The sequence below is a fragment of the Coffea arabica genome, chromosome 4c, assembly GCF_036785885.1.
Source record: "Coffea arabica cultivar ET-39 chromosome 4c, Coffea Arabica ET-39 HiFi, whole genome shotgun sequence".
Taxonomy (NCBI): domain Eukaryota; kingdom Viridiplantae; phylum Streptophyta; class Magnoliopsida; order Gentianales; family Rubiaceae; genus Coffea; species Coffea arabica.
Window position 1 is genome coordinate 49,972,254 of NC_092316.1, and position 72,089 is coordinate 50,044,342.

Below are 72,089 nucleotides of genomic sequence, written 5' to 3' on the forward strand. Positions count from 1 at the left end.
GCCATTTGCAGCTGCCAACATTTGGAATCCAAACACTGTGATTGAGCCACTCCTCCGCCAAGCAAAGCCAATACAGTCACTACGTACTCTGTCTTCTTGTCATTCATTTTTTAATTTAATTTAATCGAAATCACACGAAATTATAATAATAGAAATTTATAGATTTTCAAATCAAGAAGAATTAAATTAAATAAATCACGATTTTTTTTTTTTTATATTTTACCCTTTGTCCGGTTACAATTTTTCTGACATTTTAATTTTTGGGCAATATTCCAAATAATTTTCCAATGGAAAGCAACAAACTCGAATGCAACCTAAAAAATCAGTCAGGAAAAGTGTGGAATCTTATTCCTGGTTGCACATGAAGATTGATTGTTGAACCTACTAAATTGCATTGCAAGATAATTGGATTATCCCACGGCACTAAGGGGAACTGATGTGGTGAGACGCTACTGCTCTCTGACGGGCAAACATTGGGTAAAACTTCTTTCCCCAGAGGAGGAGCAAACATTAGTAAAAGTTTGTCAATATGAAGTCATAGAACTCATGACTTGTAGCGACTAAAGAGTAAAGACGACAACTGACAGGAATCAGAAAGAAAGACTACAAATTAAACAACCGCTCTGGCACCGCCACCAGCTTGTGCCATATATGTTAGGAGCCTCAGGGACTCGATCGAGAGTGATAATGGGACGAAGTATTCAAGGGCACTTTGGTCCTCCTTTCTTTGTCTTCCAGTTGTTGTAGCAAGCACAAACCTGCTTGTTTCCAGAGTATCCAGGAGGAACGCAGAGGCACTTTGCACAGCATTTGTTACAGAAGAGTTGACAGGGCTGATTCAAAGAAGCCCGTGTCTTCTGACACCTCCTCTTGCATTGCGAGCCGCACTCTGGTGTGACAACATATAAAGCAGCAGTTTTGATTTAGAAATTCGCAGTAGCTTTGAATACTTAGAGCAAGTATCAGATATGAGAAGGGGTGGCGATGCAAAATTTTAGAATACACCAGGCTGCATTTTTAAACTTGGATTCTCCATTACCAAAAAAAAAAAAAAGGGTTAATGATGAAAGCTGATGTTGTCTTTCTTGATCATAATAATTAACTTAAAGCAAATTCTGCAATTTTCTTGGGACTAGGGGCGTACAATTGTGTGAAAAGATGTGTGTACATTTGAATTGCATTTGTTTATTCCTCCCTGTGGTCAAACTTCAAATAGGAACTAACAACACCAACCTACATTAATCTTGGAATATTAATTAATTAGCTCCAACTACAACGATTAACACTAAATTCAGGTTTTAGCTCTTTTCAAGAAAATCAAACGAAGTTAAAGCAAGCAACAAGGAGGAAAAAAAAATAATAGCCAATCAAAAAAGAAGGAACAAATGTGAAGGAGGAGTACTTACCGTAACCCTTTAGGCTCCCTTCACCATATCGTGCCTGCAAATAGAGTAAAAGATTTTCGTGAGGAAAAAAAAAAAAAAAACTCTTTGTGAGAAAACAGTGCTAATCAAAGAAGCAATAATTTGTTCTTGAATAAAATGTACGGTTCAGACAATCCATGAATGCTCAATCAAGGGTTAGAGAGAGCTGAGTAAACTTACCCTATCAATGTGGGCATTGGCCATAGCCGTGGTTGCAACCATGGAGATGGCAATGAGGGCCAAAATAACAAGGCAGAGGATCTTAGCCATTGCCACTCACCAAAGTGCCAGAAGAAGAACAAGAAAGAGAAGCTTTAATGAGTTTAGTACTGCTGCCTGCTTGCCGGTGGTGTAAAGCCTAGTGTGGGGTTGGAGACTATATATAGAGACAAATTATTGCAACAGAGGAAGGAAAAGGCTCAAAAGAAGGATTAATTTGCATTGTTGTTATCCTCATACTTTATGATAACTCTATGGGCATGCCTCAAAACTTCTTGAAATTGTATGGACCTCCCCATTTCATGTTTCTGTAAATTCTGTTGATGAAGGTGAAAAATGGTCTTCATATCCTTCTAGTCATTGCAGGGTTTCTTCCGAATTTGAATCCAGACACTTTTCAATGATGAAAAGTTGTAAAAAGGTTAGCAGTACAATTTTAGGAATCAAAGTCTATATGGGATCTGCTTGTAAGTATCATGACATCCACAAGGGGTTTACTGCAATTTATCCAACCTTTTTCTGAAAATTCATTATTATAAGGTTCTTTGGGGAATAATAAAAAAAAAAAAAGAAACTGCCGGTGATTGATTATGTGTTACAAGTGGGGTAGTTAGTTGGAAAGTGGGGGCGGACCCCAAGAAAACAGAGAAATGCATCAGCACATTGGATCAGTTTCCCTGCACCAAATGGATATTGACGTTAGATGACAACTAATGAAGAAATAAATTAGTACCAAGTTAGAGCTTTTCGTTCTCTGTGTCCCGGAGGGCACATGTTGGCAGTCCATCAGCCCCAAGATGAGAACGTTGGTAGGGAATGATTAAACAAGAACCATACGATGGTTGGGGACGCGGGACCGGAGACAATCGCTCCGAAAGGTGTAACACCATTTATACATGGTGTAATATCATCTGTACAAATTATAATAATAGAATAACAGCGAGTAATATTAGAATAACATTTTTGTGGGTCTCACACGACGTGAAAATCGAGTTACAAGACGTGATCTAAACCCCACAAATTTTTGAGGCCTCATCCAGACCGTGAAATGCCTGGAATATTGTCTCTGACAACCGTCCACGCCCCTCGTCCGATGGTATAATCAAGAATCAGAATATGAATCTGAGCGTATGGCAGCAGGATCGTGCGTGAGCAGTGTTTCTGGATTTTTTTTTTAATATGAGAAGTAGCGGATATTTCTTTTGTCCCACTTTAATAGTTTTATGTTTTTAGTACATCCGTCTCAAATTATAGTTCATTTTTAATTAAAAAATATAGTTAACTTTTAAATTTTCTAAAATATTCTTATTTATTGTACTTTGTTATCATTGAGTATAACTTACCTTATTTAATAGTACAATTAACATTTTCATTAATAATTATTTTGATTCATCTCTTGAATGATGCAACTTTTTATCAGTATTGTTGTTTGTTATAATTGATGTAAAGGTATAATGATTAATTATATTCCCAACCTTAACATAAGGGTGTTTTTAAAAAAAAACAGTAAGTTAGATTTACTTTTTTTTATAATAAAATTAACTAATTTTTCTTAGATTGCACGAAAAAGAAAGTCAAAACTATTAAATTGGAACGGAGGGAGTATAAAATTTGATTGCAATTAAAATAGAATTTTTCTAACGAGTGTTCTTAGGGTACTCCTCGTTAGCACAAATAACATTCACCTAACTTACTATATATATACATATTAAAAATAGTTATTATTATCCCTTATATTTATTTATTTATTTATTTAATTAATCTTATATTTTTAAAAACATAACGTATGAAATATATAATTGGGCATGAAATATACCTTAACGAGTAGAGCACTCTTCAGACACACCGATTAAAATAAGAGGTGAATAATTGGGTAAAGGGAGAAAAGTTGGCATGTGAGGCCATCTGAGGGAAGCACATGAACCGAAGATGCGCCCAGAGACCAATCCACCGCACCGTCCGCTGTAACCATCCCTTGTTTTCTGCCTCGCCATATGCTTCTTCTGAAAAAGTCATATGTTTGGCTCGCAACTGCCATTCCTTAATTAATTGCCTGCGTTGCTTTAGTACTCTTTTTCCTCTTCTTCTATATATTCTGTTTGTTTTTCAACGCCTGATGATAATGTTCGTTGGATAATTGCATGACAACTATACATACATGCATGTTTGTATGAAGAACATGAGTTACACAGCTTTTGCACGTCCCCTTTCGATGGTTGGTTTTTAGGGCATTTTCATTAGTTGAATTTATTTTTTTTAACAAAAAGGGACCAATTTTCGACTATAGTTGTCGAAAAGAAAAATTTTTGCTTTTTATTCATTTATTTGTAGTTAACCCTTTTTTTTTTTTTTTTTTTCTCTCAAGCTGAGAGCAATCTACATACAATTGGGTCTGATTTTAAACATTTGACTTAATTCGAGCTGAAAGCAAAGAAAGGCTTGATTCGACTTATATGAATTAGAAGACATCAAAAACGTTTGATTTTAGCTTGTGAAAGACCAAATTGCTTCATTTTATATGTGAGGGGTCATAATATAATATCGTTACAATGTGAGAGATGATTGGTGTGGTTTTTCGTATGTATATTGCCAATTTTGTCCTATAAATTTTGCACATGTAATGTGTCTGTAACTTTAATGGGCAAAAAAATATGACTTAAAAAATGTTCAAAAACCAAAAAGATGCAATATTGGTTTGTGAAATAACTAAAAAGGATTAATCCTTCCTATACTGATACTGTTGGTTTTGAAAGAATGACAATTATGTAAAATTTGAATTTGAAATCCAATTTTTATACATGCGTCATGAATTTTACGGTGATAGTGCATACACCGTTAGTATATATAAAATTTACCCTCACTAAAATACTATCCATAAAATACGAGGGTCGAGTGATGCCATTTTTCTTTAAAAAATAAATTAAAATTCATTTTACTGACGTAAGAAGGTATAATAAATATTCAAATATATTACAATAACACAATATTTTCTAAGTTTCTATTGCCCTTTTTCTCTTATGCAAAATCGATTGTTTTAGACTCGAAAAGGAATACACGTAAACAAAAGTCAGTCTCTCATAACCGCAAAAACACTTGGTTGAAAAAAATAAAAAAAGAAAAACACAAAAATGTGGATAAATAATCGCATCCATAGGAAAAAAGTTTTGCTTTTGAAAGGCAACGTTAATAGTACTAACTTCAATAAATGACTTGCAGTGCAGAACATTCAATACTGTAAAAATTTATCTTGTTTGGATTGTAGTTTTTTTGGCGAAAAAATTTTATATTTTTCATAAACATGTTTTCAAATCATTTTTTTTTTATCTTACAAACATCACATCCTTAAAAATTGCTACAATATTTTTTTTCCACAAGAACTCCTAAAAACTTTTCTGAAAAAAATGAAATAAAAATCACATTCAATTATGTGTAAAGTTAAAAAACATATATCTTTGAAGCCTTCAGATATGGTTGCGCTTCCCCAATAGTTTCCAATCAGCTTGGTTGAGTTTTCATGTAAAATGCTAGGGATCCTGCCTAGTAGCTTAGGATTTTTTCCAAGCCAATTCGGCTCTTACAAGCTATTATTGCTGGATATATCATATTCATTTAACAACTCATCAATGAATATATCTATTGAAACATCAGAAAACCACATCAAATATCTAGGCAGCAGAAAAGCTGACAATTAGTCTAACTATGGTCCAGGCTTCAAAGTTCAAACCGTCAAAACTAACAAAATATTACTACCAAACTGAACTGTAATTAATGTATCTTCAGATTAAATTTTGTTGATACCGAAATATGCAACCATAACATACTCTCTCCCTTTTTTTATAACTGACGTTTAAGAAATTTGCTCCAGTGTACTTTTATCTGTCGTTTTATAATCTCCATACAGTATTAATTATTTTTTCACAATTTTGCCCTTTTATCTCTCTTTTCCAATACAGGGTTCTTAATTACTACTCCTAGTAATTATTGCTTCTCTCTTTGTAACAACCCTAGTAATTATCTGCCCCTCCGTATTATCTGCCCCTCATTGGACAATTAATGAGGGTACAAAAGGAAAATAGTGTACAGATTTAAGCAATGAAAAAAATTTTTTAATTAGTGTGTAAAACCTTGAACGTCAGTTATAAAAAAAGGGAGTGAGTAATATATATTGGAGGTCAAAGTGCTCATCAACTTCTAAAGCAAGACATTTAATGAGTGCACAAAACAAGTAGTCAAAGATAATCGGCACGAAAAAACTAACCGTACGGCCGTCAAAGCACGGATCAATACTACCCAAGTTGGATCATGGGTGAACATTTTAAACAGTAGGAGTATATGTCCATGGTTGCGTCTATGGTGGAAAGCTGAGTCAGCTTTGTACCGTAGGCAGAACAAATGGAATCAGGACAGCACATGAGCATGGGCCAGGCAAAGGACAGCGACCGTGAAATAGCTACCGAAACCGGGCAGAAGGAGTTGTAAAGATGCGACCCACTTTAGTATATGAACTGTATTATTGTAAATAAACATGCACCCGCACAAGTTGTGGGCATGTTTTATGAATCCCAAAACAAACTATGGTTACCTGATGATGATTAACATCAGGTAAGCATTTATAGTTTAAGATTGGAGTACACATGGCTTAATTAGATGATTTATTAGAAACATAATTAGCACAGTACTTCAAGAAATTAGAATCGTGACATAATTGACCCAGTAGATTTTAATTTAAATTTAGAAATTAGATAAATAATCTTATATGTAACATGGTGACTTTTAAATTAATATCGAATTTGTAGATGGTAATCATAAACTTAATTAACATAGCACTTCAAGAAACTAGAATTGAGATTGTAGATAAAATAATCATAAATTTTAGAAGAAAATACTCTCCTCTTTGAATAATAAAAAATTTAGAGTGGCAAGTATTAATCTCTTTTTCTTGGTAATCTTATTAATATTGAAAAATATATATAAGAGAGAGAGAGAGAGAGAGAGAGAGAGAGAGAGAGAGAGAGAGAGAGAGAGTGAGAGAGAGAGAGAGAGAGACCTAGAATTTGTCTTATGCACTAATATAATATTAAGTACCAATCATTCATTGACTTTTCTTTCTCTTTACTTACAATTGATCATTAATTCATTTTGCATACTCTCAAAACATTAAGTTTAAAAAAATTACTCATGGTTTGGGGATTGCATCACATATTTCATGAATTTTCACAACAAAATGATCTACACAAATTATGGCATGCATCTAGGTAGTTAGTTATACACTATCAATTTATTTTAGATTAATCTTTTTTTATACCATCCATCCAATATTTGGAATTTCCGATTTCAATTTCGTTTTATAATATATATATTAATATTTATTTATTTATTTATAGATATAATAATATTTTTTATTTCAATTTCATTTTATAATATGTATATTTATGTATATTTATATATATAATAATATTTTTATAATATTTTTATATATAATAATATTTTTATAATATATTTATATATAATAATATTTTTTATAATATATGCAATATAAAATTTATATTATATAACAACACATCTAACAAAAAAGAAAAAAAAGGTTTCCGAATTCGGTGAATTAAAAATTTACCAAATTCCGAATCGAATTTGGAATCGAAATCGAAATCGGAATTGGTGAATTCGAAATTGAAATCGATCGGTAATTCCTATGCCAAAATTCCAAAAAATTTCGAATTCAAACTTCTGAATTATCGAATTCGAATTCGATGCACACCCCTACCAAGAAACTATAATTGAGATTATAGATAAAAAGTTCATAAACATAAATCACATAATACAAAAGTTTCAAAGATTGAACGTTTGAACTATTGAAATAACTAGATAGTTACCAACTTAAGTTCTAACTCTGCAACTAGTTGTACTGGACATGACAAACTATAAATCACAAAATTGACTAGTAAAATAGTGTCAAAATTTGAGAATTTTTAAATATTAACATTATCTAATGATAAGGATAACCAATTATAGCAAAAATCAAAATTTACTCTTAAAAGTAAGTACTGAATTAAAAGATTTTGTTGTGATAAGGATTATCTAATGAGAGCAAATCCATTGAAACAAACAAACAATGACATCTATATAAATGTCAATTACAATCTCGTATTCAAATTAATATACATATCCAAACAATGCACTTGACGATAAAATAAAGAGGTGAGATCCAACACATTATTTAAAACACCAACATTGTTTAGAGTAGTTACAGTAGTTATATTGGCAAAATGTGATTAAGTAGTCAGAGTAAAAATTAGTTTTTCTTTAAGGATAAAATAGAAAGTTTGAAAAATGACATAAAAATGTTTACACTAACTACGATCTCTCTAACTTTATATGTTGAATAGATAGTAGCTTTTTAATTAGAATCAAAATTATAGATGATTTATTAGAAACATAATTAACACAATACTTCAAGTAACTATAATCGTGACATAATTAACCTAGAAGATTTTAATTTAAATTTAGAAATTAGATAAGTAATCTTATATGTAACATGGTGACTTTTAAATTAATATCGAATTTGTAGATGAGTAATCATAAACTTAATTAACATAGTACTTCAAGAAACTAGAATTGAGCTTGTAGATAAAATAATCATAAATTTTAGAAGAAAATACTCTTCTCTTTGAATAATAAAAAATTTAGAGTAGCAAGTATTAATCTCTTTTCCTTGGTAATCTTATTAATATTGAAAAAATATATATATATATATATAAAGATTAGAATGGAGAGAGAGAGACACACAGAGAGAGAGAGAGACCTAGAATGTGTCTTTTGCGCTAATATAATATTAAGTATCAATCATTCATTGACTTTTCTTTTTCTTTACTTACAATTGATCATTAATTCATTTTGCATACTCTCAAAACATTAAACTCGTGGTTTGGGATTGCATCGTATATTTCATGAATTTTCACAAAAAAAATGATCTACACAAATTATGGCATGCATCTAGGTATTTAGTGTATACACTATCAATTTAATTTAGATTAATATTTTTTTATACCATCCATCCAATATTTGGGAGCATCACTAAGTGTTGTTAATACACATTTTTCATCTATTAAATTCCTTTTGTGTCTTACTATTAAGAGTATTTAATATTTCCTCACATATATAAAAGTTACGGTTTCTTGAGTAGTTTTGTTAATTAATTATTTACCAATTACTCACCCTCCTTTCTGTGCCTTTCTTTTGTTTTTAAGCACTTCATTTGTAAATTTTCAGTTAATGTTAGTAATTACCAAATAAGTAAATACCGTACAAAAATCACCATATCATAAAAATTCTTTTACAAATTAAATTTCAAATTGAAAAACCAATTTTCATGAAAAAATACATTTTTAAATGACCATAAAATTAATTATTTCTACATACATAGGGAAACTTAATGCAACAGTGGTAGAATTTAAGTGATTCTTTGACTTTGTTCTTTTATTTATTTATTTATTTATTGCTTAAGTTTATCAATTATTGATCCATTTTTCACTCTCTTATAATATTAAGTTTAAAAAAATTAGCATCTACACCAACCAATTTATATCAATGTTGCTGTCCACTGCTTCAGGTAATATAAACTTTGCCGGTTACCTTTGGGACCCAAACAAATAGACAAAGATGCCTATGCTGAGTTGTCATCTTAGCAATAGTTCTGCCTACGGTGCATAGTTGATCCGACTTTCCACCGTAGAAGCAACCATATGTCCATTCCATAATTGCCTTTGTAGGTTTATACACTTTAAAGATGTAGTATAAAAGTAGGCTTTCTTTCTTTAACTATAGGGACAATTTAAAAAACCTCTATAGAGGTTTCTGATAATTTCATTTAGTAACTTTGAGGTTTTCAATATTATATTTACCTTTCTTGATTCTATAAAATGATTATAGTAACCTTAACATATTAATATTTTTCATACAATTAAACAATCCGCTCCTAATCTTGTGCATATGAATTCATCACATAATTAGACATTTAATGAAAATAGAAACAAGATTTACTTGTCGAATAGCCAATTATGTCCTAAACACAATTTGAACATATTACAAATTAATTTTAGCTTTGCTTGGAGGATCTAAATATAAATAGAAGAAGATGTAAGTTGAAAGTTTTAAAAAAGAAAGGGGTGGGGCCGATGTTGGCAACATTTGAAGGATGGGATATTCTATTAATACAGTTGGTGAAGTTTTTTGAGTTTAACAGTACTGTTGATTTATCTTTTTTTTCTTTTTTAACTTACATTGAGGTTTTAGAATTTAGGAAATAATGATGGTGGTGGTCATGGTGATAATGCTACTTAATATGAGATGTGGGAATATAAAATAGTAAAGCTGAGCGTTGAAAGTGAGTTTGAGATTTTATACATATTTCATTTTAAGAATTTTATTGAAAGGTAATATGAACTTTATAATATTATGAGGGCATTTTGGATTATTCATTCAAAATTTTGACCATTGAATAGTTTTTGTTACCAAAACGGTAAACTTAAGGGATATATGTGTAATTTTTGAAATCTTGATGGAGCTAGGTAAAATTGTTAAAAAACTCGAGGGAGGTTTCTGAAATTATCCCTTAACTATATTAACTAATACTTCTTCCATTCAAAAAAAAAAAAAAACACTTCTTAATTTGTGTAAAAATAGAAATAAGTCTATTTTTTATGGGAAGCCGAAATCCTTGGTCTATGGGAAAAAAATGTATACCAAGATCACTAAAATGAGCAAATGCTTGTACCCATTAGATAGCACAAGCAAGAATCCTTTGGTCCACGAGTCTTGCGAAATGGTTTATGACGACACAAGTAATTGATCAAAGTAAGACCTTGCTTTTATTCACTTTTTCCTAATGACTTTTTAAGACCTCCAAAAGAATTCACTCGCATTGCAAATGAATTAGGGTACATCGACTCACTATTCCTGTGCATCTCAAAGTGCGCATATTTTACTTCTAGTTGATCACTTGAAGATGGGCTTGTAGGGTTGGACCGAAGAAGCAGTTGGAATTGTTTCCACCTTGTGATTTCCACATCTGTAGTCATGAGAAGAAGTCCTTTCAGTATTCAATCTTAAACTAGCCTTGGGAAATCAATATGACTTGAAGAGTCTCAAATTCTCATTCGGTTGTTGTTCATGAAGATGGCAGGCCAAATCCCACTAGGGCTCCAACTAGGTGATCTTTAATTGAGCTTTGGGCCTTTGGTCATCCATTCAAAGGTAGCCTCCACTGTTCTCTCAAACGATCTGCATAGTACTATGTTAAGTACAGAAATATACAACTGTGCCTCCTTAGGTCCGGTGATGGTTCAGTCCCCTCCGAGTTATTTCTGGACCTCCTTAGATCCGCTCCCTCCCCCTTAATATAAAATAGATTAGGTTATACAACTGTTGTCGTCTTAAAAAAAAAAAAAAAGAAAAAAAAAGTACAGAAATATACACTCTTGAATAGCATAACTTCCCAACCAAAATTTTGTGTAAATTAGGTAATTGTTTAAGATTTTCGATGATGAATGTGTTCAACGTATGATTCTTTATTATTATTTTTAAACTTTTGAGAATTGTGTTAACTCTAATTATAATCAGAATTTGCGATTCGCGCTGCGAATTATTTCCTTGTTGTGTTTGAATAAGGGATGCGGAGAGTGAATTTTAATTAACACGTTACACATTCATAGAGCTTTTATGAAATATATGTATCGACCAATTTTTGGTATCACAGAGGATGCAACAAGGGTTTCCTTTGAAAGAGCACGTCAATTTGAAAAGTTGCTTCTATATAATCACATACAATCTTTCTTTTTTTTAAAAAAATTTTTTTTTGGCTCTATCATGATTGAATGTATCGATGGAGTGTAAGACCTGTTTTGTAACCAAAACACCTTCTTAATGCATCCTATCAAATCAAACGTGAATAAATCCATAGGAGAAAACCCATGAAAACCATAACGTGCCACCTACTTAATATTGTATCAGCGGTCATAATATGGGTCCTTAATGCTGGACTCCTTTTCCTTTTTTTCTCGAGGATGATCATTTTGATGGGGTACTCAAGCTGCAATTCACGTTATCAAGCAATCCTAGAAACTTGACTGAAGAACCATAAGGAAAACATTTCAGTGGATAGACCTCTGCTGAATATTGAACTGAAGCTTCATTTGAGGATATCCAATGAAAGACATAAAATTGCAGTGGAATGGCAATTCCGACTCAGGCAAAGCTCGATCAAACTAAACTAGGCTAATTCAATTAGCTCTTTCGAAATATTACTCTAAACGTACTGTTAGAAAACCAACTCTAAAATTTCAACCTGAATTTCAAGTTCAGCAGGAAATGAATCTGAGAAAATTAAAGGGCCTTTTGATTAACTGGTTGGAATTGATCGACTCAACCAATATTATACCTCTACCATGATCGAACACCCTAACTATCTTCACATGGACAAGGAAAGGCCACTGTCAAGCATCAATCATTAAGGTGAGGCAAAAACCAAAAGAAACACTATCAATTGGCTAATATTTGAGCAAGCAGAATAAAGTTCCCATCATGCATTATTATTTCGTTTACTCAAATACACACCACAACTAAAATGTTCTAAATTCAGGTAGCTTTGGCTTTTCTTTTTTTTTTTTTATTAGGTTTTCATCTATGATTGATCATTCCAAAGAGTACCACGTTGTAGACCACCTTAATTTATTTGTAGTTTGAACTTTAGTCAGCTTTAGCTTTAAGAAATCACAAAACAAGGTTTGAATTATGGAGATAAAACCAAAAGCAAAATATGTATGTGGGCCTGTGGAGGGGCTGATAAACATCCAAATTCTCCTATCTAATAAAAAAGATGAATGAATCCTAATTAAAAAAAGTTGCTTCTTCAGAAATGTATCAATAGAAAATATGCAAAGCAGTTGCATTCTTGCTTATCCTGTCTTTTGGTTCCTCAGAATGCCGAAAGCTCCAAAGAAGTCAGCCTATAATATTAGCTGTTGCATCGATTCGCATAATCAGAACAGCCTCAAAAGGGGACAGAATGCCTGTTTTGCAGCTTCAGAAAGTGATAAAGATGAAGTTGTAAAGGTGTAGTACCAGCTACTACTGCGCCTCATGTACTAGCTAGTGTTGCTACTCCATGAAAAAATTTAATGCTATAACGGCCTATCAGTATTATTACCAAAGCTTTCATAATTGTTGTTTCTCGAATGAAAGACAAGAAAAGGCTCACAAGTACATTTGACATTGAAAGATCGTAGAACGGAGATCACGTTTTATGTCCATTTGGCTATTGCCAATACGAAACTCAGATAATTACTTAACCTGTGCATACTCCTCTATGCGTAACCTCCTAAAATGAACAAAAAGGAAATCCTATAATGGAGTCTTAAAGCCAGTTTGCATCATAAAATTTGACATCAGTACTAAGGTTTTCTACTATCTAATTGAAGAGTAGGCAATGAATTGATAAGGATTTTGTCAGTATGTCCTCTAACTTAATGTACATTAAACCCTCTTCATCAAATAGATTTTGGCAAATTAGACGCAGAATAAAAGTGTTTTTGTCTGTTATTGAGTCTTAACCCTCTATTGTCCAGTCCAAAATCAAACCAATTTGCAGTTTATTGATGAGCAGAAACAACTGACGAAGAAGGCGAAAAAACCAGCATATTAATTCCATAACAAGTATAACTCCAATAGTTGATATTTTTCACTCGATTAAATCTGTTTTTAAGATGATCATCATCAATCAATTGAGCAACAATTATACTCAGTTCAATCACATACCAAGGCTGCGAGAGCCACTGGCATACAAGATAGAGGGACCTTAATCTGACCTTTCTGTCCATGTTTCCCTGCCTTTTGAGCTAGACATGATGATCATTTGAACAAGAAAAGTCACGAAGAAGACTCAGAAACAGCCTCAGCAACACTACTTTCCACTTCTTTCCTATGGAAGTTCCTGTGGCAGCCACAAGCAGCACATGTTAGCGCCCCACTGGTTCCCTCTTCACCGCTTGCCATGAACTCCCTGCATCCATCCACAGCATATCCTCCCAAGCTTGCTGCATGGTTCTTCTGGCACTCTGCATACCTCACAGTCCTCACCGCTGAGCCACTCGAGCATCTTCGAGATCCCTCTTTCCTCACTACTATTTGCCTCTTCTTCATGCTTCTTCTCGATAACCCTAGTTGATCCTCCTTTGTCTTAGTTTCTTCTGCTGTGGATGAGGAGGAAATTAAGTTAGGAGAGTGAGCTTATATTATTGGTAAGTTTTTGAAAAGGAAAAAACTGAGCCTAGCTAGTTTAGTAGCACCCAAATGGTAGTAGTGGTGGTAGTATTAGAATAAAGGAAGAAGTTTTGAGTAGGTTGGCACCTTAACCTAACCCTAAGTTTGTATATTTATATAGTCAGTTTCCACACTTTAGAAGTAGAGGGTAGAAGGTCCACAATGGGGCTAATTGGCTTACTCAATCATTGTTAATTTGTTGTAGATTTCCTTCATTTTTTTTTGTTGTTTAGGCGCAGATCCTCTTCAATGCATCTTGGACCACTTCCTTAGGCCACTAGTTTCATAATGCCACGTTACTGTGGAAAGGTACATTCATTAAATATTTGGTCCAAAATTTTGAAGGGACTAAGATCTAAGAGTTTGACAATTATCTCCGTTAAAGAGAGTGATGCCCTCAAAAGGATCGACTAGGGTGTTGAGCAGGATTCATGTTTCCATGCCATTTTGTTACCTCATGAGCATAACAAGTTGGCCAGTTTGGACCGAATGTTACACTCAGAACTATTCGATTCGAAAGCATCAATGTAAGTTACGATAAGTTTTTGAATAAATCTTATATACACTGACAATGTATAGACTATCACAGTTGCATGCATGACACATGTATAAAATTTGGGTTTCAAATTTAAATTCGAATTATATGTCATACATTCAATAATGAAAGTATATATACTGTCAGTGTATAGAAGATTAATTCTAAGTTTTTTAAGTCAAATAGCAACTTAAACTTAAAAAAAAAAAAAAAATTTGATGGATCCTAGTCTTAGGCCAATTTCCAAGTCAAAAAATTCTCTTATTCGATCGTATGAATTGCAATTTGTCTAGCGAAGTTCTTTGCAAGTGAAGCCATTTTCTTTTATCTAGTTCTGTATACATTCTTTTCGTTGAATGCACTGTTTGTTTAGAACCAATGAATGTAGTTCTCTTTCAAATGGTAAAATATACGTACACGTATAGACATGAGAAGACCCTTATCCTCAACTTAAACCATTGCAAACCCTAGAATGACCATCCGGAAATGATGGTTCACCTGCCTAACACATTTCGTGGAAAAACAAAAGACAGCCAACTCCGTGTCAATAAAATCCAACTCAACCTGATGGGAAAGTTTTACTTTAGTAATAGCAAAAAGTGATTGATTTACCTCTAATTCTTCAATTTGTGGGTCCTAAATTGTGTTTAAAAGACAGGTTTACCATGGCCCTTAAGACTGTGGCAACAACTCTTGTCTAATTTCTCATTTCCTTGTGACTGAGTAGACTGCCCGCCCAACGTGCGGAGGAATCAACACGTACCCTTTCACTCAAAAAGTCTAATGATCATCAAATCAAATGATCCCATATTTCAAGAACAATGTAACAACTTTCAAGTCCTGCATTTGATGATACAGCTAACTGATCAGCCAGCAATTCTTACTATAATCCCTCTGCCTTAGACCTAATGGAATTACAATCATTATTGTAAAAGGCCCTCTTTGTAAGTCCAAATGCATCCTCAAGAAAAATACTACACTCAAAAACTCAAAAACATTTATGTTAACAATTTTCAAACGCCTAGCTAGGAAGGATAGAACCATGTTTCAAAGACTGGAAAGTGAAGAATTATTCAAATGGTCAGTCAGTGATGGTGGAGGACTCGTGATGGGAATCCTATCTTCTACCAAGTTCAAACGAGCAGACATTGACAAACGCACGAACTAACTGTTTATCAGTAGCATGTGCATATTTGGTGGCTCATTGTTATCTGCCAAAGATTGGAGGGAAGACCTTAATACAGAGAGGAGCTGGAAGCTAGGCACAACAACAACACGTCTGGGGGCTAAATCAACAAAATTTTTACAATATCGTGATTTGACCGCAGGCATGCATGTATCCAAACCAAAGATTGGAAAGCATGGACTTCCTCAGATGGCAAACAGAATGAGTATTATCCAATGAGATTGTAAATAATTTACTCTAATAATTTTTTTTTTCAATAAGCCTCTAGAACTTTAGTTAGAGACAATGCATCAGTAAAGTGTATAATTTTCTCTATAAAGTGCTGAAGCACGTAATCCAAACTGGACATAGTATGTCCTGAGCAGAAGGAAGAATCGATCCTTCATGAGCTTTAGAGAATTGGATTACCCCACTATTATGTTCTCTCGTTTCTTTATCGTCGTTATGTCTATTTTAATCAGGTTATGGGTGTAGCCATCTGATAGGATGAAGCCAGGGACAACAATACGTATTTGTGGGGCTAAATCAAGATCATTTTTGTTATTGTCACTTCAATCGCAGGAGGAGATCAATTTAGAATAAAAGATTTGAAATTAACAAAAGACGTTTATTAAGTAAAGAATTAACTTTTTCTATAATGACAACATATACATTAGAGGTTCGGATGCATGATAATTAATTATAAACTGAACTTCAAATTTTCTGCGCATAATATGAATCTGTTTATGCTATGTGCATGAAAATATAACCCGTAAGTATATACCATACAACCATGGTAAAAAAAGAATTATTGAAAACTCCATCATTTGATTGTTTCCTCCTCCTCAGCCCCCCCCCCCCCCCCCCCCGGAGAGTTATTTCAAAAGTAGCCAATCGGTGTTAGTCTCGGGCACTTAACCATTCAAAAGGTTATTGAGTTGAGTATAAGTTATCCTTATTAGCAATAGAACTGTACAAAAACAACACGACCAATTTCAGTCCACACATAATGGCTTCTTCCCCACTCTTGTTTCCTCTCCTTTCATTTTCATCTGTTTCAGATTTTGTTAGCTTTTGAAGAATGTTATCATCAAATCTAAAACTAACTGAAACAGTTCAAGCTTGTGACCCTGCTCACTCAATGCCTTTCTACATACATCATTTTTTCTTTTTCCAAAATTGTCTAGTCTTGTAGTTTTATTTATAACCAATCAAAGCCTCATCTCTCTTGTTCATATGCCATAGATGGAATGTCATACAATTAGTAGTTGAAAGGGGCTCTTAGAATACACAAATGCTGATTGGGAGCCTGACTTTTTTAAGTGCTCATGATCTCCGCTTATATTCTATAAACAGGTCCAACAGGCCGAGTAAAATCCGGAAGAAATCACCAAAAAGCTAGTACAAAAAGGACCTTCATCATTGATGCTTCCCTATTCCTAATTGACGTTTTCATAGTGTAAAAAGAGGGGGGGAGTAAATGGTTATGGTGCATGTCTTATGTCTCTGAACTAGAGCGCACCAATGAATAGGGAAAAATCAACCATTGTCAGGACATTCACAACTCACCAGAATCCTGACTGCTTTTACTACAATAAAAAACGATAACTCATAATTGACATTTTAATATAGTGTGAAAAGATCAAGAAATTAATTCTTTTGATTCCATGGATCCCTTTTCGGAACACAAATCATGATTTATGCCTGACTTTGACTTCAACTTCAAAGTTAGGATACAGAACTATTCACTTACAAGAAGAGATTAGTTATCTTTAAAATTGGATAACTAAGTTGGAATGAACAGCATTTTCCATCAATTTTCATAGCTCGTAACAATCTTGTGACTTATGATTCAAGAGAAGGCAAAAACTGTTTACAATTACAATGGGGAGTTTTATCTTTTCATTATTTTTAGAATGTATTTACTGTTCTGAACTGACATTTTGTGGAGAATTGTCATCCTTGCAGATATTACTTAATGTTCTTGCAGATAACAAAGAAGACTCAAAATAGAATACGAAGAATCACGACATAAAAATCCAAAATTGAATAAGAAAATTAACGGTGTATTAATCTTTCCTCATTCTTCTGAGGAGAGCTCCGGAGATTTTTTTGTAGCCTTGAAGGGAAATACATCATTCTTAGTTGTTTCTTGGATTGAAGGCAATCGTCTTTAATTAGGAAGGTGGTATAATGCCTTGTCTAAATAATCTTTTTTTTTTTCCAAATTTTTCTAACAATTTTTCTGTGCACATTCAAAAGGAAACAAGGATAAAGGAAAAGGAATACCAAAGTTGATGCTTAAGAGCTTTTTGCTAACTATAGTAGTTGTTGTGCTTTAGCTCCATAAAGAACAATTTATGCAGAATAACAATTTCACCATGATGAGTACTCTAATGCTTTACAAGTTTTTGGAGCACTAAACACTTTAAGAAATATGGCATTTAAAAAAAAAAAAGGGGGTAAATGTCAAATCTGAATTCTGTGGACTTGCAATTAATCCCTTGTAGCCAAGGTGATGAATCATAACTCATCCAGCATTAAGGATTTAGATTTGTTTAGTAATGAATGCTAACTAGTGCTCTACTTTTGATTAAGTTAAAGGCTGATGGAGACTCAAAAGACATGAATGAGTGATACTTAGCGTATGATTGTAGAAGATAATGAATGACATTTTGCTTCTCACCAACCGTGCTCCAACTTATGAGGTCTAAAAGTCCCAAGGTTCTGCAATCAATCTGATTCATGCCTGATTTACTAGTTGAGTGCAGATTCGATTTACAAAATTTTCTTGATTGAAAATATTCAATTGCGCATCTAAGATTGCTTAAACATGACTATCCCCACACTTTAACGTAATTAGGAAATAGATAAGGAGGGTGATAAAAAAAAAAAATGAAAAAAGTTCAAGGGACATGAAACAAAACATCGAGAAAGGAATTATAAGCGCTGATTGCACACACAAAGTACACAAGGGAATGATCTTATGTTGTTTTTATGGTTTAATCCTTTATCTATTTGATCAGATAATTTGTGCAATATTTTCTTTTGTTGAAGTTTCTATGAAGTAAAAGGAGTAAATTGAGACATGGTCGTAATTAAGGCAGTTAGCTCCAAACATACTTCTTTTTTAAGTCTTATCCCATTCTTTCTTTCAAAAAGATGCATGATTATACGTGTATCATTTTGTTGATACCAAATCTAATGTGAATTATTATTTAAAGGGTCGATGGAACTTTGGAAACGTCAACAAGCTACAAAAATTCCACTTCCTACTTATTCTATAATGACTACAAACAACAAATTGCTAATGACATCTAGCCATGTCTTTGTCTAAATCATCGTTGTCATTTTCGTTGTCATTTTCGAAAATAAAATAAAATAAAATACATCGTCGTCTAGTACATTGTTTGACATGTTACCATGTGTCTTAGAGAAAATCATTGAGTGTGTTTTGATTGAGATAATTTGGAACAAAATAATTTACTTCACAAATTCCAATCATCTTTTTATCTCTTCAATTATTTTTTTATCTCACATACATCACATCACAAAAAATGCTACAGTAATTATCTCAAATAAGTCATCCAAATAAACTCTTATCCAAACGAACTCATTGTTTTGGTCCCTTTTCAATGCATTTTATTTGATTTCATCATCTTAAGGGTATTCTCTCAATTTCAAGCTTCAGTTCTTGTAATATGTCCTCAAAAAGACTACGGGGGTAAAAAGTGTTAAAATTTAAATGCGCTGATTGACTTGAGAAGCATCCAATCCGCATTGTGTTTGTAATTATGACAAATCTCAGGGAGGTAGTCTGTCATTTCTTATGCTATAATTGGGGAATCCAAAACAAAGGGAATTCTAAAGCAAATCCGTTTAATATCGAAGTCAAATCTTATGCGTTTAAAAAGCATACAAGACTTTAAGTTATCACCAAACGACATTGTCAATCTGAGAAGATTTGGTTTGACATGTCTTCCACCAAATTCAAGTAAAAACGTGGAATATGTGTGTGTGTGTGTGTGTTTTTGTTTTTGTTTTTTTTTTGTTTTTGGTTATGAACAAATTTGTGCATCAAGGTGTAAATCTTGATCTATGAAAAAGTGAAGGTGTCAATTTCAATTTAGCCCTCCAAAGTATCAATACAATTCTAAAAGTGAACAAATTCTTGGAGTTTCATTCAAATAAGCCTTTCTATCAATCTTGTTTGGTCATCAATGTTTAACCAAACTTTAGTAGTATACTGAAATCTTATCAATTTTTTTTAAGAAATTTAAAACGATTAACCACCCACCTAAATGAGCTTAATGGGATACAATATATAGTACTGCTATTCTATCACATTTTAAAAATTGAACACAGTAGCAAAACCCTTTTTTTTTTTTACTTACAAATGCGAAGAGTAGTATTTAATCCTTTTTAGCTGCTAAAAGATAATTGTTTAAAGTCCCTAAAAAAATGGTAGACTTCACTTTTACCACTAAAATTAAGTCAAACATTATTGATCACGTATGAATTGGTGAAAGAGCTCCTTCGAACAAAAATTCCAATTGAGAGAGTTCAATTTGGAGTAATTATTCAACTTTTGAAGATTAAATGGATACATCCATCTACTTTGGAAAGCCAACTGAATCTCACTTAAAAGTGAATGACTCAGAACTCGTAGCTTACAAAAAATGCTTTAATGAGTCGAACTTTTAATCAAAGTACTTATTAAGTGCTTAATCATATTGTTTATCTGCATACTTGCACGAGTATTTTTTCTATTTGATAATGTACAATTCCGAATTTTAGAAATGTATTCATCTCTTCATTTAGTTCAAATTTATAATAAAATTGTTAAAGTTATTGTTTTATTTTTTTTTAAAACACAAAGGTTATATATCTTAGAAGCATCGATTTTGAATTTGTCCTAGAAGTGCTTTTACGTCAAATACTTTACTTCCAAATTCAATGTATGATACTAACCAAATACATATAAAGTCCTTTTATCCTCCACAAGCACTTTAGCACTACAGCCTTAAACGGACTCTAAATAGTTAGCTTCTGTGCAAAACCAATTTGAATTCTTTAGACAGTAAACCCACTAAGATTTTTACGCCCACTATTTTCTACAATGACCCAAAGAGCAACTTGCTCATGATATATTAGACTTTTTTTCCATTTATGCTTTTTTAACATTTTTCATTTTGCAGTCCTCCTTTTTTTTGTAAGGAAGTTTTTTGTTCCTTATAAATTAGCTTGTTTCAATTAAGAAATTTCAACTTTTATGTCTAATACCTTTGGTGTGTTAATTTAAGGTTCTTCAATTTTCATAAATGCATTAGCATAAAACCAGAAATTAATCTTCTGTACATCAACGATATAAACATTAGCAGGTTGGATGTATGTACAAGTCTAAAAATTTGAATTTTAAATTCAAATTAAGATCAGTTGTCATGATCCAATTAACTCGACATTTTATACACTGAAAGTGTATAAAAATGTGAAAAAAAAATTTTGATACCTATATAAAAAAAAATATATATATATATATGTGTGAAGGGAGGAATTTATTCCTAATCAGACAAATACAGAGCACATTTGGCTTTCATATTGAAACCAATATAAAATTTTATGTATAATTGCCTTTTAAACAACCAAGATTTTCTCGAGAAAATTTCCTCTCGCCCTTCTCGAACAACAAAGGACCTTGTATATAACCCATAAGATTTTGTAAATTAAAAATCTAAACAAGTAAATTACCAAAACTTTATCAATATAAGAATTTCTAAATATATAATAGGAAACTTTAACTTAAAGAGTTACGTTGAATTATGCCAATAATACCTTCCTTAAGCCAAACTTTTCATGTACAAGCCCCTGACCATAATGCCATTGAAATATTTACACTTCCAAATCTTTGCTATGCTATAATGTAACTAAATATTTCAATTTTGGGTAAATTTTTTATATATACTAATAGTATATACACTAGCAAGTTAAATACATGTTACAACTGTGAAATTTGATATTGAAATTGAAATTGAAATTGAAATGATGTAGCACACATCCAAACAATATTCATAAGCAATAGTATTAGAAGACTCTCTTTTTTATCTCTACCATATAAGTAAAAAACAACATTCACGAAGAATATGTTTCTTTGATCATTGTCCAACACAAATGGGGTAAAAAACAAAAAAGTCCCCTGTGATAAACCTAATACACAGAAAAACCCCCCATGATTTTAAAATATACAACATGACCCCTCATGCTTTGAATTAAATTGTAAAGGTGACGGAATCCGTTAAACTTAACGGAAATGAACAAAATGACCAAAATGCCCTGATATAATAAAGCAAAAGGCAACTCAAAAAAATCATTTGTTTTATTCTCTAAATAGAGAGAATTGAGCGTTAAGGGGTAGAATAGGTATATTTGATAAAAATTAGGTATAAAATTTTTTTTTAAGTTCCAATAAGTCATTTCCATTAAAATTTAACGGATTCCGTCACCTTTACAATTTAGTTCAAAGCATGAGGTGCCGTGTTCTATATTTTGAAACTATAAGGGGTTTTTCTGTGTATTAGGCTTATTACAGGGGGCTTTTTTGTTTTTTACCCAACACAAATGCAATAATCTCGAGATGATCCCTTTGTACTAAAGCTAAATTCCATGCCCAAATTCCCAACAATCTAGCACCCGAAGTCCAAGGTTAAAGAAAATTCTCATGCAAATTCAGGGTTAAAGAAAATTCTCATGTAAATTCGGTTTATAGAGCATATAACCTCGTCAAGCTTGGATTTGTAGGCTTATAGCATCACAATAAAAACTTTCATATTAATCTTTTGATAGTAACAACATGAAATCTTTTGATTTTTTATACTAACTGGTTTGAATGTACGAGAATTTAAGCCCTATCTGATAATCCAATTCAACATTTAAAATTAATAGATTCAAATCTTAACATGTTCGAATGCGTTTGATAATCAAAAAATAAAACATCTGAATTAATTAACTGACACCAAATTTTCTATGCAAAACTTATTCTAAAAGATAAGTGATAAACTATTCACTTATCATTTAGGTCTGGAATGGGGTTGCAGTGCTTTTGATAAAAAAGTATTTTTGGGTGCTAAAAACACTTTTGATGTGTTTGGTGAATTTCACTCATAAAATTAGGAGTGGAGTTTTTAGTGTTAAAAGCATTTTTAGCAAAAGTTAAAATTTGATGCTTTTAGAATAACTTTTGTTTAAAAAAAATAAAATATTAAATTTAATCACTTTATCCTATATTATAAACTAAATAAAAAGAAAAATGTATTTAAAAAAATTAAAAATCACAGATTATGCAAAACAATAAGTACTTATTGAATTATATATCCAAACAATATATTTAAAAGTACTTAAATACTTAATAAGTGCTTTTATTAAAACTACATTAGATGAAGTACATTTCAATAAACTACCGCAATCCCAAACGGGTCTCAATGTGATATATACTCAAATAATTTAATGAATTTAGACTTTAAATTTTTAATTTTATCAAATGCATCGCACCCTCAGTCTACCTTAAAAGTTAGGCTGTTAAAAAAGCCTTTGTAATCGTCCCACAGATTTTTCCAAGGTTGAAAGAGGTTTTACTTCGAGAGCAAATTAGGGCCCTCATATCTCCACAAAGTGCTTTTCAGAGTCATACGGGAGAAGACAAATAGAATCTTACCTTATCACTCTCTTAGTGGTGTTACTGAAGGCCCAAATGCATGTCAATCAATACCATGACTACCCGTCTTTTAGCTTAGGCGACATAGGTTCCTTTTGTTGGTTTTGCTTATGGGCTCAGGGCCCAGGTTAAAGGCGTCCCGTTCTAACGTTACGCGCCTTTGAGAGGACCCGACACCCACCCGACATTGACACAACCTTTTTATAAGTAGTTTCTCTGAAGGAACCAAAATACAGCCTATACAAGGTTACTGTTTACTCAAAAATAGATTAGAAAATCATTCTTCATAATTTTGACACGTGTATGAGGCCTTATCAATATCCTCGCTTTTGCCCCTATTATAGGTGTAATTCAATACTGATGTCATAAAATATAAGTGGAAAAAAAAGTTTTCTAAAAGTTCTTTAGGATGATGTTGAATTATTGCAGTCAAATTTGAAAATCTATGGGCCAAAGCTGAGGCTCTTGGTCTGTCCACTGAAATTACAATTGCATACCGCAGTTTACGTCAGATCCGCCTTGTAGTCTTAGATTGTATTTGATAATTTAATTGAACAATTAATTTAATGGGTTTAGACATTAATATGTTCAGATGCGTTTGATAAAAAAAATAATATATTTTAAATAATTAAGTAGTTCTGAATTACTTAGGCAAAATTTATTTAAAATAATAAGTGATAAACTGTTCACTGATCATTCAACATATGCTATGACCAAATGTTAAAGTTTCAGTACTTAACAATTCAACAATTTAACAGATTCATATTTCAGTTTTGAAACTTCAGTTTTATCAAAATCAGATGCACCCATATAGAAGTAAAAAGTGCCCCACTCAAAAAAATTTCTATCTATATAGGAACTTTGTTTTCAATTGTTTTTAAGAAATATCATTGGCTTGGACATAAGTCTATTAAGGGTATACATAGAGGTCAATGAAACATTTAATTGGTCATTGCTCTATTACCCGTTGGAATTCTAGCTTGTAACTTACTTTCTCTTAGTTCTAGCCAAAACATGATAAAGTAAGCGAAATTTGGACGTACGATTTAGTTTAACTCGAAAGAAATAAGAGTCTCCTTACCAGATTACGTATAACAAAGATTCGGAAATAGGGGTCGGTTTGGCAAAGGAGTTTTTTACCTAGTTTTTCTCCAACAAATTTTTTAACAATTATAACTATAATAATCTCAAAAAACTTCTTAAAATGTTTAAAACACACACTTTAAAATACCCAAAAATATACAAAAAAATTTTCCTTCTTTCATTTCTTTTTCTTCCTCCCCCACCTCAACCCACCACCACTGCCCACCTCTTTTTTTTTTTCTTCCCTCTCCCTCTCCTTATGCTTCTCCTTCTCTCTCTCTCTCTCTTTCCTCCTTCCTCCTTCCCTTTTACCCCTTTCCTCCTCCCTCCTTTTCTCTCCTTAACACACCACCCTCCCCCTCATCAGTTGCGTGATTTGGTCGTGGTCACGCGACCAAATCGTGCAAGGGGAGGAGGAGGGTGGCGGGGAAGGAAGAGGGGAAGGGGGAGCAGCCACGGATTTAAGGGGGGGCTGGTGGGGGCTTAAGCCCCCCCCTGCAGGTCTAGTCCTGAGGTTGGTTCCAGTGAAATTTGATGCCAGACTTTAAGCTGGACTTTAGGCCGGACTTCTGTCTGATCTTTTGCGATTGCTTGGCGCAGGTTTAGTTTATCTAGGATTTTTTTTCTTGTGTTTTTATTTCCTTTACAGTGTAGGACTGTTTAGCCTATAAATATGTATATCAAGGTTTTTTTTTTTTATATATAATTAGTCTTTATCAATTATTATACCAAACTTGGTTGGTTTTTATCAATTGTTGAGAGTTTTTTTCTCATTTTTTTTGAATCTTTAATTTGTGCCTTAGGGTTTGATCGTGAATCAACCCTTCTCGTTTCTCGGAAGTTAGCACGAAATTGCTTAGTTGCATAGCATGTCTTGATCCAAAAAGTTCTTTCTCTCAATTCAATGTGCAGAAACTACTCCGTCTTGCTAATTTATATCCTGAAGACTTCTCAAGTAACGATTATTTATATCTTGAGTCTCAACTTCGAAATTATATTTATAATGTGCAACGCGATCCTCAATTTTCAGAAGTTGGAGATTTGGGAAGTCTTGCTCAACAAATGGTTAAAACTGGTAAAAATACAGTTTTTCCATTGGTTTATCGTCTGATCCAGTTGGCATTAGTTCTACCAGTTGCGACTGCTTCTGTTGAAAGAGTATTTTCTGCAATGAATATTGTCAAGACTGATTTGCGCAACAAAATGGGAGACGAGTGGATGAATGACTGTCTGGTTGTATACATCGAGAAGGATATTTTTGCAACAATTGAAAATGAGCAAATATTGCAGCGTTTTCAACGGATGAAGACTCGCAGAATGCAATTGCCTCCTCTTCGTTATTCGAGTGCAACAATTACCAATACTTCAAGTGTTAATCAATAACAAAATTTTGGGTATGTATAATTATATGTTTTTATTATTTTTATAATTATTGATTCTAAATTTTACTTATTAAATATATTTATTTCGTCACAAAAAAAAAATTTTTAATACACTTCAGCCCCCCCAAAAATAAATTTCTGGCTCCGTCCCTGAGGGGGAGAGAGGTGGCAGGGGAGAGGGGAGGGACGGAGGAGAGGGAAAAGGGAGAAGGAAGGACGAGAGGGAGAGGGAGAGGGAGAGGAGGGGGAGAAAGGAAAAACAAATAAATTATGCTACTGGTCAGCAGTGGAGGTTTCGGCATTGGCGGCCGGCGAGTGGTGAGGCGAGAGACAAGATGAGGAGAGGAAAGAAAAGGAAAAAGAAAGAAAGAAAAAGAAAAGAAAAAAGAAAAAAAGTTTTACATCTTAATTTTTTTTTTTTTTACAAATTCTACAATAAATTATAGTAAAGTTTTATATAAACACCAAAAAAGTTCATTTGCCAAGCAAGTACCTTTTAGAGACACTTTGCACCTTTATGATATAGTTTTGAATTTAGTAGATTTCTCGCACTTGTACTCCATGCTATATATGAAAATGGGATAGTCTTAATATAGCAAGATAATATATAAAAAGTCTCGGGGCCTTGTTTTCTCTGCTGTTTTAGATTTTACAAAATTTGATTATGAAACATGATTATAAAGAATAATGAAAATCAGTAAAAACTATTCTCTAATTGATTATGAATTTTAGTTTCTTTATTATTAAAAGGAATCTATAATCTAATTATCCAAAATCAGATTGTATAATTATTTAAAATAATAGAACAAGAGCCAACCCTCGCACACTTTGCTACATATGAAAAAGAGTACTCAACCATGAAGGTACTCCATGGCCATGAGGTGGTTACGGTTCGATTTTTTGCCAAACCGTCAGAACGGGGTTGGGCCACAATTTTGTCCAATGAGTTGAGTACCCAAGCCATCAATACCTATAATTAGTGTTTTTTTTTTTTGTGGTAGAAAATCCATTAGGTCCTTTTACTTTCAATTCCATATATAAGCAATGTCTCCGAAAATGCCAGATTTTTTTTTTTGGACCCAAAACATGCCCCGACTCGAGCCACTTTGAACCCGAGCCAACACACCAAACCGGAGGAATATGCCACGGCCACACACGACGCACTCCGGGCGAAAAATACCAGATTGTTGACAAAGTATTAGTAGTATGCTGGCTTTCAGGAAAAGCATTAGTATTAGGCCTTCATTTCAAACCCCCCAAAAAAAATAAAACACAAGAAAGAAAAAAGAGAGATGAAATCATCAAACTAACTAATAAACTTCTCATGCCAAAGGCAAAAGTTCTCAAGGAAAGAGTAATAATTATTGCTAAGTAACATAGTTAACGTGTAAATGACATATGCTACCCATAGGAACTAGAAAAGATCAAGGCCAATCTTCCCACAAGAAAGCGGTCTTCAAGAATCCTTGGTGTAACAGCTGCAAGAACCAATTAGAAATGGAAGAAAGAGGGTACTTTCAATGACTGTTTCAAGAAAGGAACTAAAGATGGAAAGAATATTGGTTCACATGACCAAAGGATACATCCCTTTCCTGCTATACATGTGCCATAAATAAGCAACATATTTCTAAAGCATCTGAACTTTATATCAGATCAGAATGCCAAACCAACATGATAATTGACAATTATAGTGACAGCACAACACCTGCATAATACAACAGCAAGCACAACACAATAATCCATAAACTGTAAGTATCAGTCTGAGTTCCTAAGGAATTAGAAAGTCCCCATCATATGGATAAACGATACCGTACCGTGTTCTTGAATGATCTTATCAGCAAAGTACCAGAAAATAGACAAACAATTTAGCCGAAGAAAACCTGGAAAAAAAAGAGCATAAATTCATACAAGAAAGCAGGCAGTTTTAACTGCAAATTATGCAAAATAAAGCTATCAAAAGCACTCAACTGGAGCAATATGAACATGGCAAATTGAGAAAATTTTCTTTTCCTTTTTTCTTTTTTTTTTACCGTCATCTATTAGCTTAATTTTCCGGGCCAACCATTGATAGCCATAAACTTTGCAAATAGGTACTGAAACAATCAACGTTGTGCAGACACAGAAAGAACTTGACAGAATAAGTACAATGCAATAAAATATTGTGAATAAATATGAATAAAGGCAACTGAAAGATTTGGCAAAAATGGTATTGCAGTAATCATTGACCATCTCAGAAGCCATAATGGATTATAGATCTGATTTAGACACAATCAGGTGCTGAAGCCACATGGACAAAAACCTTGCCTGCCACAAAAGATAGTGTTGAGTTAGATACATCAACTGTATGCATAAGTTTATCCAAAAACATAAGAGTAAGGGCTCACTTGCATATTGGTAGTCCTTGACATAACCACACCCAAAAATCTTGAATAAAATCAGGTCTTGACCCATCAAATAAAGTTACTGTCAACTTCGAATCCCACTCAATTTTCAGTAAAGAGCATGGTAGAGTGCAATCATGTTCTTATTAGTAAGAGAGAAATCAACTTTTTCATTGGCATCGAAAAGTTAAGGTTACAAAAGCACAAATTTAGAGAAGAGCATGAATGGTGAGGCAAAGTTAAGGGATTCTGCCCAAGCCATGAGTATTACCAAACTCATAAAGATCATCAAGAAAAATAAGAACAGTAAGATTACAGAAGACGACAAGCACCACAGGTGAATACAATGAAAAAAAGGCACACACGTACACTTTCCAATTGGATAAAGGCAGTTCAATGTATTCAAGCATATTAAGGGTTTGCTTTGCAAAGGTTAATAGAACCCTGTCCATGCAGAGTATAAATGTTCTAGATGGGTGATAGCTAGAGGACTATGCACCTGCCTAGAACTTATCACAAGGTGCCAGGCTCTATTTAGCACAGGATAAGGCTAAAATTTCATCGCATTAAAGCAAAACATGCTATGAGAATCCATGGGACATTAATACCATGGATTCTTTCAAGTGATGGGAAATAGGCCAATAAAAGCTTCACAACAATCAGTTCAGCTGTTGAACCCCCAAAAGTGCTTCATCAGTGCAGTTTGAAGTCCTTCTCTTATAGTTCTTTTCATCAAATTCACGCGTTCTTTCAGATAATCTACAACTTTCACGTCAGATGCAATCCCACAGGAAAGGGCCTAGAAGACAAAGTTGATGAAATCACAATCACAAGCATGGATTAACTATTCTACAAATTAACAATACTAATTGTACCACCATGCTTAAATTTTAGCAAAACTCCCAACTTAGACAAGTTGCAGGACCTCCAAAGTAAGAATGCAAGCAATCTCCTTGAAATCATATCTAATACTGGTGAATTTTAGATGTGTCAAGGATTGAATTTGACTTGGAAGCCTCAGGGGAATATCTTCGTTACCTGCAGCCAGATACTACTTGGAAGTAGTAGTAGACGACCATTAAAAGATATAAAATCAGTTAGCAATTGCTGACAAAAGACATGCCCAAGTTCAACAGTTACTTGGGTTAGAGTAGGATGATATCTAATTCCATGTAATTTAAAGACACAAGAAAAAAGAGACATAGTAGTAGTAAAATTGAACACCTTGAGAGAAGGTCCATCCAGAAGAAGATACGTAAGTTTGGCTCCAGCAGCCAAGCTTTTTCAAAGGAACATTGGTATTCTTATCGTGTCTAAGATTTTGAATTCCTGATAACATTGTGTATTGATATGGACATCTGCTAACATTTTGCACATAGTATAATAGTTCGAATCAATATTACAATTCCTAAAATGAACCAATCTTTCAAGTGATGGACCACGTGATCTGAAGCAACACAAAGACCCTGGCAGCCTCTCAAGAAGTCCAGCACGACAAGATGATTAGATATAGCAGCAATCATTGGTTAATCTACTATCTTTTTACAATAGCCAAGGTTTAATTTATAAAGATGGATGTCAAATTTAACAATTCGAGCAGCAGTTGATTATTGTTCTGTTTCTAAACAATGCATGCAAATTTGTGCCATAAAAAAAAAAAAAAGTGGGATTGCAAATGGGGCCAAGAAACACTAGAATTTAATAATGCAGAAAAGATTTTAACAACAAAAGATATACATTGACTTGGAATTTGAGGTTTCTACTGCAAAGAAGCAACAAAAGCAGATGGGGAAGCAATTACCTGTTGATTCTTCTAGTTCTCTAATTATTGAATAACAGTTGCAGCTGTAAAGCTCTCAAGGGCTATAGGCAGTTGAACGCAGCGACCTCCCAACTGTGGCCTTCTCTGAAAATCCCAACCATCAAAAAGGTATAAAATTCAGCAAAAAAATCAGAAAAATTTCACTGTTAAGTGTTGCAGAAAAAAGTTTTAGCTTCATAGGAGGAAGAGACGAAGAAGAAGGAGACGGCCCAATTAGTCCTTCAGCCCAACAACCAAAATATCTATTCACTTCGTGAGTCGGATGCAGACTCGTTTTTTACTGAATTTGGGCTACTGGGTCCAGGATTCAAGCCCAAATACTTGTTTTAGACTTTTGAGCACATCATTGTCTATTAAAAAACACACCTAAATTCCTTGCTTGATATGGGCTGTGGGGTCGAGGTCTTTGTCTATATTTCTTGTTTTCTTCCTCATTTGAAAGGAAATATATATATATATATATTGACTTGTGACGGTGATACGAGTTAAAACATGTGGTTTTCGAACGTATCTTGACTTGTGACGGTGATCCAAGCTAAGATTACTTGACCTTTTCTTGATAAAAAGCAAAACGATAACGATAACCCTGTGAGAAAAGAATTTATTTTTTGGGCTTGTACATTCATGTATTTTCATTCCTAGTAGGCTAGAAGAAAATACGTACTATTATTATATTAGACAATCTTGCACTTTTCGCCCAAGAGAACTTAAGCCATAAAGCACAAGCAATTTCACATTTAGGCTACTTTCATGACTTGGTCCATCAAGATTAGAATAGCACGTAAGGATATTGGTGGTCCATGAGGCATTGTATTGTTTTATTCTTCTCCTTCAATATTCTTGTAAGGTTGAAGTTTTCTTAATTAGGGAAAAGTTATCAACATAAATCAATATGGTGGTCATGTCGAACAAAAGCAAATTTTGTAACTAAGAGTTGAAAATTGTTTCGGGCTATATGCTTAGATTTTGACACTCAATATCGCCAATTTAGCACCCCAATTATTCTGGTTATATAAAAGAAATGAGTCAAATAGTCACGTAATCTTCTTGGTATAAATGGCTGGCTATCCTTCTACTATTCCGTAAGAAAGTACCAAGGGAATTGGACTCTTTCGGCCATATTAATTGGCTCACCAGTCGGTCCAAGTTAACTGTGCATTGATTTCGCCATTTTGTGTGATTGAAAAAAAAAATGAGGAGTTGAAGCTTCATGGTCCAAAAGAATTATTCAGGGACCTAAGATGAATACTGGAGATTAGCAGCTTCAGAATTTCTTGTCACAAACTGACAATGGTTTATATGTATTTGCAAATTACTCTTTGGGGGAAGCAAGAAAATGTGTTGAAAAGAGTTAAATAGTCATGATTTGTTAGTGAAGGTACCCTTGTATTGGAGGGAAATTAAGGAATGCAACGCATATGACTTCTAAAAAAAAAGTTATTGCTAAGTGAAAAACTTTGCCAAATCCCTTCAAATCTACGGAATATTTGCTTGATTAAACAGTTCAATTAGTCGATGAAGAGGATGAATTTGGCCATTAAACAAGCATTAAAGTGATTCTGTAAAGAATTGAGCTACTCAAGGAATAGTTGCTATGATTCATTTGTTGATGTGAAATTGCAGAGACTTTAGAATTTGGTTTCATTTGGTGCAAAAATTTGGCTTCACTTTTGTTTTGTATTGCACCTTCTACTGAATATATGCTAGATAGAAAGGTATTAATGCAACAGTCATATATTTGACCATTGGGGGTATGAGAAGCTAAAGATAATTTTCAAAGAAAAATGTTCAAGTGGAGTGACAGAGTTGAAAAGCACCAACATATTGTTAACTTAAGGTAATAAAGAGCATAATTCCGAAGTTAGAGGGGCATAAAGTGTAACTAATAAGTAACCAAAACCTTCAGGGGGAAAAGTGTGATTAACCCTAAACAATCTCACATCTTTTACATCTTCCCATTAAACAATTTCAACTTTTTACAAATAGATCAAAATGTTTTTGTAAAGCCACTACTAATACCATGTCCCAACTAATAATACCTCTCACAAGTGACTACTTTAATGACCAAATTCATGATCCCCATCATCCCATACACCAAGTGATTCAACCCGAAGTATGTACACAAAATAAACCAATAAATACCATGAAAGATGGCATATGGTCCTGAATACCACATTCTAACGTATGGGACCAAGCCAACCTTGGCTTGCCTGATTTTCCATACTTGAAATGCAAGTTCATAGCATGTGTATAACTGCATAAATACTCCTCAGCTTTAGATGTAAAGGCAAGCTCCTGTCGGAGAGCACATGACTGTGCTGTCAATGAATGAATAGACACCATAGACCTTACTCTAGAAATAATACTTCATGAATTAATACTATGACAAATGCAAATATGGGCTCTCATGATCCCGTGTACCATGCCAGCTTAAGAATTCTACATAAATCAAAGACTGATCATTAATTGATTCACCATGCAGGCATTATATGTTCTGCAATGCTTGCAAGACCATAAATGTTGTGTGGAAAGAAACTTCCTTTGAAGGTGGAATCATGACATTTCTTTTGTGGAAAGGTGCATCTTTCTTTCTCTAGGCTTAAATTCTTGATCGTGCAACAACCTCTCTAGAAGGTAAATGAGCATGGATTCAATAAATTCTTTGTGCATGAGCTTCACAAGTTTTGAAAAGGGTTGAAGAAAAGAGGAAAAAATTATTGTTACCCCCCTTTTCACTTTGAGGATGATATTCAATATTCATGACTAATGAGAGGATGGACTTATGGCACATATTTCATCTTTTCAGTGCCTTGGCTTGGTGGGTTGTAGGGAGTAGGACTATGTGTGAGTGGTTAGGATCAGTTTAGCAGCTTGCAAAAGTCAAACCCTCCACATGCATCTGCATTTAAGAGAGGGAAGAATTGCAATTTTCCAATGCATTCTTCCTGGCTGCAGATTATCTTAGGAATTTTCAATTCCAAGAAGATTCTGAAGTAGACAAAACCATTGGTTGAGTGTGCTGGAAATTTTGTTGCTTAATTTAATTTAATGGGAATTCTGTTATTTTCTTTAATGTTGAGGTTGACGGAATGCCAAATCCTTTTCATATCTGGGCATTTATTGAAACTAGTCTATTATTGGACGTCGATTTAGAAGAAATCAACAAGAAAAATGAATTGGAGACTGACATTTTTGCATGGAGACCAGTTGATGAAAGTAGCACAAATGCAGCTTATGAATGCAGAAATTTCTCTAAAAAAGTTACTAAAATAGGAGGAGAAATTCAACAAGTTCTTGAGCTGTAAATAAACACTATCCTTTGGTAAAAAAAAAACACTATCCTACTTTAAGGTATTTATTGCCCCTACTACATTCTGACAGTAGTTTGCTATGTACTGAGTTAAAGCAATATACCTTTAAAATACAACAAAGAACAAAAACCCTTGTCACCCAAAAAACAAAAGTTAAATAATAAGAAATGATCAAATGATTAAAGTTAGTTTAATTTGTGATGAGACTTATTAATTTATAAGAAAATGGTGTATCTTCAAAACACAACTTTTGGCACGAAAAATAACCACCATTTTGATCTGGACCGGATTCAATTCACGAAAGTTAGAAACTTTCTGGATAGGATCTGGCTTTGAATTCGGCTAAAGCTAGCTTCAATCCCAGGCCGGATTTGCACAGTCTAGTAAATTCCACTTCCGTGAATTAAAATTTTTTTTGACAAACTAAACCAACAAGACCAAATAAGTTTTATGAGAACTTGCAAATTCATCTGAAATTAACCTACAGAATCAAATTTTAGAAAGATATTGCATCACTAATCGCTTAATTTGTTATATTGGCACTAATTTAATGTTAGAGTTCCATAAAAAAACATATTATTTAATGATTGTTCATCTGCATATTAAAAAGTTTTACAGTTAACCTTCCTTTTACTTTGTACAAGATAAATACGAATTAAAAATACTAGAATTGATACAGATAGATTACAGAAAAACTACTTAACGACTGACACAGTTGAAACAAACACAGCAGGAATGACTTGTATTTAGAATTTCTAATTCTTGTGACATTAACTTTAGTTGTTGTACAAATTGACCTTTCTTGAATGTAGACTTTAACCCAACCTAGAACTTCTCTACCATGGCTCATAGCAACCATAGGGCAGCGGGAGAGGCAGCCGCCCACCCCCAATCCAAAAAAAAAAAAAAAAAAAATTTAGATCATTTCTTATATAGTACTATGTATTTTGACTTGAGAACATTTCATGGTTTAAGTTTTCGCCCCTCCAAAATTTTTTCTTTATGAAACTCCCCTGAAACTTGGGGATGTGCAACAAATGGCAGTGTAATAACAGTGGCCAATCCAAATTATAACTATTTAATAAATTTAAACTTACATTTAAAATAATTAAAGTTCGTGTTGTCATGTCTACCTAACAATTTCATCCATTATTTTCGAATATAATAACATATGATTGTCGTGCTTTTTTTTTTTTTTGAGTGTCTACTGCAACTATGGAGCATGCATTCTTTGTTTAGACTCATTAAAACTTTATTGCGAAAGCATGGAACTCATTTAAACATTTTGCAAAACAAAATATAAGATGACTTTTTTGCAAGTTCCTTGATACTTATGTACAAAAAGATATTAGTTAAAGTTTTGAGACACATTCTACCATTGATGTTTTTGATTCTAAGAAAGAACCTCGTGCATAATCTAAAATGGCTACATTTGACAGATAACAAAGTAAATTGATACCTATCTCGTTAGACATAACTTTTTGATTTTGAATATTATGCTATATTTGGCTACTTTTTTTGACAGTATATAATTTTATCAATTGCATTCTTTACTTTCTACTAAATCCCATCATAAGTTGCTGTAATTTTCATAAAATGCTATCATCAAACATATCACTTTTGCCCCCCCCTCTAAATATCCAAATCCTGTGTCCAACAGTGGTTCATAGTATAACAGATTTTGATAGTAATCAAACTTAATTCAAGAAAAATTATTGACTGGAAACGCTAGCATGCAACTGATCAATTATGTAGATTGGTTTTCAACTACAGAATTTATTACTTGCCATTTAGCAAGTACACGTTCAAATTGACTTGAATTAATGTAGAATGTATTTGCCTAATAATCTTTCAATAGGTGCCAATTGATACATACAATAACGTGTCCACTTAAGACAGAGAGAACTTTTTGAGAGTCCAATCTATTTCAAGTAATTTTCAGTTAATACTCCGAAAGACAAATTCAGCAATTTCATGTGTTTTTGGAGATATACGCGCAACATAATTGTTTCACTGAATGAATCATATTCGAATGGCCTTTTAGTGATTCCCCCTAAAATGAAGGAGACAGAACTAGTTTGTGCAATGACACTCTTCATTTTAAAGATATCTACTTGGCCAATTGAGTTGGAAATCAAAATCATTGCTGAATTAAGTATTAGGAGTTTTTGTATGGTAAAGCCACTTCGTATTAGGTGAAGTAGGATGTAGAGTTAGATGACCGTGCTTCGAGTTAAAAGAAAAACGTTTAAGGGAAAGAAGTTCTCACAGACGATTATAGATGACCGAAAACCCTAATGCTATTTTCTGGCATCAACGGCATCGATTGCAATTTACCGTTTAAACTTTCAGTGTGCTGTACATGTAGACCAAAAAAATTTACCAATTTGTGATGCATATTTTGGAGAAAATTTCAATGGCAATTTACTATCGAGAAAAGTACTAAAAAGACCCATCTCATCTCACATAATGGATGCTTAGACATACACAAGTGTGCATATGTATGCACACACATTTTATTAGGCATTGTGTGATGTGTATGTTTACGTTGTACATGTACATGTACATACACACCACAAATGAATATTTTGTTAGAGTGAGTTGATTGTAATTATCTTCTCTTTTAAATTTAAATTGCATATCAATTAGGAATTAGATAAAAATAGAATGAGTTATTTACTATTTTGTTAGAGTGAGTTCATTGTACGATATCTTGTTGTAAGCCTATAACTAGGCCATACATCATTATAGTTAAGATGTATGAAATACAGAATATATTTCCTCCAAATTCTTTTCTTCTTAGCATGGTATCAAAATAGGGATTCTTGGGTATCTGCTCAAGTGCTATGTATAATCTTGAACAAGAAACTATGGCGGAATCATTAGAGATTGTGCAAGGTAGGAAAGGGATGACTGACATAGTTCTTAAAGACTTGACCATAAGGATGATGGAAGTCTTAAATAGATGTTAGAAACCTACACTGAACAATGATTCTTCTATGGCTCAGATCGGGCATCAAGTTAGATGACACTAACAATGCCCTTTGGTCCCAAGTTGTTGAGATGTATATCTCAGATAAAGACAAGTTGGGATATATTAATGATGAATTTCCTCAATCTTCACCAGGACATTTGACATACTGACAGTGGTAGAGTAAAGATTCAATCATGAAGGGATGACTTATAAACAATATGGATCCATCCCTAATTGACAACTTCATCCATTTCCCTTTTGCAAAAGTAGTATGGGATGTTATTGCTACTCCCTACTTTGATAGGACAGATACTTCCTAGTTGTATAATCTGTGGCAGAGGGTGACCAGGATAAGACAAGTTGGAGGGTAAATTGAGAAGTGTTGTAACGACCTACAAGACTTGTGTAGAGAGATCGATTTCCGTCGGCCAAACCTAATGAAGTGTGCTACCGATATTGGCTCGTATACCTCTCTTATACAGGAATAGAGGGTGGAAGAGAGGGTGTACATTTTTCTCGATGGGTAAGATGATTGATTAAATAAGAATCACAATGATGTGCTACGAATGGAACCATTCTGAGCGGTGACAGAGACATATGCCTATGTTCAGCGCAAAAATAGCAGACAATCAATAATATTGACAGGAAGAGACAACATAATCGATTCTGTTATGACTTCTAACCGACCAAAAAATGGTTTGATCGTATTGCATCAAATCAAGGTGCCAATTGAAGAATAAGGTTGCACTTATTGCTAGAACAAAAGACATATCTATGATATTTATTTCAAGCTACATAGGTATCTAACATGGTGGAATGATTGTAAAAAAAAAAAAATCGGCACCTCAATCAATAGAACCCAGTTATTGAAAATGGAGATATTGACAAAACGGTAGTTGTGACTATCGATATCAGTAAGACTACCGATATCAACTCAAGATCTTCTTCTATTGCTTACAATATTACTCAAGTGCCTTCTACTATAATTGATGTATCTTCAGGAGCTTTTTGTTACCAAAATAATAGTAGTAGTAATCGACATAATAGAGACTGGATTGTCGATTTCAGAGCTAATGATCACATAACCTGTGATCCAAATGATTTCTTGTGTGTTACTCAGTCAAGAAGATTGATGATTTTCAATACTAATGGAGTTCAATATTCAATTATAGGGGTTGGAACAATTGTTCTATCATCATGTCTATGTACTTGATACTTTATTAATTTCGTTTCTCTCAAATAAATTGCTTTCTATAAGTAAAATCATGGCTGATCTTCATTGCATAGCACTAATGTATCCAATATTTTGTTTTCTTCAGGATATTTTCAATAAGGAGATAATCAATCTGGTACAAAAAGAAGGGGTCAATATTACATGGATGATTTCAACATTGGTAGAGCAAATCAGATGAAGAGCATCGATAATGTCAAAGAACAAGAACTTTGATCATGGCATCAATAGCTAGGACATCTATCATTTGGGTGTATTAAGCATCTATCTCTTGCTTATTTACAACTGGTCATACTACTGATTTGAAATGTGATACATGTATTCTTGCCAAAAGTCATAGTGTTCCTTATCTAGATAGTGTTAATAGAAATACAGTTCCATTTGTCTTGGTACATTCTAATATTTGGGGACTCCGCTAATTACTCCATTTATTGGGATTTGCTGGTTTGTCATATTTGTGGACGATTGTACTAGGATGACTTGATTGTATATGCTGAAACATAAGAGTGAAGTGCTTGCTATTTTTAAATCATTCCAATCAATAATTCACACACAATTTTCAGCTATAATTAAGGTTTTATGATCCGATAATACTAGTAAGTATGAAAATCAATCATTTTAAGAATTCGTCAATGGTAGAATGGAGCAGTTTAGAGGAAAAATCAACACATACTAGAAATAGCATGTGCCTTGCTGATTGATGCGAATGTTTTCCATCGATATTGGCCTGATATAATTCTAAACAAGATTTTCCATCAATAGCAATATATTTGCTAAACAAGATGCCCTCACTATAGAATTTTAGACTCCACTGCAAGCTCTCTCTACTTGTTTTGCTCTAATGTTAGTGCTCATGATTTCATCACGAGTGTTTGGATGTATGGCTTTCATTTATTTGCACAAGTATCAACGTAGCAAATTGGATCCATTTGCTGTCTGATGCATTTTCTTAGGATATGCTGTGCACAAGAAGAGTTATCAGTGTTATGATTTAACCATCAAAAAGATGTACGAAATAATGAATGTTATTTTCTTGGAGTCAGAAACATTTTTTTATCATCTATACCTAATTTTTCACTACTAGGGGAGATGAAGGATAAGGAAGAGCAAAATTTGTTGGGATTGGTATGGCCATTATGGCCAATTACTGATCAGCCTAATACCGATTTACATGTTAATACCAATAGGCCAATGGCTAATGTCGATTTACATATCGATGCCGACGGGCCAATTATCAATTTGGCAATGACCGATGATGAAAAAGCTGATTTACATATGACTGAGGGTGAAAATACTAGTAAGACTAATGATGTTCTTAATGGCTTTCAAGAAGCTGCTACTTTGTCTTTTGAAGAAGTTGATATAGAAGTCAATGTAGCTGATATAACCCCTTTCTTCTTAGTACCCAATTGTTCTTCTCCTGCGAATATACTTGAAATTGGTACTTCTACTAAATTTTTGCCTTCTACTAATTTGAATACAACTGCTCGTTATGTATTGCCTGACAAATCTAATCTTGGCAAGTTACCAAACAAGTATTCTCCAAAAATCAACGTAAAACGTTCAAAATATTTTATTGCCAATTATATGCCAACTCATAAGTTATCTAAATCTCATAGGTTGTCTGCCATTTGCAGAAAGCACTTTATGGACTGAAACAAGCACCTCATACTTAGTTTGGTCAATTTACATTAGCGTTGAAAAAGTATGGAAAAAACGATACAGACCATACCTTGTTCTTGAAGTACCGGTTTGAAAAGGTAATGGCTCTAATAGTCTATTTCGATAACATGATTATCATAGGGGATGATGAACAAGAGATATCTAAGTTACAAAATCGGTTAGCAGCAGCAGAATTTGAGATAAAGAAATTAGGAAGTTTCAAATATTTTTTGGAAATTGAAGTAGCAAGATTGGCACAAGGTATCGTCCTATCTTAACAGAAATATGTACTTGAACTATTAAATTTTGAAGGATTTACATATTGATTATCTAGAAGTTGGGTTACTAAAATTTAAACCTATTTACATATTGATTATCTAGAAACATAAACTTGGGGAAGATCCAAATTAGAAGCCAATTGATAAAGAAATATATCAAAAGTTAGTTGGTAAACTGATTTACCTGTCTCACACTCGTCTTGATATAGCATACGCTACTAGTATGGTTAACTAATTCATGCATTCTCCTAATAATTGGTATATGAAAACTATAATGCGGATCCTTTGATACTTGAAAGGTGCACCTAGAAAAGGACTTTTGTTTTCTAAGAATAATTGCCTCAATATCAAAGGCTATATAAATGTTGATTGGACGGGAGATCCTACCAATCGAAAATCAACTTCAGGGTATTTTGCATTTATAGGTGGCAACATAGTCATATGGAAGAACAAGAGACAAAAGGCGGTGGTTTTATCTAGTGCAGAAGCCAAGTTCCGAGGAATGGCCAAAGGGGTGTGTGAATTTCTTTGACTTAAAAAGTTGCTTATCAATATCGGTCGTGCTCCAACTTTTGAAATAGATTTATTTTGTGATAACCAAGTAGCCACTGATATTTCTCAAAATCTAGTTCAGCATGATCGGACTAAACATATAGAGGTTGGTTGGCACCTTATCAAACAAAATTTTGACGATAAGGTGATTTGATTTCCATTCGTAAAGTCGAAAGATTAGCTAGCCAATATACTTACAAAAGTTGTGCCGATTAATTAAAAACTTTTACAACTCATTTGACAAATTGAACATGTATGATATCTATGCACCAAATTGAGGTAGAGTGTTGGAATGAGTTGATTGTAATTATCTTCTCTCTAAATTTAAACTGGATATCAATTAAGGATTAGATAAAGTTAGAATTAGTTAGTTATCATTTTAAATATTTTTCTGGATTCATTGTACCATGTCTTGTTGTAAGTCTATAAATAGGCCATCATTGTAGTTAAGATGTGTGAAAAATATAGAAGATATTTTTCCCAAATTCTTTTCTTCTTAACATAATTTTGTTTATTTCATGGCTAAATGATGTTACTTAATGGATGCAATAAAAGTTCATTGCTCTTTATCTTTGTCTCCAATCTTTATTTAATGACTTTTTTCATCACTAGCACTTGCATTAATCAAATAGCCCAGAAGAGTTAACCAAGTTGTAGAAATCTAATCACAAGGACCGCAAAGATAATGATCATAGAGTCGAAAAACATTGTCCATTTATTACTGTCAAACTTGCTGTATTGATATGCTAAATTAGATTTCCATTATCGAATTGGTAAACGTAAAAGGAGTTTTTAAATTTTCATATCGTTCTCATTTACATTGGTCGCGATGAATTTTTCCTCTTTTTATAGTTTGATAATATATTTTTGGAATTAAAATGGCAATCACTATACTTATAGAGGCCGAGGGCATTAGAAAATTGTTTATAGAATGCTAATTATATAGTACAAAGAGGTTTTATGTGATTTATGACTAATGGAGTTAACAAGCCTCCTTGGAAAACTAGTCAGTCAGTTTAGGATCTCAAGGTGTTTTTAAGTGATTCATTGAGAAACCTAGGCTCTGAGTCTTGCAATTCACAAACATTCCGATTCTAGTTCACTCACCCTCCAGAATCTAGAATTGGAGGTTTGGCAAGGCTAAATATTGTGCATCATGTACACTTTCAAAGTTGTACTTCAATAGGTAGAATTTAAAATACGTTCACTCATGGGATCAAAAATAAGGTTGAGACACCAACAATAAGCAATCTTTATCCATGGACCACAATTTTGAATTTTAGTATATTATTGCCCATAATATATATTAATACCAACTCTTTTGATAGCCATATTCCAAACATTACCAACCCAAAAATAAATAAATAAATAAATAAAATGAATTATCTATATTAGTTGAGTATGTATGACCTTCTTGTGCAGTAAAAATTAATTTGATGTTAAAGGCCAATCATCCATGTACCATGTTAAACTAAATACGTCAGAGGTAGCTAGGATCGCTAATATGCATTCCTGTTGCATAGGATTCACAGACAAAAGGGAATCATGCATGATCTCTTATTGATTGCCCAATTACAAAAAAATTTGCTCCTTGATTATCAAGAATGTTAGAATCCAAACGCAAAACAAACAACTATTGAAATATCAAGTACACAATTATTTAATGACAAATAAGTCACAAGCATGAAAGATAAACAACACACAATATTTAACGTGGTTCGGCTCCACCATTGAGCCTACATCCACGGAGAGAAAACCCGTTCTTTATTATGAAAAGAAAACCCTATACAAGAATACAACTTGAACCCAAGTCCAACTCTTGTATACCATCTCTCATCTCCCAATAACTCCCTTTCACCACCCATGTATAAAGCTACTTGTCGCCTTTTGTGTGCCCCTTGTGTATTATGCCAACCTTCTTGTGTATTATACCAACCCACCTATTTATAGAGAATATTATTTGATCAAAAAATCAAATAACAATAGGAAACCAATTATAATTCCTAGACTTGCACAGAATAGGAAATAACTTCTAATTCTAAACAAAATAGAAAATTTCTTGACTACTACTTCAAGTAACTAAAACCAATTGGAAAACTAGTTACTTCCACACAAAATAAGAAACCTACCTAAAAGAAATTAAGCCAATTTCCTAACAAATCTCCACCTTGAAAAAAATTTCTTTTAGCAACTATTTGCTTTCAACTACCAAATAATATGGTATTGAACTACATACCCGAATCAATACAGTTCTCATACCAAATTGATTCAATCGGTAAATGAACATGTATAGTTACCCTGAGTCTAACCTCCTGTTGACTCACAAGAAGGTGTCTCAATTCACCATCTTTCTTTGCAAGATTTCTTCTCACCACTACTTGCAATCTGGGATCCCCTTTTGTGAGTTCTAACCCTAATAATTGAGGCAACCAAGCAGTAAAATCACCATATTTCTTCCCATCCTCAGGACTGTCTCGCCATGTATAGTTTCCAAAACTCTATCTAAAACGAAAAACTCGTAACTGTCAGAGTCTTCTGGTGCATGAAAATTAGATCTCTTTATTTATTTGAGACACATGTCACACCACCCAAAAAATATAATCGAAATCTAAAAGCCACCAGGATGAAATATCAACTGTTAGAGGTGTGAGAAAGTCTCAATTGAATCATGTTTAAAATCAATATTGGACTCCACCTTTTCATTGATTCTTGAATCACCTACCTAGATTCACCGTCAAATATCTTCATGCTTTTTGGCTTCCCATCGTTCACCATCAATGTTTTTTGCCAAACCATTGAAAACAAGGATGTCACTTATTAAATTATTCAATTGGTAACAGCCACCAACCCACTTGATCTCAGTAGTTAACTAGGATCCAATCATGAACAACCAAACTCTTGATCTAACCATTCAGTTTGTTGGCATCCAAGTGCTTATGAATAGTCCAATCTCGCAACCAAGCTCTGATATTACTTGTTAGAATCCAAACGCAGAACAAACAACTATTAAAATATCAAGTACATAACAATTTAATGACAAACAAGCCACAAGTATGAAAGATAAATAACACATAATATTTAATATGATTCAACTCCACCATTGAACCTACGTCCACGGAGAGAAAACCCGTTCTTTATTATGAGAAAAAAATCCTATACAAGAATACAACTTGAACCTAAGTTCAATTCTTGGATACTATCTCTCATCTCCGAAGAACCCTCTCTCATCACCCATATATAAGGCTACATGTCGCTTTTTGTGTGCCCTTTGTGTATTATGCCAACCCACCTATTTATAGAGACCACTATTTGGCCAAAAAATCAAATAACAATAGGAAACCAATTCTCATTCCTAAACTTGCACAGAATAAGAAATAATTTCTAATGCTAAACAAAATAAGAAATTGTTTGGCTACTATTTCAAGTAACTACAACTAATTAAAAAACTAATTACTTCCACACAAAATAAGAAACCTGCCAAAAAAAATAAAGCCAATTTTCTAACAAAGAACACAAAAATTAACCATTGATGTTGAACATCGAACAGATAAACTTCTCTAAACCAGTTGAAAACTTACATCTGAATGTGTCCTTACTCCAGAAGCCATAGGAGAGCTTCAGAGTGTGAACGAAATTAGTGCTAAAGTAGTTTCACAAATATAATATTATTTTGCAGTTATCTTGGTATTGGCCCTGTTTGGCAAGTGAGTTTTTTGGGTGTTTGTCTAAAACTTTACTGTAAGTTACTGTAGAAGTTTTTAAAAAAAAATTTGAAGTGTGTAAATTTTTAAATATTTTGAAATGTATAGTTTAAAAACTTTGAGAAGTTTTTTTGACGTTACTGTAGTTAAAATTTTTAAAAAACTTGTAGCAAACAAACTTGTCAAAAAACTGAAGTACCAAACAGGGCCAATGTCATGCACACTCATTTTATTTTAGGATTGCTTATATGTCTACATGCTTATTGTACAATTAAACTGCATAATTTATGTGATATTATGTCTTTGTCATTGCACATTTGTGAAAAGGATATGTTACCGACTGACTTGAATTGTTCCAATTAAGCTACTTGCATTTTCTTTAATCAACTAGTTTGATAATCACAAGTATTTGGGACCAAAATATTTAAATTATGCTACAAAGGTGAGCATCAAAACCTTTTCAAACATCAATTAGTCGTAAGATGTTGCCAACTGAAAGGCCTTATCTGCAACTAACTTCATCCAAGTCCATGATCAATCCATTCAAAAACTTGTTACACTTTTCTCTGTTGAAAAAAACTCTGGATGAGTTTATCTTAAACGTAGAGAACCTTTCAATATAGTTTCCTGAAAGAAAAGAAAAATTAATCGTTTCCATAGTTTGCATGAATTTCACATTTTTACGTTGTTGCTTTCTTTTTTAGACCCCAGTTATTACTTGTCTCAAACTGCCAACTTGCAAAAGAATAAACAAGCCACAAGTTACATGTGAAAAATTTTCCAAAAACGGGAAAGGGGAAAAAAAAAGGTACCCAAAACACATGTGATTGTATCCCAATTTGACGTTACAAATTGGAGAACTGATTAGTTATTGACTTATTTCCTTTAACAACAAGAAATGCGAATGTAAACTGCTTGAAAACTTCATCTAATTGATTGGACAATGACCTCCTTCCTTTTAACTTGTTAGAAATGAACATAGACTTCTCTTTACCACTTGTCTATGTCAGCATGCAAAAGTTAAAGTGTCAGTGTCCCAAAGATATTTCTCAAAATATCCTACAAATCCTAATTAGCTTTTGATATGAGTAAAAGTATGCCTTTTTAACCGATAAAAATGGCTAGTTGCTGGTATTTTATACCAAAAAGAAGTAATTCAGAAGAAGAATGAGTTGGGGAAAAATAAAAATAAAAAAGGGAAAAAAAGCGGGCAAGTAAAGGAAAATGATAATTTGCTGCAACTACAAAGTTGTAAAAGATGGATTGAAAAAAGAAGAGATCTACAATAGTTGAATGGATATTACTCGCATAAGCTTACAATATATGCAATGGTCACATTTGCATAGGATGATGTAAAAAATGTGATAGTAAATAATGTATGATGATATAAAAAAAATGCATATGGTTATAGCATAGATCATATCGGTTATAAGAACTAGAGCCATAGACCAACTCTGTACAAGTGTTTTCCTGAGGTGGTGGAACCAAAACTCAGTGGTTAGAAGGGCAACCATTCTAATAAGTACATGTTAATAAAACTGCGAACAAGATAACGTTCACTAATATGATATTAAATCAACTATTTTCCAAATTCTTTATATTACTGTGGTGATTTTTTTCATTTTGAATAGGACAAAGGTAACATTTTATATTCTTTAATGACAATGTAAAAGATGAAAGCAATTTGAAAAATCTAGGGGACAATACAAAAGATAAAGAGAATTTTAGAAAATTCAGCGATGCAAAGTGGAGGCAAGTTAATAAAATTGAAACCTTTTGATAGCCACATTCATAGTTTTTCAAAGTTGATGGGCTGTAATTGCCCACCCTCAACATAGTATGCTTGGAAATTTAGAGGAGGATCTCTTTTTTTTTTTTTTTTTTTTTTTTTGATAAGTTGGAGGTTTTGAATTCAAAACATTCTACTTACAATCCTCCCATCATTCTTCCAATCCCCACCTAGAGGATGATCTTGATTCTCCTAATGTTTGAGATGGAAAATATAATTACCCATCTTTTCCTTTATCTTTTTTAAGTTTTTGGTAACTAGTACTATTCCTGGTACACAATATTGAACTGTTAAACCTTTTAAAAGCTTCATTTTGTTGCCAAACTTTGATTTTTCCTTTGTCTTGTATCGGTCAAAATGTGCTAGTCTTGTCCATAAAGTTTACCATCACTAGTCAGTTGCTTGCTTGACCAATATTTTGTGTAAAACAACTTGTAGACTTTAGATCAACCCTACACATGATAGAACATGATGAACTACTATAGTCTTTAACAATAATCAAAGGAAAACATGAAAAATTCTAGGCATAATTAATGCCTTTAATATATTAACACCCAATTGAACACACAAATTCTGCATCGATTAAACACTGATTTCTATGTATAGTACACTCTTTGTAGTTCAAAGATTAATTTTCCTCTCACTCAATATAGAGATAAGAATAAATCTTCTTCAATTCAAGTCCTTTATTTATTTATTTTTACAAGCAAACCCCGTATATGAGTGAGGGACGCCACCCCTAAATTTTATTAAATATTCAAATAAGAAAAACAGAGAGGAGCATAGACATTACCTCCAAATATTACAAAGGAAACAATTAACATGGCAGAAAAGAAATAAGGAGTACAACCTTCTTTACATTATTTGCTCTTACATTTTCTAATTGATGGAAGGCCTAGTTTATCTAATCTAAGAGCCCCTCGAGCATTGAGAGGAAGATTCAAAACCTGAAGATAGGTTCTGTTCAAACCTTCATCACAACCTATATTTGATAAACAATCAGCAACTTGGTTACCTTCCCGGAAGCAATGAAAAATTCCAACAAAATTAGACAAAAAACTCAGAAGATGTTGAACGTCTGTATAAATACTCCAAGGACAATCATACACTTGCTTCAAAATTTGAATCAGTACTAAAGAGTCCATTTCAATATACAAGTTAACATAACCACGAGAATGCACAACCTAACCCCAAAGAGAAGAGCACACGCATCAACTTGAATGCTAGTTACACTCTCAAAAAAGGAGGAGAAAGCAAGCAGGAAATTTCCTACACCATCATGCAAAACTCCACCACCTCCCGCCCTCCCTGAATTGCCTCTTGAGTAGCCATCAGTATTAAGTTTAAACACCCACGCAAGTCCGTTATTTATTTTCGTTTTCTTTTTGTTTTTTGGTTTTGTTATCAAGAAGGCTATGTAGCTTTGTCAGGGCAGTCTTCTTTTCATACAAAATCTTTACAATTGCCATAATTTCTACATATTTCCTTGCAGTGGAATAAATTAAACAACCGCGGGTAACGCGGTAGATTTTTAATGGAGATTGAATCGGACTTCATCTGCCGCTAAAAGGTCACTTTTTGTGGACATGAAATGTTTTTACGGTAGTAATTATGTGTTCATCGCCATTTATGATTTTTTTTTTAAACTAGAAGTACTTTGAAGTTAGAAAGTTCATTGGTCAAACAAGGTAAAAAATTGTCAGTAAAAGAAGTAGGGTGCGAATTGCTTACGGAAAAGGTCCAGCCCCAACGTCTGCTAAAGAACAATAGATATTGGATTTTGTATGCGTTCTGCTATCCTAAGGTCTTATAGCTGTCTTAGCAAATTTCTTCAAAACCTTAGTGTGAGGGTATTAGTGCAAATTTCTTCAAAAACTTAGTGTGAGGGTATTAGTCGAAGAAGTGAAATATTTGGTATCGAAAATAGAAGTATTAATTGTGTGAAATCAAGAGACGAAATTGATCTGTTAAACAAAGTTTGAGAGACTTTGCTCAAAACAAAAGGGGGTTTGGAGATTTTGATGGATTCTGCATTATACAGAGGAAGAATTAGCATTTCTTGAATGCTATATAACTGTACATCTTTTATTTTTACTAAATTTCCTTGTCATTTGGTTCTAGCTAGTGGCATGTTTAGCAACTAGGCTCTTGGATGGGCATTTTTTAGGATGTTTTTATAAAATTTAGGGTTCGCTTGGATGGTGTATTATTTAGGTCTTTGTCTAAAATTTTAGTGTAATTTATTATAGTTGTTTTGGAAAAATGTTGGTATTTGTTCAAAATATCCTATTTTTTCAAAACATCACCTTCCACCCTCTCTCACTACCTGCCATTGATCGATCGCTGGCAATGTCTGTCACCTACCGCTGTTACTAGTGGCAAAGCCAGGATTTCTTTTAGGAGACATAATAATTTTAGTTTCAACTTATAATGCATGATTTATGGATTTGACAACTAGGTATTTGTTACAGCTTTAATAGACATGCACCAATTTCTTCAATATTATAAAAGTGACAAAAATAACAAATCGATACAACTTGTGATTTATGATGTATAGTAGTTATAATGTCATGTACTAGAATAAAATTGCAAAGCACTCAAGAGTATGCATAAGGTTACAAGATATACATTCCTATATATATGAGATTCACACAGTGAGTGTATGGTCAAATTTTCACAAAAATATTTGATTCACTTGCAATTTTGTGGTTGGACACAAAAAGATTGATATTAAGAAGACAAAATTTAGAAGAAGTAGTATAACAATAGCTTCGTGAAATATGGTTGATTCAAGATTCTATTGTAGAAATGATGGAGGAAACTCTAAAAAATTTTAACATTTTTGGGAGGGAGGGTAATTGTGGGCTTAAATGGTAGATTTTCAAAATTCATGGGGAGGTGCGGGGAAGGGGGGTTGGGGGCAAAAGTAAGGTAATGTTGAAAAACTAAGGGGATGCTTGTTTCACAGATTGGAATCGGAAATGGAAACGGAATTATAGACTCTGGTTTTGGAATTAAACTTTTCATTCCAATATCTAACTTGGTTCACACATTGGAATTAGCATCATTCCAATTCCTAATGCTTGGTTTGATGAGTGTTTCGGAATTAAATGCAATTAAATTCCAAATTTACCTCTGATATAACAATTCTTATAAAACAAAGGGATAATTGCAGAAACCTCCCTTGAGGTTTCTGACACTTGCACTGACCTACCCTGTGGTTTGAAAAATTGCACTGACCTCTCCTGAACTTATAACTAATCCTTTACAAATTCAGTCCAAACGATTAAAATATTATTTTAGGGAGTGAAATTAGAATTTTGTACTAAATTTGCCCTTTGTGCTACATGTCCAATAAATGACAAAGCACTACAAATTAATTAACAATTAATAAACTTTAAGGGGTGTAGTTTATGGGCAAATACGTATTACCCATTTAAAGAATAGACTCTTTATGGATATTTTACTTTCAAACATTTAATTTATGATAAATATATCAATGTTTGTAAGTAAAATTCAAAAAGTGTTACAGTAATATGCTTACAAAAAGGAAATCAGTAGGTTATCTATTTAAGATAAATTAAATATTTTTTAAAAAAAGAAATGGCCCATAAAGTATTATTAATTCTTTATGGCTTTCATCCATTAGATGAGTAAAGTATTCTTTATAGGCATTTTATTCTGAATCATTTAATTTATGTTAATACATAATATTTGTAACTAAAATTGAAAAAGTGTTACATTAATATTTTTACGGAAGGGAGATTGGTAGGTTTTGTATTTAACAAAAATAAGAGACTTTGTAGATTTTGAAGTTTAAGGAATGGATATTTAAAGTTTAACGACCGTTATACAACTTTCAAAACAAACAAATTCATTTTAAATTTTGGTTTGGGGTAATTTCATAAATCAAATCGCGGTCACTTTCCGTAAAGTATCACTTTCCCATAAAAAATCAGCTCTTTATGACTTTCCTTCATTATAAGAACAGAGTACCCATTTTCCCATAAACAAATTTATTTATCGGATAAAATAAAATAAACCCGTTTTCCAATAAAACATCAGCTCTTCATAGCTTTCCTCCATTATAAGAACGGAGTACCCTTTCAAAATACAAATGGGAAATCGCACAAAACATAAACAAGGAGAGCCTCCAAGGAGTCAGGGGGTCTGCACAGTTGAGTCCTTGGATTTGTTCTCTTCTGAAGATGGCCGATTCTCCGAGTCAGATTGCCGAACCTCTTCAATCATCCTAACTACTTCATCCATGTTTGGTCGCATGTCTGGCACCTTGGCAACACATGCCATGGCTATTTGCAGCATCTGCACCATTTCTTCTTCAGTATTTTGGAACCTCATCAACTCTAGATCAAAAACTTCGGTTGTTCATTTCTCTCTTTAAATCTATTTTAGATCCTTTTTTTTCAGGAGATTTTGGATTGCAGATGAAGACTATATGATGAAGAAGAAGAGATAGGAAAACTGATGAAGAAAAAGAACAGAAAGAGCGGCGTGTGATGGAGAGAAAGAGAGGGTCGAGGAGTTTTGTATGTGATGGGTAGGTCCGTCATAAATATTGTCCGAGGGAATAAGTTGAGGGTTTTGTCCAAAACCACCCAATTTGTTTGGGAATGGGATAAGTCCTATTTTTTAGAAATGATTTCAAAAATTGCATTCTAATAGGCTTAACCGAAGCAACAAATAAAGGATTTATTCCATTCTGTAATTCTCAAACCCTTTAATCAAGCAGCCCTTAAAATTTTTGATAGGCCATTTTATAGTTGTCAAAAAATTGAGGGGTGCAATTGCACCCTCTGATATGAAGATGGCTCTGCACTTTATTGGTACCCGAGAAAATTGATGGTAGCACGGAAGTAAAGTGATAATAACTCGTTTTTAAATTTGTTGGTGTAAATGTGTGTTATATAAACAAGAGTTTTAAAATGGGGTACCAAAAAGAGCAAATTACTTGCATGAGCTCAATTGGGAACTTATAACTCGCATTCATTTGGGAACTTCTAACTCGCAGAGGAGCCATTATAAATTTATAACATGGCCATCAGTAGGGTTGTAATCGAGTCGAGTCGAGCCTGAGTATCGCCATACTCGAGCTCGACTCGACATAGAGATAGGGGTGCTCGAGCTTGAGCGAGTAGTATTATTGGAGCTCGAGCTCGAGCTCGAAACTTGCTCTCAGTACTCGAGCTCGACTCGCATGGGCTCGAGTCCATTCGAGCATTCGAGCCTTATTGAGCTCTATCGAGCTCGAGTTATTAAATTTCATTTTCTTGATAATTTTTGAGTGAAAAGTCATTATTGCCCTTTTAAAATTTTTATATAATTTGAAACATTTCGTAAATTTGACAATTTTTTTGGGTATAATGGTAATTTTATATATTAAATAATATATATAATTTTAATAATAATATATTAAATAATTAAAATTAATATACTCGATAAGGCTTGTCGAGTCTCCGAACATCTCTTCTGGATGCTCGAGCTCGACTCGATAGCCTTATCGAGCTGCTCGAGCTCGACTCGAACTCAGTTTGACCGAGTTCGAGTCAAGCTTTTGACCGAGCTGCTCGCGAGTAGTTCGGTTCGATTACAACCCTAGCCATCAGTATTCATGCACTAGATGGACTGAAGCCTAAAACGCACTCATAGTAGTGCTTTTCTAAGGTAAATTTCAAATTTTCAGGAGACTAGTAAAATAACAATTACTATTCTGGCAAAGTTGTTTTACAAAAAATTGTGATATTGGGGACTTGTGTATTAAAAATTCAAGATTAGCTCTAACCTCTAGGAGTTGATTCGGATTGTAAGACACCTTTCCTAGTAGTAAAGGGCTAAATTCAAACTCCAATTCCTTAATTCACATTTAGACTAGTTAATCTTTTATCACTAGTACTAAAACTTACACGAGATGTGAATTCAAAATAGAAGATTGCGGATTTAGCATTTCCCTTTCTTCTAATCATTTAAACACTATAAATCTTTGACAATAACAGTGGGTTCAAGCAGTACAACGCCTTCCCCACATTTGCCCATTCATAGGATCGAAAATAACTTATTATGACACAATGATGGTATTAGGTGCCTCTAGTTGAAATTCGATCATAGGAATTAAATGCATTCCTAACCATATTAGTTCTTCTGTTCAATTGTTATTGTCATTATTATTGTGATCATTCCTACTGTTATTTGTATTAATATCATTGAAAAGGAAGGGAGGGATGCTATGGATCAGTCTTTTTTTCAAGATGAGAAAGACGCATTATTAATCACTGAACAAGTTTGACAAAAAAAAAAAAATGCGCAAAAGAACCATGTTCCCTTTTTTAAAATTGTCCACTAAATGTATTTCTACCATAGTGTTTACATCCTCGTGCTTATTGGATTATTTCCTACGGGAAAATTTAGCCAAATCCGGCATCTTTCCAACTCGTATAAATCTTAGAAATTTGGGAATGTTGAAATGTTAAAGTACTGATGATCTTGTGGCACTGATATTAATTCTTGCCACTTTTTACACCATTTTCTGTCCTAACATACACTAAGGTCTTGTTTGGATTGCTTGTTTCCGTCGGAAAATATTATCGTTTTCCGTAATCACATTTCCCTATCACCTTTTTCCCTCACATATATCAAATCGCTACAGTAATTTTTCCATGAAAAATGACGGAAAATGCAATCCAAACACATTCTAAATTGCAGCCTCCTTTATTCTCTTTTTAGTTTAGACATTATTCAGCCCCCCTGGCTAGGTAATTTATCAGGAACAACCTGCATATAGATAAGTTCACACTATAAAACTATTTTCTAAGGGTATGCTGATTTAGTGATATAGTTCATGCAATCATCAAATATGGAAGTTTGTATGCACTCATTAATAGTTGGTTTCAACAAACAAAGGAAAGGGTTAACCAAGAAGAAACGGCTTCGAAGGATAATAAATGGCACCATGAAGTTTGGGCTCCATCTGGATATATCCTGTACTTGGTGTGAAGGGAATAAAAAAGAAAAAATTGCCTCATATTTTTCTTTCCCAATAAGAAAATTGACATAATTGAAAAGAATGTGATTATAAAAAAAAAAAAAAATTTCAAGTATTCTTACTTTATTTTTACTCCCGGAATTTATTTTCCTCTCAATTTTCTTGCAATACAACATGAAACTAACAATTGCAAGGAAATGAATTTCCTGAAATTTTAATTTTTTTTGCCTCCGTATTGAATCCAAGTTCCAAAAGTTTTTCTTCATTTATCACATATAACATTACCACGAGCATGGGCCTTAAAAATTTATCTTCTGTCAAGTTCAAGATTAATTCTCATTTTCTTTTGTTCTATAAACCAATAATATCATGAAATTCAAAAACAAGATGAATAAGTCGCGAATTTTGATAATCCAACCCTAATTTCATGTCTTCACAATATCCTCCAAATTGTGCACAGAATACAAAAGACCAGTACTTTTGTTTTCTAAGGGGACCAAGACTAAATCTTAAGAGGACTTATTCCTAATTTCATACATATGCAGAATATTCACTACATAGTAATTTACACTTCTTGCTCTTCCAAATAAGAGAGATTCATCATCTTTTTTTGTGCCCAAAAAAGCTAGAAAGCAAAATCTACCATATCCAGATCAGAAATATCCCTCCTCCAAGCCCTACTAAAATCTCCAAAAAGGACAGAAAAACCAAGAGAAAAACTGCTAAGTTGTTTTGAAGAAAACAAGAAAAACCAACAAAGTTAAGTTTTCTTCAGAACAAATCAGCAGTTTCCCCTAGAGACATATCCATTAGATCTATCCCTTCTTGTCCTTGTACTGCGCCTGCATCATCCAGCAGCCATTTCTCCAGAAAGCTCAAAGGAGGCATCTGATGACTACCAACGACCAAATTCGGCTTGTTCTCATCGTCCTGAAATAGTCCTCCAACTGTGTTTTCTGGTCTGAAATTTGCAACTTCTTCCACAGAAACTGACTGCCCCTGAGAAACATCAGAGTTGGTGGTGGAGTTGAAACTCAGCAGAGAATCCAAACCCCCCTCCGGCGTCATTGCACTTGCCGTCCCTTCGCTGGGGCTCGACCCTGTAATCACAGAAGGGTTGTTGTCTGAGTAGCAGCTTAAGCTTTGAGCGGTGCAGGTTTCTGAGACAACAGCTAGAGACTTGGGGGATTTCCTCATCCAGTTCTGAAGCAACCGGGCGATGTTTTCGGTGCTCGATGCGTATCCAGATGGTTTCAGAGGTGGATTTGTGAAGGATGGATTGAGGGTTAAAACTGGTTTTGTCTCCGCAGGGGCAGAAGCAGAAGGAGCCATTGATTCAGGAATATTAGTATTGTTGGCTGGAGGAGTTTTGTCAAGGGACAAGGCTTCGCATAATGCCTGTTTGGCCATGTGGATATCTGTCTGCAGCCTCCTTTCCCATTGACCCTTTGAGATTGATTCATGAGAAGTCGATGAATGGCCATCTTGGCAGCCTTTCCTACTTCTTCCTTTCTGCCTAAGCAAACAGAAAGCTCCCGAGTATGAACAGCCAAAATTTTCTCAGCCAGCTGAGAAACAGTAGCTTCCTTGGTCTTTGGAAACAGTGCTACTTTACTTAGGTAAATTACTGTTATTTCCACTTGTGAATGTCTTAATCAGTTCCATTTTTAATTATCAACATCTATGTATACGATCAAAATTGTGAATTGGGAATTGAGACTATGATTTGTTCTTGTTTGATACATTTTTATCAACATTTTGTTCTTGGCCAATATTCTTTGAGCCCATATGCAAATTGTACCTACGCAATTAATTTTTGAAAGTGGCCAAGGAGGTTTTGGTCTATTAATTTAAGACCTCAAAATTTAAAGATTTTAAATTTAAATCTATCTTTTATCTCCCCGCTTCTTAAATCTCACTGTCTCTTATTGAATTAATTTTATTTTGAGAGAGGGGTGTAAGAATATTGTTAAGAGAGTATATTAATTACTATCTATTCTAGTTCCAAGGGTTGATATAAGAAGGTGGCCTTGAATAAAACTTCGACTTTTCTTCTGTTTAGATTCAATGAATTTGCTATTGCTATATGATGAAATAAATTACAATGATAATGATGGCAGTCAACTCAGTCTTCGATTCTTTGTAGAAAAGAATAAACTTGAGGCAAAAGTAAAACAAAAATTTTTTTTTTTAAAATCTCAAAAAGAGGGAATTCCACATTCCACAAAAAGTGAATAAATAGTGGATTCTGGAAGAGATGTGAAAGGCGAGGAAAAAAAAAAAAGGTGAAACCAGCATACAGTGTCTACTCCAAGAATAATATCCTCGATTAACTTGTTGATATGACTAACTTCACGTCCTGAAAGTTTTGCAATTGTGCAAATATCCGTTTGGATCGCTACTTTTAGAAGTTTTTGTTTATATATATATATATACGAAAGCGATTTAATGTATGTGAGATAAAATGGTGATCGAAAAATATGTTCATGAAAAATATAAAAATTTTTCTACTAGAATCACAATTCAAACAAGGTATTAAGTTACTAGAGGTGCAGTCATATTAGACCAACAAAAAACAAAGTGAAAAAAAAAAAATCAGTTGCACGAGTATTTATGTTACTTTGCGAAAATTAAATGCTTTTTATTATCCATGTGATATCTGTCTGGATACCATGAAAGAACTTCCTGTTTCATGGTGAACATTTCTTCGGTGCTGACTTAAGAAAGGCCCATACCCCAAAAATCCTCAAAGTAAATTTGATAAATTCTTATACTCCATTTTACTATTTCTTGGATGACGATTGCTGATGTGCATTGGAAGCTTTTTAGGGTGAAAAACTTTGAACCTCTCATCCATGGCGCCCTAAACTGTGTGGAACCAGAAAAGAATAAAAACCCAATCCTTAAATGACCAAAGCCAAATTGCCCTCTCCTATGCTACAAGACAATTTTGAACCAATAAAAAGTCGGCCAATCACTTTTTTGGTTATTTTAATCGAGGTGTGAAATGGAGAACTATTACAGAAGATTTTAGAGGTGCTGAGGCGGCATAAGTGAGGCAGGGCCATTTTGGATAGTAGTGAAAGCTGAAAATGATAGGACCAGCTTTGAGAGAGTGAAAATTTAACTCAAGGGCAGGTCTCGAAGGAGCAACCATGTTAATACATAGCTCTTCTTCATTAATATGCCTAGTAATTCTCCAATTCTTGAACCTTGGACATTAGACTTGTAAACCATCCAAGGGGCGAAAAAGCAAAGAAATCCAAGGAATATTTCTTCTAGGTAGTGACCGTATAAGAAACGCAAGAAATAGGTAGCTATTTCATTCCATATATAGGTCCTTAAGCAATATTAGCACGAGGATTTTAAAGGGAACAATTTTCAATTAAGCAAATATTTTTTGTTTTGGATGAGAGTTTTGTGCAGGTACTAATAGACAAATTGAGAATGTACCATTGTCGGTGCTGGTTCAATTATCTTTAATTTCATTGTCCACTTTGAACCAACTTTGAAAAAGGGTTATTTTTCAATTTTTAGAGGGCAGTTATCATGACATCCTATGAATAGAAAAATTAGCATCAGTTTTCATATCTTCTAACAGGGTGCAAAACAGTCCTAAATCAATTTGTTTGCATTTGTTTGTGCTGTCTAAAGAAAGTTACCATAAATGGGAGAACCTTATTATTATTGATGGTTACGGAATATGACTGAAATGCAACTTTCATTCCATAGCCGTCTAAGATCGATCCTCTTTCACATGTATCTTTAAGAAATGTAAAGTAGCTGACAAATTTTGGGAAATGTAACGGTTCAATAATGTATTACCATGTTGTCATACAAAAATGTTGGTGCAATAAATTAATGGAGATCAAAAAATAACAAGTTTCCTTGTAGAGTTCCATTAATTCATTAATGAAGTTCACGAAGTCTATCTTAAAATAAAAGGAAAGTGAAAAATGGTCAATATTGTGTGGGTTGATTTCACTTTGCACACTTCAACTATATTCTCTTAATTTCCTCGATTATTGCACTGTAATAGGGTGGCTATAGCTCTAGCATCCCGTCTTATGGAATTGGTGAAACCATATGACACTCAAAATATTATTTTAGTTTGCATATTTCCAATGAGGATTCTTGATATCTTTAGCTCCATAAAAAAAAAAAAAAACACTATATTCGCATTTTTACTTTAATCCCTAAACAAATTTCAACACTGGACACTTTATTCCCTAAATTATAAAATTTATCTGACTCAAGTAAAATCATTGACAGAAGTGTGGCAAATTTAATGCTTAAGTAGGATTAATTTTTATACTTTAAAAACTAAAGTGGAACAGATTTTGTAATTTGAGAACTAAAGTAAGATAGATTATATACTTTAGGAACTGAAGTGAGATAGATTTATATTTTGGGGACTAAAGTTTCCCACGTTAAAGTATAGAGACCAAAGGGAGAATTCGTGTACAGTTGAAGGATGCAAAGTCAACTTAACCCATATTGTGAAGGTTTTCTCATATCCAAAACTTCTACAATTAAAGTTATATTTGTGTAGTATAAGGTAGGCACTAATGTAGCAGATATAAATACAATAGTAATTATAGATACTAAGACAACAATATACTCCATCCGTTCTACTTTGATAGTCTTGTTTTTCTTTTTTCGTCTGTTTCAAATTGTAGTCTACTTTCTAATTGAAGAATATAGTTGTATTTTAATTTTCCTAAAATACCCTTATTTAATGTAAGTTGTTGTTACTATAAACCTATCCCATTTAATGAGAGTTGATTCTTTTTTTACCATCAATTCAAGTTCCCATAAAATTATATTCTATTTAATGTGAGGGTATTTTAGGAAAATAGCAATCTAAATTTACTTTTCCAACAAAATTAATTAGTTTTTGTTAAACTGTGTGAAAAAAGAAACAGAACTATCAAAGTGGGACGGAGGGAGAACTAAAACACAACCAATTTTTTGATACTACTTGAAACTTTGTTACACAATCAATCCCATCCAACCAATTTGAACCAAACCGATCAGCACCATCAGTAGTTCTCTATAATCAAAACTATGATGGCAGAGAATCCACACCCACACTTTTCTAATCTAGTAAGTACTCATTAAGATAGATTTTAGGCATTAATAAAATTAAATGAAGAAAGCATTTAAATGTAACAAGTGGTAAGTTGAATTTAAGTTTGATGCATGAACAATGCCCACAAGGCATCCTCAAACTCCCCGCCGCCGCCGCCTTCAAACTTATGCATGGATACATTAATCAACACACTTAACTGTTTTATGCAACTAAAATTGTGATGATTTTAGAGAATCCATGCCTAAGGTTTGTCTAAGCTAGTAAGCAGTCATTATGACAAATTTCAAATGCTAATTTTTTTGGGAAAAAATAAAATTAAATGAAGAATCTAAGTGAACAATAGATGTAAAAGTATATTCATTGAAATGATAAATTAAGTGTGAATTTGAGGTGCTAACGATACTCACCGAGCATCCCTTAGAAAAACCGTCTAGAAATTATGCATGGATAATTGTCAACCATATATTCGAATTACTTTATTGTGTTGGATAATCAGATAATCAAGAAGCACGAATGCTGGATTTTGGACTCTACGAATTAACTCCATCTTGACTATTTCTTACCGATCGCAGCATACTTTATTGGCCAGGCAAAGGATGTGGACTCATGAAATTGTGACATACGTCTACTCCTGCGTCACTTAGTCATCCATTAAGCATATATATATATATATATATATATGACACTATTGCAATGAATAAGGATGAGGTTCGCATATCTTACAAAATATGTTTCTTTGTCAAGTGGTCCTATGTATGGAGCCCAGAATTAACTTATCAAAAAATCAAAATGTAGTATTCAGGACTTGAGAAATTGAAGCAGAAGTCCACTTTTTACACTATTAATTAAATGCCCTTCCTATCCACAATTTTATTTATTTCAACAATATGATAAACAATGATCCTTTGTATTTTTTTTCTCATTAAATTTCTGATTCAAATTTCATGTCCCTTTTTTCAAATGTTGACGTCAAAGGTAAACAAGGCTTCAGGAACTCTCTTCAGATTAAAAATGAAAATTCACCGAACAATGAATAAGGACTGCTAATGGGATATGGAATCATAGGAAAAGATTAGTTAGTAAGTGAAAAAGAAAAAAGAACCATTCATCTGCACTTGAGGTCACATTTCGTAAAGATTACATGAGAAATTCATATGCCAACCTTATGTCAACTTAATGCAATTAAAAAGAACACAAATTTTAGAATCACCGATGATTCTTTAGTTAATTTTCTTTATGTTTTGTTCGACATGAATTATGCTAAAAGTAATTCCAATTTAGCTGATGATTTGAAATTGTCATGCTAGAGGTGAATATTCGACAAAAGATGTTTACTTTATATTTCCTTCTTTCTGCATACGAATATAGTGTAGATGAAAACAAAAGAACATATGTGTCATTAGATGCATAAATGTAACATTTAAAAAAAAAAAAAAGATGCATAATCTTGTATTAATTCAAGGGAAATGATCGGTTTCATCCTTCACATTTCACAAAAATATTCTTTTCGTCCCTCACTTTTAAAATGAAGCAATTTCGTCCTTGGCATTTAAAAACTAAAATTATTACATCCCTGAACCCAAATTTCAATCTGAATCAAACCACCAATCAACCTGATTACAAATTTTGGGGCTGTAATTGGTAGATCACTTGGTTAACTCAAATTGATATTCATGTAAAATTTAATGAACCTAAAAAGAAAAAAGAAAAAATTATAATATAAAAAAGAAAGATTAATCTTTTCTATATTATCATTGTATACACTGACGGTTTTATGTGCTGTCATATCATTTTAATTTTAATTTAAATACCAAATTTTATATTTATGATACACATCTAGATTCGCAAGTGGATATACTAACGGTGCATGAAAAGATTTATCAAAAAAAACTCTACTATTCCAAGACAAAGAATGACCTTTTATGTTATAATTTTTATTTTTTTGGTTTAATAAATGTCATGTGAATACAATAAAGTTGACCAAATGATCTATCAATTCTATTTTTGAAATTTATTATTGGTTTATTGGATGGTTTGATTCAGATTGAAAATTAGGTTCAGAAATGTAATGGCTATAATTTTTAAATGTCAGGGACAAATTTACTTCAATTTAAAAGTAAGGGACGAAAAGAATATTTTTACGAAATGTGAGAATAAAACAGGTCATTTTCCCTTAATTCAATATTGTACTGTTTCTTGCAAAGGCTTTCCTTCCAAAAACCATTGATTGGAAGATTGTCTGCATGGTGGCATACATAAGAATTTATTTAATAAAGCTGCTTCTAAATTGCAGAAATGTAATTTTGTGTGGCCTACTAAGTTGTAGTATGACTTGTTAGCCTTAATTAGTTTACTTTTAATTGGTCAAACGATAGATTGATTGGCGCTCAAATTTGAAGGATCTAGAAATTTTAAGTCCCATTTCACAAGGAAGAATAGGATCCAAATTAACATTCAACTATCAAGAAAGCTTGGAAAACTAAGTCTTTTACGATCGTTTTATCTGAAAATGAAATTATATCAATATCATGGTTGACCTATTACTATCCAGTTATTTTCTTCATGTTTAATAAAATTTGAGCTTACAAAAAAAAAATGGTTGACCTATTCTGGGGAATTTCCATGCTTCCTAACTAGTTCCACTTAAATATAACACAGTATTTCTTGAAGTAATATAACATAATCTTGATTCTTGTTCAACACAATAGAACGTGCAATGTCCTTGAGATGATTGATCAGTGATCCCCAAATTTGACTCTTTCAACTCATGAAAATTAATTTGTGCAAGAAACCAACGATCATTTTCGTAGTTTTATAAGAAATTTACTAATCAGTAATTTGTCCGATCTCAGATGAAGAGATAGAAGAAATATGGTGAATCAAGAATAAAAAGCAACGCCTTTAAAAATATGGCAACTGAAGTATAAAAACTTTGATGAAGGTTGCCCCAATAAATAAGTCAGAAAATCTCCTTAACATAGACGGCGGCGAGGTTGCCCCAACATTTTGTAAAATTTGGTTTAGGCCCCTCTAGATTTTGAAACAAAGAAGAGAATGTATTTGAAATCCTTCGCTTATCCCCATAAAACTTTATAACATGACATTGGCCTCCCTCTCTACTCTGGCTTTTCTTTCAGACAAAACTTTGATTCTTTCCCATAGAATATATAGAGCTAATCTTCAATTAACTAATGAGGTACAATTCCTCTTTTTTTTTAGTGAAAATTTTAAGCATTTAAGATCTGAAACTAAGATTAAATCTTCCCCTTTCAACTTCAGCTCTTCCAGTCAATCTGAAGGATGATCCTTGAATATCAGTGGTCAATCTCCCCTCCTTGATGTCCTCCTAACAACTAACATGCCTAACCTATCCAGGCGGGATTCCCCTTAGCTAGTTTTGGATAACTGTGGATAACAGGCACCTTGTTCATGATAAATACCCTCGTTAGCCAAAATATTTGCCACACAATTTAGCCTCTCAGAAACAATGAGAAACCCGCGTCACATCTCCCACCATTTGCCAGATCTGCTCTATTTCTCGACGAATCTGCCACAGGCATCGAAAGCGGCGTTGTACAATCCCCACCAATACCTGAGAATCCGATTGGATGTCCACACTGCTAAAACCCTTCTCTACACATAGCTACAGCTAGGCATGGCCATGGTTCCATTTGGAACTGAGAACCGGATCGGAACCAGACTGTTTGGAACCGGACTAGTACCGGAACCAAAACCATGGAACTAGAACCATGGTAGAACCTTGGATAAAGGTTCCGGTTCTGGTTCTCTAAAAAACAGAACCAGAACCGTCGGTTCCAGAACCGTTAAAAATAATTAAAAATAATTAATATAAGTAGTGAGATAATTCAAAAAAATTAGTTGTGTTTAATAGGTTTTAAGAAGTTTAAATTTTATGGACTTTCTATATAATTTATTAATTATTTAATTCTTTCTATTCATCTAATATCTATCATTATAATTTGTAAGTATTAAATTATTACTTACAATTTTTTTTGGCTTATTTGCTATCAAATGACAAGTTTTGATGGTAGTAGCTCATCTTCAAAATCAAGCAAGCAAAAAAATATTTTTTACAATATTTCTTCAAATGAAATCTTCAACATTGATGATTGTTCAACTCAAGACAGTCAACACATGGCAACCATTTGATAGTGTAATGTATTTTTTAATTTGATAATGTAATGTACTTTTCATAAAATTTATATTATCTATTTATTACTTCTTACTTTGTAGAATAATAATAAAATTAAAATATGATCTTTATTTTGTATTTATTTTTTTACATTTTATTTGAAATTTTAAATATATTGTTATATTCGTATTAAAATTGGTAAGGATAAGGAATTAAATAAAATTATATACAACCATACGAAACCGAAAACCAGAACCAAAACTATAAGGAACCAAAATCAGAACTATGTGGTTCTGGTTCTACCTCTTTGAAGAACCAGAACCAGCGATTCTGGAACCGGAACCAGAACCAGAACCATCTTATATGGTGCAGTTCTGGTTCTATCTCTTTGAAGAACCAGAACCGACGATTCTGGAACCGTTGGTTCTGGAACCGTTGGTTCTGGAACCGTGGTCATGCCTAGCTGCAGCCCCGTTAGCATTGCCAGAGCTTCCGCGTGCAAACTGGATCTTCTCCCAAAGAAATGAGGTCCAATTCCTCATGTTAATTACTCCTACATTTTAGGTTTTCTTCCTTTATAGATATATCTTAAACAATTTTACTAATCAACCGGTTTCCATTCCTTTCGAATCAATTGATTATAACTTTCATTTCTCCACATTCTGTAGCACTTTTATGTATAGGACTTTTTTTTAACAAAAAAATTAGTGACAAGATTAGAGATAAATGTCTATGTGAGATGAAAGTATAGCGTGGCGGTATGTTTGAAGATATTTTTCAAAATAGTTTGTAAAAAATTCCAACTGGATGTAATTAGCTGTTTACTCACGTTTTCTACTTTTCACCTAAAACAAATGGAATCATAAATTTTTAGATATATTTCCTCACGCATTATAGAAAAGAAAATTGTTAGCTTGTGTAAGATTATTTTCCTTTTAAAACAAAAAATGTATCATTTTCTTTATGCTTCTAATTGGATTTTTGGTTAAAATAGAATTTTTGAGTAAGGCTCTTTTTTTGTGTCTTTTTTTTTTTGGCCTTTTTCAAAGTTATATAGTACATACTTTATCATAATTTGGTGATATTGTATCATATTAGATTATTATGATATCCATTTTGTGATTTTATTTCGGATACCGGAGTAAGAGGATTGCCTAGAAAAAAGAAAAAAATTGATGTCGGCTTGAAATTAGTTGCCAATAGTTGGCAAATGGTTTCAGAGAAGAATTAATTTTCTATACATTAACCGTGTATTTATACAATTGATGAGGGTTTTAGCTGATATTGGCTCGAAATGAGCGTGTAGTCAAGATCCCCAGATGTGATTTGGTACCAACTTTAAACATGCTATTTAAGAATTACGATGATAGAGAAATCGATCTTATGTTTACTTGACAATGCAGCCAGTGGCATTTGGAGTAGTGATAGTCTGAGCTGAAGCTTTCACAACTCGTCCTCTTATTGTCATTTGTCAACTTCATTAATATAATTGCGTGTTCTATGAAGTTTCAATCCCTAATCCGGATCGACAGCCAGAAGTCATACAAACTCTCATCATAGGTTTGTACAAAAACCAAACAACATCATTAGCAAATTCTGATTGAATCATCGGTGATCGAACATTAGGCAGTTGATAAGAACCAACCTAGAAATTTGTATATCTAAATGAAAGATTAGGCTCTTCTGGCCTACTAATTAAATTTCCACGTATTTCTAGTGAATTAGTAGCCCTAACGCTGAACGCCAAAGGAACCAGCTAATGGAAAAGAAAAAAAAAAAAAAGAAGAAGAAAGATTCAGCTGCTAGATGAGACATAGAATTTTTTTTTTTTTATCCAGTTGTAAACTTTCGTCCAGATTTAAGTTAATTTTTACAAGTTATGTGAAATGAGATATATACAAAATGGAAAATATTGCAATTTAAAGCATATATATAATCAAGTGCTACTCTATCTACTGAATAATGGTCATACTTCCTGTGAAGTTTGTCGTACTTGCTTTATAATCCACTCTAGAAATGAATTTTACAATGACTTAACATCAATTTTTTTCATCACTTGCTTTTCTTATCACCCTGCATGTTCGATGCAAGTTTAGCATCCCTAAGGTCTAGAAAACATATTAACGATTGATATTTCACATGAGAGTACCTATCTAAGCCACTTCTTCTTTTCAAAAAAAAATTTTTAAGTGAAAGATTTTGAATACAGGATCTCCTATTTATAATCTTCCCTCTTTGTTATCCCACCCAACCGTCCCTCCTTACCCACCCTCCTCCTCAGCCGCTTCTTCGTAATAGTATTGAAAATTTATCTTACAATACATGCATCAAAAGTCTATCGTTTAATCCTACTCTGATTGCACTAAAAAAATCCATCTATTTTGTTCTGGAACTAATTAGAATAGGTTTTGTATTTCGCTAAAACATGCCTTTCACACTAATACCCCCAAAATTATATATACGCTACCATATATTTTGTTCAAATTATGTATCATTAGACAACACATCTTCTGGATTCCATTGAGCGAAGACATAATTTGTACAAATTTATTTCTTCTTACTACAACAAGTTTCGCCTCAGATTACAATAAGAATTGTAGCCAAAAACCCAAAATCGTTGTCTTTAACATTTCATTATGAAAAAATATCATCACCAAGTGCATGCTATTTTAATCCTTTTGAAATAAATATTACAAGTATGTTAAGAAGGTTAAGGTTGATAGTATATGCCTTCATTGACACTGAGGATGATCGAAAATCCTTAAAAGTTTAGAAAAATAAATAAGGCTGACACTTTCTTTTAAAATGATATCGGCCCCGTTTGGCAAGTGAATTTTTTGGATGTTTGTCTAAAATTTTACTGTAACTTACTGTAGAAGTTTTTTAAAAAATTTTTGAAATGTGTAAATTTTTAAATATTTTGAAGTATATAGTTTAAAAATTTTGAGAAGTTTTTTGTGGTTACTGTAGTTAAAGTTTTTAAAAAACTTGTAACAGACAAACTTGATAAAAAACTCAACTGACAAACAGGGATATCATAGGGAAAAATAAGCACACAAGTCCTATGACAAGGGATGTTAGACAGAAGCCTGAAGATATGACCTACAACTACTTTTTCTAGCCAAAAGTATGCTGTCATTGCCAAAAATTAGTTTCGTCGCTTTTTCCACGAAAAATTGCCTAAAAAAAGTGCTTTTTCGTAGTCACATCGTTGTGAAATTTTTGCCACAAAAAGTTTTCCTAGGCTTTGTTCGATGTTATATATCCACCATAGTATCCACGTCGTAGCTAAAAAGTTGTGTAACCTGGCCAATTATTTGAGACACATTGGAGGGCCACCTGTTGAGGAAATCTATTGACGACTAAATGGTAGTATCATATTGAAAGATTGACGTGGTTATGAAATTCTGGTTTCCATGTCGATGCATGTTTATACGGTACGACTTTTGGTTGGTAAAGATTTCGCAGCTAATTATCCATTCTGTTGTAGTGGCTTGCCTACCTAAGTTAACATCTCAAATATTTCTCCATCCCAATATACAAATAAGGCCACAAACAACTAGTCAAGCTTCATGATTTCTATCGATGAAAGTTTACATTTACCCTAAAAAAAGAGAGAGTAAATCTTATACACAGTATACATTAGCATTTTTGGATACATGATGCATATATATAAGTTGAATTTTTAATAAAAATTTTGCATAATTATCATTTACCCACCGCTGACAGTGTATACACAATCGGTGTAGGAAAGATTAATTCAAGAAAAAAAAAAAACCACAATCAAACTTCTTTTGCATCTTTTTTTTTTCTTCTTTTGTCAAATGAAATGTACGTGGTAAAGAGTTTTCATTTTGCAGGCCCTTCTTTTTCTTTTGCATCTTTTAGTCAAATGAAATGTATGTGGTAAAGAGTTCCATTTTGCAGGCCCTTCATTTAAATATACAAACTTGTATAGTAGGTGCACAAATCAATCAAAAGGCACGGAAAAAAGTGTATTGTCAAACATAATCAAACATGTTAAGCAAAAACCTCTTTTTTTCCCCCATTTTGTTAACTTTCTCTACACACATGTAGCTATTAAATTTATCAAATACTACAAGATTTTCTTACGCTAACAATGTATAAAAAATTAATTCATATATTTCCAGTGTTACTTAATCTAAAAACAAATATAAAATCAGATAAATAGAGAAAAACCAAAAACTAAAATTCACTAATTAATTTGATCCCCCTACACAATATACAAGTGCTCTTTTCAAAGAAGTGATATGAGGTGATAGCACCGTCTATGTCATACAACACTATATAATGCATTTCACAAAAAAAAAAGGGGGGGGGGGGGATTGGCTCTTGCTCGTAACATATTCACTTCTCTTACTTAAAATTTCTGGCCAACAACTATCGTGTTTGATCATCATTTGCGCAAAAAAGATTTTGACTGTCATTACTGTGATAATAAGAGTTTACTAGTTTACTATTTCTATAAAAATTACTCAAGCCTAATTGGCATGCTAATTTACTTTTCTAAACAAATTCATGAAGAAATTCCCGGCTTATAAACAATTACATATATGGTGTGATATGATTTAGTACTACAAAAAGGGCAAAACAAATTAATGCCGTTCATTCATGAATCTCTAGTAATGAATATAAGGGAAACAACGTGGCTAATTTAGTACTACAAAGTAAAACCATGGAGCAAATTGAGATGTGGCTAGAACAAGAAATGTCTACTTAGCCAGTTTACTTTTATTATCCAACCCCCTTGACTAAACCAGGCTTAATATCTTACAAGCTTTTCAATCCTTTTCTACTGTGCTTTTCTTCTTCTTCATATAGTCATTCATCATTTAATTTCTTGTTGTCATCCCCAGTCGGCTGGAATGAATAGGGCGGCCATTATCAATGCTAAAACTATCAACTGTTTACACTGCCATCATTATGTGATGATCAAGCTCTTGAGCCTCTAATAATTTGGTCGATGTTTCAAAATAATTCATTGTTGATATTTTATCATGTACAAAAAAATCATTTAGCAATTGTGCATTTTTATTTTGCATCCACATTAAAGAATGTTATAAGACTTGAGAGAATAACATTTTCTTTGCAGTTCTTCTTTGTTGCTAGAACTACCAACTATTTAAGACTTAAGAGAATATAATTGCTAGAAGTATCAACTGTTCATGCTGCTATCATGAGAGGATAATGTTTCTAACCCTCTGACAGTTGGACATTTTAGAGCAATTGATGGTTCATGTATAACTCTCTTCTCACTGTATGTGTGTTTAGATTGAATAACAATATCAAATTAATTGTATTATTCTTAAACACGTTTTTTAATTACTTTTCGTATCTCGTTCATATCACATCTCGAGAAATTGTTACAGTGAATAATAATAGAATTCCCAAATAGTCTTCAATCCAAAAATAAAGTGATAGCCTTCGCTGTTTTTCTTTTTGATTGCTATTACTTTGTCACAAACACAAAATCATTTAGCATTAATACATTTTATTTTGCATCCACACAAAAAGCATATGTCAAGTGATGGACAAAAACATTGTCCCCACTATTAGTAGAACTAAACAAATGGGCTTGACTTGTCTTTTTACATATATTTTTGTCCTTTTCTTTCCTAGTTTCATTTGAAAGAGCCTTAAATTGTTGAGCCTTCCATGCATGTTAGACTTTTAATATGCTTCAATGCCAAAGCCAAAAAAAAAAAAAAAAAAAACTCATAAATGAGAAAGGGATAGAACATAGAATTATGCAGCAAACCCTTCTACTGACAAGTGCCAATGTGGGGCCATTTGTCCACATGGCATCATTACAGTGGTAAGGGAGACACGTGTTCGGTTGGAAATGATCCACGTATGAATCCGCATTAATAGAGCCGCGACGCGGCCGTACCAACCATCACATTGATTGGGCTTTGTCAGCTACAATTGGAGCCCACCAAGTGAAAAGGTTTTGTTTATTTGATCTCATATGGGCTCTGGCCCACGACGCCCCAGGTGTCAACTCTTATGGCGAATGAGAATTTAAAGTGGGCTTTCTTCCGACTGGGTTCTACTGTGCTGACACCTGTCCAGATGTCTCTCTTTTTTTTCTTTGACACCCATTCCTATTAAAATCTTTCGGCTTGTGCGAATCATGATGTATGCAGCCAAAAAAAAAAAAAAAAAAAGGAAAAGTTTCGATAGTTTTGTTATTGGATGCGAATTTCAATTTCTTTGCATATTTTGTGACTTCTTATCTTTTTTTTTTTTTTTTTACTCAAAGCGATAATTGCTAAACTACACCTAGCTTTCATTTTTACGTTGTAAGAAAGGGATGGGATTTGAAACGGTGGTTGTCTAGAGGGAATTAAATTGTCTCTAAGTCAAAAAGAATACACGAGAGTAACTCCTGACTTAAATGCAAGCTAATTTACGCTGCGGGAGGAGTGATATATCTGAAGGAGTTAAAAAGAAATCTAGAGGAAACTAAATCGCCTCTAGATCAAAAGAAAAAAATAAACAGGAGTACTTTTTGAATCAAATACAAGTCGGTGGATTTGATCCCTCAACCTATGGCTCTAATCAATTTGCTTAAACGAGTTGCTTCTCTTGTGATTAGGGCTGCAAACGAACAGAGTCGAGTCGAGTTTTAACCTAATCGAGTCGAGTCTCGATATAATTTCATTAAACTCGAATTCGAAATCGAGCTCGACGAGCTGATAATTTCAAACTCGAGCTTGAAAAAAATAAAAAATAATTATTTTATTTTTTAAAAAATAAATAAAATAATATTTTTTCTTAATAAATAATAAAATATTAAGGATATATATGTAATTTTACTATTAAAATTAAAAAAATAAAAAATATATATATACTTAAAATAAAAAAAAATATATATATATTTATACTCGAGCTCGCGAGCCTAACGAGCTTAATATTTTGAGTTCGAGTTCGAGCTCGATTTCTACTCGAGGTTGACGCGAGCGGCACGGTTCGTTTGCAGCTCTACTTGTAACTTTATTGTATGACGTGGTTTCTAAATATTTTGAAAAAAAAATACTTCTATACTATTTTCCAAATAAATGTAATTAAGAAAGAAAAAAGATAGTTGAAAAATGTTTGATTGTTCCTTTTTCAGGAAAAGAAGGGCAATTTGATTGTATTAATTGTCTTTTTTTTTTAATAAATAGCAACACTTGTGCTATTCAAATCAGACAAGATTCTATAAGGAATCAGAGGAAAAAAAAACTCATCAAAATCACATTTAGATTTTTAAATTGACTATTTTATTTTAACACTCGACCTACGACTGAAAAAAGATTTTAAATTCCTCATAATACCAAACTATTTTTTTAAAAAAGAAAATACCAAACTATTTTGATTGTGAAAGGAGCGAACAACAAGTTATGGAATAGAATCATTCTTTGGAAACAGTCCAACCTCTGTAGGATCACGTTTAAACCACGTGAACAGCTGACACGTATCAATTTTTTTGTAGGTCCCAGAGTCCGACACAGGATTCAATGCGGTGTAAATATTGAAGTCTGAGGTGTTGACTTTGCAACATAGTAGCACTAGATTATTATTAATCTCTGGTGCTATATATATACATACATATATGAATAATACTCAATATACTGATGATAGTACGTACATTTTCGTCATTAGATGCATGTATAACATGTAATTTAAATTTAAAATTTAAATTTGATATATATATCGTGCATTTAATTGTGATAAGATTTTCTCGTATATACACACACACACGCATGTGTGTGTTAATCTAATATATATCGTTAATGTATATATTATTATAGTTAGACGTCTGATACATGAACAAAATTTAAATCTTATACATATGTCATATATATAACAATAGTAGTTTATACAGCAATATTGTACATAAAATTAATTAATTAATTAATTATGTCCACACAAATATATATGTACATATACACACACACATATATATATATATATGTATATTTGTGCGCGCGTTTGTGCGTGTATATATATATTTCATATTATCTGTATATATATGTTGTCGCGGGGCTTACAAAGTCAAACCTTGTGAGGCTTCATTGAGTGTGAGATGAGGTACCGTCTATTCATTGCCCTTGGATGGAAAATAGAATGCATTTGCATCATCCAGCAGGCACAGCTCAGTGGCGTCCAGTGAGTTCCTTTTTTGAGGACTTAGTGAAGTGTTCTAGAACCAATGCCAATTGACCCACTCAAACCCTTCTCTAAATGATTAAATTGGTTTTTTTTTTTTCTGATTAGAAAAGAAAAGAAAAACTCGTATTGATGGTGGAATTTTGACAAGACAGATGCAAACACCGGCATATTTGTGACATGGGGACATGTGTTACTTGAATTGGTTTCAGATGAGAATAAGATTTATCTCCTATACTACATAAGATTTACCATAGCTTAATTCTCTACATTCTACAACAATCAAGATAGCATTTGCACAACACTGATAGAGTTGTTAATGTCAATCTAAACTATATATTGACACGTTAGAGTTGAAAAATGAACCAAACTATTTAATACTTGAATCAGATTTGATTTGATAAAAGTCCGTTCGAATTTGGTTCGTCAACTACTACTTAAACAACGTTTGAACAACATTTTATGTTCGATAACATTTAAATCCGATAAAAAAATTCACTTAAACTCTATTCAGCAAATAAAAGGTTCAGTTTGAATAAAAGTTCAATCCGCTAAAATAATCAACCAAGATCGAACACTTGGGCGATCGGTTTAATTAGACCTGTTTACACCCGTAATCAATATAAGCCACATATATAACTGTGTGTGTGTGTCTTTATTGTAGAAGGAATTTTTTTTCAAACCTTAAGTTTTGATAAGATCCATTGATATTTGCTTTTCTTTTTGGGTTTGAGAACTGTAGATGAAAAGTGGAATGTCAGGCAAAACGGAAAGCATAAGGAATTTTGTAGTCTCTTCCGTACTAATTGTTTGTGTCACAAAAGTTAAACCACCAATTTTGAAAATCATATATATATATATATATATTTTAATCAAAAGCTAGTTCTTCTCCACGACCCCCCACTTATATTAAGGAGGGAGAGTAGGGAGACGAACCACTATTTGTTCTAGGTACTTGCTGAAGGAAAATTACTCATAAAATAATGGAATCAATAGCGAATAAAACAAATCTATTTTTTTTTTAGATATATTGTATCTGTAAAATTACAGATCTGATCTATTATTTCTAGTGCATGTTTAGCCTGTTATTGAAGCAGCGATGTAAATCAAATCGTACCGAATGATTTCTAACAATTTGTTAATGAAATTTACTTTTTAATAGAAAAAAAATAGCGAATAAAAAAAGATGAGAGCAGCCCCAAGATCACTAAATAGCTTCTTAATCCCAATTAGCTTTAACTCAGTGGTACTAGAGTCGTCTCCAAAGTTATGAGTTCTTGACTTCCAACCTCAATTTCAACCAGATGTACCCCAAAAAGAAGGCAATAGGGAAAGATACAATTCTACTTTTGCATAGAAGAAAATGAGAGAACACGAAATCTGCGTGAATTTCAACGCAAAGGAACTCATGCTAGATACTGACCTTAACCAGTCAAAATAGACACAAAAACCACTTGGCATTTTGGCAATCTTACAAAGCTATTTCTTTACAATGTATTAGCTTTCACAATGACAAAGATAGAGGTAGAAAATAACAAGGCCTACTGAGTTGATGATACAACCAAAAAAGTTTCTTGTTTACATATGTATATATATATATACATAATTGTCTATGTCATGATGTTTTTCAAGTCAAAAATTTTCAGCAAGAAAAAGTGTGCTCTTAAATTCGACATTATCATTCTTGACTTTGTGAAAAAGCATTTTGCCTCAGATGAGGTGGTAAGAACAAGTCCACATGAAACGGATTTTATGTCATTTTTCATTCGGTGGTCTTCAATCTTGAAATTTAGATAACTACAAGGTCTTGGATTCCGATTGATCAAATGAGCACAAGTAAGAAGAAAGTCACTTCTACGTTATCGATTTTACGTACACAGCTTGGCGACATGGATGAGATTTTCTTCACAAAAATCTGAAGGCCCTAGACATGGGTTCATACAGGGAACCACAACAAAAACCCACATCATGGATTTTGTCAGATCAGTTTTTTTTTTTTTTTTTTTTTTTTTTTTTTACTGGTACTCCTCCTGCCCAAACTAGGGTGCTTTCGATAAAATCGAAATATGAAATCCGAAGTATAAATTTATTAAATTACTGAATTATTAAGAACTAACAAGAAATCTGAAGTGTGAATTCG

General features: G+C 33.1%; 2 protein-coding genes and 2 long non-coding RNA genes across 4 annotated transcripts; 1 reads left to right on the forward strand and 3 right to left on the reverse strand.

Moving 5' to 3' along the window:
• Positions 1-368: 368 nt before the first annotated feature.
• LOC113741847 (gibberellin-regulated protein 6-like) lies at positions 369-1,790 on the reverse strand. Its single transcript, XM_072046293.1, has 3 exons — positions 1,605-1,790; positions 1,407-1,440; positions 369-889 (listed from the first exon to the last, which is right to left on the reverse strand). Exons 1-3 carry the CDS (start codon positions 1,692-1,694, stop codon positions 702-704), a joined length of 312 nt encoding a protein of 103 aa, XP_071902394.1. The 5' UTR covers positions 1,695-1,790; the 3' UTR covers positions 369-701.
• Positions 1,791-24,467: 22,677 nt separating this feature from the next.
• Positions 24,468-26,464, forward strand: LOC113738407 (uncharacterized). The gene is made up of 2 exons (XR_003460142.2): positions 24,468-25,049; positions 25,480-26,464. It is a non-coding gene; the product is annotated as an uncharacterized lncRNA (long non-coding RNA).
• Positions 26,465-27,111: 647 nt separating this feature from the next.
• LOC113741969 (uncharacterized) lies at positions 27,112-29,728 on the reverse strand. The gene is made up of 2 exons (XR_011813222.1): positions 27,646-29,728; positions 27,112-27,536 (listed from the first exon to the last, which is right to left on the reverse strand). It is a non-coding gene; the product is annotated as an uncharacterized lncRNA (long non-coding RNA).
• Positions 29,729-52,917: 23,189 nt separating this feature from the next.
• On the reverse strand, positions 52,918-62,255 carry LOC140004850 (transcription factor MYB96-like). The gene is made up of 4 exons (XM_072045004.1): positions 62,078-62,255; positions 61,344-61,408; positions 61,108-61,238; positions 52,918-54,045 (listed from the first exon to the last, which is right to left on the reverse strand). Exons 1-4 carry the CDS (start codon positions 62,253-62,255, stop codon positions 53,301-53,303), a joined length of 1,119 nt encoding a protein of 372 aa, XP_071901105.1. The 3' UTR covers positions 52,918-53,300.
• Positions 62,256-72,089: the final 9,834 nt, after the last annotated feature.

What these genes read in the sequence shown, in the direction of transcription:
- LOC113741847 (XM_072046293.1), bottom strand. Translation starts at nt 1,694, where the DNA reads ATGGCTAAGATCCTCTGCCTTGTTATTTTGGCCCTCATTGCCATCTCC. An exon ending in CCAATGCCCACATTGATAGG is followed by an intron (nt 1,441 to 1,604) that starts GTAAGTTTACTC and finishes CTCTATTTGCAG; the next exon opens with GCACGATATGGTGAAGGGAG. An exon ending in AGGGAGCCTAAAGGGTTACG is followed by an intron (nt 890 to 1,406) that starts GTAAGTACTCCT and finishes TTGTCACACCAG; the next exon opens with AGTGCGGCTCGCAATGCAAG.
- LOC140004850 (XM_072045004.1), bottom strand. Translation starts at nt 62,255, where the DNA reads ATGCTAACGGGGCTGCAGCTAGGCATGACCACGGTTCCAGAACCAACG. An exon ending in GTTCCATGGTTTTGGTTCCG is followed by an intron (nt 61,239 to 61,343) that starts GTACTAGTCCGG and finishes GGGTTTTAGCAG; the next exon opens with TGTGGACATCCAATCGGATT. An exon ending in TGTGACGCGGGTTTCTCATT is followed by an intron (nt 54,046 to 61,107) that starts GTTTCTGAGAGG and finishes CTGTTTGCTTAG; the next exon opens with GCAGAAAGGAAGAAGTAGGA.